Here is a 72,089-nt window from a genome sequence, read left to right as displayed (position 1 = left end):
AAGGTTCTAGAGAAATCAGGCACCCTTATAAATGGGGGTTTAGAAATAGCCTCTTTAAGTTGCTGGAAAGCTAGTGTAGCTTCAGGAGACCAACTAAAAGCATTCTTCTTCAAAAGGCCTGTTAAAGAAGTGCAATAGCCCCATAAATTTTGATAAACTCTATGTAATGCCCTGTTAACCCAAGAAAACCCCTCAAAGATTTCAATTTTTTGGGTGCAAGCCACTCAAGCATAGAGTTGATTTTTGCACTATATATTTTCACATCCTCAGCAGAAATAACATGGCGCAAATAGTGGACTTCATTTACCCTAAAACTGGACTTAGAACATTTGGCAAACAACTGGTCGATTTTCAACACTTCAAGAACTGCCTTAAGATGAATTAAGTGACCTGTCCATAACTTACTATAGACCAAAATGTCGTCGAAAAAGACAAGAACAAACCTCCTCAAAAAGGCTTAAATACATCATTCATTAGCCCTTGAAAAGTGGTTGGGGCGTTGGTCAAATTGAAGGGCATTACTAGAAATTTGTAATGTCCTTCATGTGTACGAAAAACTGTTTTGGCTACATCCACGAGCATTACTCTGATCTGGTGATAATTGCATCATAAATCCAACTTAGAGAACAACACTGCCCCAAATAGCTCATCTAAAAGTTCATCAATCACCGGTATAAGAAATTTATCCTTTACAGTTTGTTGGTTTAAAGCTCTATAGTCCACACATAAACATCAACTCCCATCCACTTTGCAGACTAATAATACGGGTGAGGAGAAAGGGCTTGTACTAGGCCTTATAACCCCTGACTTTAATAAGTTTGAAACCAACTTCTGTATTTCTAATTTTTTATTGTGGGGGCAGCAATAGGGTCGATTAGACACAGGCAGGGCATCATCCTTGAGTACTATTCTATGGTCATGTAGCCTTGGGGGTGGCAGCTCCTTAGGCTCAGCAAATACTGGTGAAAATGCCTGCAATAGCTCCTGCAAGTCCTTTCCCAAGGGCTGTAAAGGTTCCTCAAAAGTTTCATAAACTAATTGAAATGACAACCCTCTTCCCCTAATCACCTCATTCCAAACAGTTTTGGACTCCCATCAAAACACAATGAACTCAGGGGTAATCCTCATAAACAAATTCTTTTATCCAGCCAAGAAAATTTCAAGGACAACTTGGAAAAGTCCCACATAATTGGCCTAGTGTTTTCAGCCATTGTACCCCCATAACACATCACAACCAACAAGGTTCAACAAGAAAAAAGAAGTAGAGAATTTATTACCTTGCATAGCCAGCTCCACCACATTGCATAGGCCAATGCTTTTGATAATTTGCACATTAACCACTTGGACAGAGAGATGTTGACCTTCATCCAGTTGTAGCCAAGCCCTTTTTGCAATGGAAGGGTCTAGGAAGTTATGTGTACTTCCTGAATCGACTAGAACCACTACTGCAATGCCCCTTATCCTTCCCTCCAAACGCATGATATTAGCATTAGGAGTGCTAGCTATAGCATGTATTGAAATTTTAGGTTCCATATCTGAGTTAGGGCCCAATGTCTTCATCCCCTTTTTCCTCCACCTTATCCTTCAACCCTTGGAGTAAGTAAATCTTGGCCTATTTATAGACGTGAGTGGGATTCCACTTCTTGTCACAATGGTAGCAAAGGCCATTCTTACTTTTCTCATCCATTTGAAATGATGAGACCTTTTTAATAGGATTATGAGTCCTCTGTGTTTTAGTAAACTCCCCCTGCTGGCCAAAGCCACTTGTGTTACCCTTAGCTGAAAATGGATGTGTATCACCGAGAGGCTTCCAAGATCTTTTAGAGCTGAGTAAATACTCCTCTTGTATTTTTGCTAAGCCAAAAGCTGAGTTCAAATTAATTGGACTGAGTGTTCAAATTACAGACATTTCTCATCATTCAAACTGCTCAAAAAACAACTCAGTTTGTGGTGTTCCGAGAGTCCTCTTAGTCTATTTGAAAGAGACTCAAACTGAGCCTTGTAATGCGACATTGTTGAGGTTTGTTTGAGGTAGGTCAACGCCTCCATGGGATCATCATACGCTATGGGGCCAAAGCGTATTTGGAGGACACAGGTAAAAGCCTACCAAGTATTAAACAGTTCACTCTCAAGGTTATCTTGATACCAAACTAGGGCTTCACCATGCATGTGATAAGATACCATTAAAAGACGTTATGGTGGTGGTGTTTGGTAGTACTCGAAATACTGGTTTGCCATAAAGATCCTGGAAGCAGGATCTTCACCATTAAACGTTGGAAACTCCATTCTAATACCCTTGTGGACTACTTTTCTTGCATCATAGAGCTCAATTTCTTGGTCATTTTGTAGGTCACGTTGTGGAGGATGGGTCTGGTTAGCCACTAGAGTTCGTATCATGTCTGCCATCTGGTCCAATCTCTCACGGATCTCCTAAATGCTCTTTGTATGGTGGTCCACTTGACGTTGAAGCTAGTCTTGCTGCTGCTTGAAACGAGTGCCTTCAACCATGGTATCAAAAGCTCTGATACCACCTGTTCTGGTGCTCAATATGACGAAGGAGAAATAGAAGATAAGTAAATGTAATTGTAAGAAGTATGTAAGAAATATGATGAAAGGATGATTCTCATAAATTCCTCAAAGGGTCATAGGATTACTTCGAGCGTCCCAACCTCCAGAAATGTAATAAGCCAAATACAAGATATTCCAAAAGATGCCCATTACTCTGACCCCTTACACCCTTATATTACTGACTTGTCAGACTTACATGAAAGAGAAAATAACAAACTAACTAACAATGTTCCCACTACTGGACAAAAGCATTAAAGGCAAGCATAAAAATGTGTGTAATCTAAGGAACTCTCAAAACACAGTGTCTTCATCCCTGGACTCCAAATGCAGCACTTCATTTATTTGTGAAACGGCACTGTACCAACCCAGACCCTAAATGACGCCGCATCACTTCTTCCTTAACCCTACACGAACCCTTCACTTCAAAGGCTCAGTTCAGTTCCTCAATGTTGCGCAGACTTCAGCTCAGCAACATATTCTTCCTGATCTGAGCCCCTGACATCCGCTACATGTAGTAGGTACTGTTCATCCTGTAAAAGTTTTTTTATTATTGATATTTCATTTACTCCCTCAGTTTCTTTTACTTTGATTTTTATCATGTAAGCAAATTCTTTTTATTCTTCATCATTTAAAACACATATTTCATTTTCTTCTAAAAAATATCTTGGAAATATTTTTAAACCAATATTTTTATATTTTTATTTTATTTTTAATTTTTATTTGGCTTATATATTTTTGTTTTTTGCGTATAAGACTGAATTATATTCCATTGTATATAAAAACAAATTGCAAATATAAAAAAAGATATGAATATTGTAAATTTATTGGTAGAAATTAAATATTTAAAAAGAATAAAAAAATATTTAAATGATATAGAGAAAAAATAGATAAGGTGATGGATGACTTATTGTAAAAGTCAGTATGTAAAATAAAAAAAGATTTCATCTTTCCCTCACGGTACCTGTTTACTATCGGTCTCTCGCCAATATTTAGCCTTGGATGGAATTTACCGCCCAATTGGGGCTGCATTCCCAAACAACCCAACTCGCCGATAGCGCCTTGTGGTGCGATAAGGTCAGGGCACAATGGGGCTCTCACCTTCTCTGGTGCCCCTTTCTAAGGGACTTGGGCCCGGTCCGCCGCTGAGGACGCTTCTCCAGACTACAATTTGAATGCCGAGTGGCACCTGACTCTCAAGTTGGGCTCTTCCCGGTTCGTTCACCATTACTAGTGGAATCCTTGTAAGTTTCTTTTCCACCGATTATTGATACGCTTAAATTCTTGGTCATTTTGCCTGACCTAGGGTCGAAATGGTAGAGTCGCAAGAACGACACAATAGGGCCGAGGAGCTCTTTCACAGCGACGAGAAACTCACAACGGGTCACGAGGGTTTCTCAACCACCGATTGTCGAGGCGCTCATTGCCTAGGACTCACTTTTAGGCTAACCGCGAGCAACAGCACATGGGAGGCCAATGTTTGCCCCGTACCCCACACAGCATAAGAAGTGTTGGGGTTGGGGCAACGATACGTGACACCCAAGCAGACGTGCCCTCAGCCAAATGGCTTCGGGCGCAACTTGCATTCAAAGACTTGATGATTCGCAGGATTTTGCAATTCATACAAGTATCGCATTTCACTACGTTCTTCATCGATGTGAGAGTCGAGATATCTGTTGCCGAGAATCGTTATGTATCATGGTAAAGATGTCAACAACAACACGCACACCATTTTTGTGGCACCCATGGTTACTCCTTGTTTAAGTTCCTTGCCGCAAACCGCACCGAGGTTCATTGTTCGATTGGGAAGGGAACGAGAAGATTGACCCACCACACATGAGCAGTGGGCAAATTTCAACGTGCCCTCCCAACCGTTTTCGGGAGGGGGCATTACACCCCCACCCCAGAAGGTTATGACAAGTTCACATGGCGTTCTGCTGGGCAGGCATTGACATTGATCCTTCCGCAAGTTCACCTACAGAAACCTTGTTACGATTTCTCTTTCCTCTAAATGATAAGGTTCAGTGGACTTCTCGAGATGTTTTCGGCAGCGAATCGCCCACATCTCCGAGATCCGAACACCCGACCATTCAAAATGTAGGAGCGACGGGTGATGTGTACAAAGGGGGGGACGTAGTCAACACGAGCTGATGACTCGCGCTTACTAGGGATTTCTCATTGAAGACCAACAATTGCAATGATTTATCCCCATTAGAATGAAATTTCAAAGATTACCCTGGCCTGTCGGCCAAGGCTATGAACTCTTTGAATACATTAGTGTAGCGCGCGTGTGGCCGAGAACATCTAAGGGCATCACAGACCTGTTATTGCCTCAAACTTCCTTGGCCTAAGCGGTCATAGTCCCCTCTAAGAAGCTGGCTTCTGAAGGTCACCTTTGCATAGCTAGTAGCAGGTTGAGGTCATGTTCATTAACAAAATTAACCAGAAAAATCGCTCCACCAACTAAGAACGATCATGCACCCCCACCCAGAGAATCAAGAAAGATTTCTGAGTCTGTCAATCCTTACTATGTCTGGACCTGGTAAGTTTCCTCGTGTTGAGTGAAATTAAGCCGCAGGTTCCATTCCTGGTGGTGCCCTTCCATCAGTTCCTTTAAGTTTCAGCCTTGCAACCATACTCCCCCCGAAACCCAAAGACTTTGATTTCTCATGAGTCATCAGAGCAACAGGCAAAGCTCGCGTTGACCTATCTAATAAATGCATCTCTTCCAAAAGTCGAGGTTTGTTGCATGTATTCGCTCTAGAATTACCATGGTTATCCAAGTAGCAGATACCATCAAACCAACTATAACTGATTTAATGAGCCATTAGCAGTTTCACAGTCTGAATTAGTTCATACTTATACATGCATGGCTTAATCTTTGAGACAAGCATATGACTACTAGCAGGATCAACCAGGTAGCATTCATTCTCGATGTCGGCACCGCACGTAAACCTACCAGTCCAGATGGAGGATAGGATCAAGACGCGGGCACGATAATCGTTCATGTCAAATGAGAACGCTTGGTTTGGGATAAAGAGGCCGAAGACCCCCACACCAACACAATGTTGCTCATCCAAGAGCACGAGAATGCCTGCATGTTCCATGACAACCAACGTAAACTCGAAGGCATGCATGGTAACACGTGGACAACTTCAGAGTCCAACCAGCACCCAAAGATGAGCACCATCAAGGACAAGGGGCAACGAGAGGAACAAATTCCATCCATGTAGGTATGCAACACAGGAACCCTTCAATAGCCCAACATGATATTCACACGAGGAGCAAAAATGGGGAGGAGCATGCCAAACAGATCGATGCACAAGCACAGAGCCTATCAAGACATACAACCTTGTCACCACTCACACGCTGTTACTTATGCCAGACCACAACATCAAACAAATTGAACCACTCCACAACCAAGCACAAGGCTAGCTAGGTGTGTGGAAGCATTGTGTGGTGTCGAGCCTGCCCCGCTAGGAATGGAAAATAAAAGAAGAGAAAATAAAAACAATATAATGTTGAGGTCTCAATCCTGAGGGAGCCAAGCCAAACCAGCAAACATCCCATCGTCGGCGGGAGCATGCATAGGAATCTAGTGCTAAGAAGCACCAAACACCATGCAACAATCACACCTCAAGGATGCCATGCACGAGGATCAACCCCCATGAAGATCAACGCATCAAGAGGGAAACCATATCAAGGTTCAATCCCATGGAAACAAGGCCATCAAGGTCCGGAAGCCACCTCAATGAAGCAAGTGCGTAGCACTGGGTGCCATAACATCATCCGCAGTGCACAGGTACGTCAAAGTGGAAGCAAACAAACACACAGGCCGAGCCACCATGAGGCCAACCAAATGTAAAATGAGAAATGGTGATGTGGGTCAACCCCATGGAAGTAAGACCAACATCATCTGAATACCTGCAAGCGCAACAATGTGCGTAGCACTAGGTGCCATAACACCATCCGCTGTGCACAAGCATGTTGCAAAGATAGCATCCAAAAAAATAGGCCCAACCACCATGTGGTCAACTACAACACCTGAAGGCTAGACAATGTGAGAAAGCCCCTAGCAAGAACGATTGCCCCCATTAACAAGCTCATGCGTTGCACTAGGTGCCTCCAAATCCATCCCTAAAGCATAGGCTTGTTGCTAGAAAGCAAACGAGAATGTCGGAATCACCCCCACGAAAGCGAGCCCAAAAAATAGTTGTCGGGCCATGGTCAGCTAGCAGCGGCCGTTGCCACAACCATTGTCGACGGCAGTCGAGACGATACCCCTTGCCGGTGGCATGGGGGTCGTGGGACACTCCCTTTCCATGGGCTCCATGGGCATGCCCATCTGCAGGGGGTGGCATGGACAACCCTCCTGGCTGCCCATGTTGGGGCCATGCATTCCCCCCCATAAAGAGTATTTAGAGCCAAATCCCATCGACAGGAGGAAATATCAATTTTCCAATGAAACATAAAGGTTTTTTTTATTGAAATACTTTGAATTTGGATGAGATTTTTTGTAGGCATGCTTAGCTGAATCATATCTTGAAGTAGGAGCAAGCCTCACAATTTTTTGACATCGGGATTTTTTTATTCAATTTTTTTGATTTAATAAAACCAAAAAATCAAGAAAATTCAAAAATAGGCCAATAATGGTAGGTAATGCTTGGAACACATCCAAGATGTATTGGAATGAAGTTAGGAAACCAATTTGGGTGGTTTCAATCGTCCAAAAGCACGGGACAAATGTTCGCCCCCATGCATGCATGTCAGGTGGCAACATCGGAGGGCCACGCTGTGAGTGTTACAATGCAACTTTTTGAGGCAACAAGGCAAATTGCATTGGTAGAGTTTGTGTGATGGATGGAGTTCTTCGCCAGACCTTTGTGTGCTTGTCATGGTGGACAAAGTACCACGGGGTTATCGAGGCATGTCAACGGCAATGTTGAGGCATGTCAGCTGGGCTGTCAAGGCATGGGCCGTGGGCACCGATCTAACCTCATTTGCAATCGTGGGCATGCCAACGAGGCATCACCCATCAAGCGTCGTCGCGCATGCACGACAAGGGCAGCATACTAACCTCATTGTGCATTCGTGGGCATGCCAATGGGGACCACCCATCAAGCGTCGCCGCGCATGCACGACAAGGGCACCATACTAACGTCACTGTGCATTCGTAGGCACACAAACGAGGCACCACCCATCAAGCGTAGCTACACATGCATGACTAGGGCACCATACTAACCTCGTCGTGCAAGCACGACAAGGGCACCAAGGAACCCACGACGTGCATCATGCATGCACGAGGCCAAGGCAACCACGACGTGCATGCATGCACGGGGCCAAGGGGGGCACGATCGCATGTACGCCAAGGGAGCACGTCATGCATCTATTTTGGATAAGTCCTTGTTGCTAACCTTGCCTAGGAAATCGTGGAAAGTGATGTAGTTTGAGGGGGAGGGACGAATCGAAGCGACACAAGGCTGAATCTCAGTGGATCGTGGCAGTAAGGCCACTCTGCCACTTAAAATACCCCGTCGCGTATTTAACTCATCTGCAAAGGATTATATCTACCATTCGGTGAGAATTGTACTTCAAAGCGGCCCGCACGGCTCATCTACTGCAAAAGCTTCACCAACAACAGTTTAAACCAATTTTTTCATATTTTGATTTTATTTTAAATTTTTATTTGGCTTATATATTTTTGTTTTATGTGTATAGACTGAATTATTTTCCATTGTATATAAAAAAAAATTGCAAATATAAAAAACTATATGGATATTGTAAATTTATTGGTAGATATGAAATATTTAAAAAGAATAAAAAATTATTTAAATGATATAGAGAAAAAATAGATAAGCTAATGGATGACATATTGTAAAAGTCAGTATGTAAAATAGAAAAAGATTTCATCTTTCCCTCGTAGTACTTGTTTGCTATCGGTCTGTCACCCATATATACCCTTGGATGGAATTTACTGCCCAATTGGGGATGCATTCCCAAACAACCCGACTCGGCGACAGCGCCTCGTGGTGCGACTGGGTCAGGGCACAACGGGGCTCTCACCCTTTCAAGCACCCCCTTCTAAGGGATTTGGGCCCGGTCCGCCGCTTAGGATGCTTCTCCAGATTACAATTTGAATGTCGAGTGGCACTCGATTCTCAAGCTGAGCTCTTCCCAGTTCGCTCACCGTTACTAGGGGAATCCTTGTAAGTTTCTTTTCCTCCGGTTATTGATATGCTTAAATTCAGCAGGTAATCCCACCTGACTTGGGTTCGTGATGGTAGAATTGCAAGAACGACACAATAGGGTAGAGGAGCACCTTCATAGCGACCAGCTACACACAACGGGTTATGAGGGTTTCTCAACCACCGATTGTCGTGGCGCTCATTGCCTAGGACTCATTTTAGGCTAACTGCGAGCAACAACACATAGGAGGCCAATGTCTGCCCCGCACCCCACACAGCATAAGAAGTGTTGGGATTGAGGCAACGATGCGTGACACCCAAGCAAACGTGCCCTTGGCCAAATGGCTTAGGGCACAACTTGCATTTAAAGACTCGATGATTCGCATGATTCTGCAATTCATACCAAGTATCGCATTTCGCTACGTTCTTCATCGATGCGAGAGTCGAGATATCCGTTGCCGAGAGTCGTTACGTATCATGGTAAAGATGTCACCAACAACACGCACACCATTTATGTGGCGCCATGGTTACTCCTTGTTTAAGTTCCTTGGCGCAAACCTCGTCGGGGCTCATTGTTCGATTGGGAAGGGAATGAGAAGGTTGACCCACACACATGAGGAGTAGTGGACAAATTTCAACGTGCCCTGCCAACCATTTTCGAGAGAGGGCATTACACCCCCACCCCAGAAGGTTATTACAAGTTCACATGGCGTTCTGCTAGGCAAGTATCGACAATGATCATTCCGCAAGTTCACCTGCGGAAACCTTGTTACGACTTCTCTTTCCTCTAAATGATAAGGTTCAGTGGACTTCATGCAACATTGCCGGCAGTGAACCACCCACATTGTCTCGATCCGAACAGTTCACCGAACCATTCAATCAGTAGGAGCAACGCGTGGTGTGTACAAAGGGCAATGTAGTCAACGCGAGCTGATGACTTGCGCTTACTAGGAATTCCTTATAGAAGACCAACAATTGCAATGATCTATCCCCATCACGATGAATATTCAAAGATTACCCAGGCCTGTCGGCCAAGGCTATAAACTCGTTGAATACATTAGTGTAGCGCGCGTGTAGCTTAGGACATCTAAGGGCATCACAGACCTGTTATTGACTCAAACTTCCTTGGCCTAAGCTGCCATAGTCCCTCTAAGAAGCTGGTTACCGAAGGTGACCTTCGCACATCTAGTTAGTAGGCTGAGGTCTTATTCAGTAATGGAATTGACCAGACAAATCGCTCCACCAACTAAGAATGACCATGCACCACCATCCATAGAATCAAGAAAGAGCTCTGAGTCTGTTAATCCTTACTATGTCTGGACTTGGTAAGTTTCCCCCTTTTTAGTCAAATTAAGCTGCAGGCTCCACTCCTAGTGGTGCCCTTCCGTCAATTCCTTTAAGTTTCAACCTTCTGACCATACTCCCCTTGAAACCCAAAGACTTTGATTTCTCATAAGGTGCAAGCGGAGTACTTAAAGCAACATCTGCCGATCCCTAGTCGACATCATTTATGGTTAAGACTAGGATGGTATCTGATCGTCTTCAAGCCCCCAACTTTCGTTCTTGATTAATGAAAGCATCCTTGGCAAATGCTTTTACAATTGTTCGTCTTTCATAAGTCCAAGAATTTCATCTCTGACTATGAATACGATTGCCCCTGACTGTTCCTGTTAATCATTACTCCGATCTCGAAGACCAACACAATAGGACCGAAATCCTATGATGTTATCCCATGCTTATGTATACAGAGCGTAGGCTTGCTTTGAGCACTCTAATTTCTTCAAAGTAACAGCACCAGAGGCACGACCCAACCAGTTAAGGCCAGGAGCGCATCGCCCATGGAAGGGATGAGCAGACTGGTGCACGCCAGGGGTGGACATCTCTACCCAACCCAAGATCCAACTACGAGCTTTTTAACTGCAACAACTTAAATATATGCTATTGGAGCTGGAATTACCGCAGCTGTTGGCACCTGACTTGCCCTCTAATGGATCCTCGTTAAGGGATTTAGATTGTACTCATTCCAATTACTAGACTCATAAGAGCCTGGTATTGTTATTTATTGTCACTACCTCCTTGTGTTAGGATTGGGTAATTTGCGCGCTTGTTGCTTCCTTGGATGAGGTTGTCGTTTCGCAGGCTCCCTCTCCGAAATCGAACCCTAATTCTCCGTTACCCGTCACCACCATTGTAATTCCTCTATCCTAAAATCAAAAGTTGATAGGGAAGAAATTTGAATGATCCGTCACCAGCACGATGGTCGTGCGATCCTTCAAGTTATCACGAATCATCAGAGCAACGGGCAAAGCCCGCATAGACCTTTTATCTAATAAATGCATCCCTTCCAAAAGTTGGGGTTTGTTGCACGTATTAGCTCTAGAATTACTACGATTATCCGAGTAGCAGATACCATCAAACAAGCCCGTTCCCTTGGCTGTGGTTTCTCTGGATAATATACAGGGACAGTGGGAATCTCATTGATCCATTCATGCACGTCACTAATTAGATGACGGGGCATTTGGCAACCTTAAGAGAGTCATAGTTACTCCGGCCGTTTACCCGCGCTTAGTTGAATTTCTTCACTTTGACATTCAGACCACTAGGCAGAAATCACATTGCATGAGCGTCCGCATGGACCATCGCAATACTTTGTTTTAATTAAACAGTCAGATTCCCCTTGTCTGTACCAGGTAGATGAACTTATTAACTTTCACCAGTACATCCTCAATGAGTCTTGGGTATTTAATAGATTTGTCCACCAACTGTAGAGAGATGGTGGTTGGCTTTGCTTCTCGAAGACCCAGTTTCCTAAAAACAAAGAGTGGCATTAGATTAATACTTGCCCCTAAGTTGCATAAAGCTTTACCAAAATAGAAGTTTCCTATAGTGCAAGGGATTGTGAAACTCCCTGGATCTTTCAACCTAGGCGGCTGCTTCTTTTGTAAAATTGTACTGCCCTCATCGGTCAGCATTACAGTCTCATATTCCTCCAACTTTTGCTTGTTTGGTAATATATCTTTAAAAAATTTTGCATATTTAGGCATTTGCTCTAAAGTTTCAATAAGAGGAATATTTAGGCAGTTGCTTAAATATACTCAGAAATTTAGAGAACTAATTATCAATCTTATTTTTTCTTAATCTTTGCGGAAAAGAGATTGGTAGATCATAAATTGAAGGAGAATAAGTTTTAGATATAAACTCTCTGGATTTCTTGGGTTTTGGAACCCTTTTATTCTCCTTAGTCTTCTCAGTTTGCTGGTCGGCCTCATCCCGCTCTGCTTCTTTCACCTCGGACTCGGCTTCCTTCATCTCAGACTCCACGTTTTCAGCAGCTTTTGCATCTCACTCGAAACTTACTGTTTGCGGCTGGTCATATGTCTACCCACTTCTCAATGTTATGATTTTGACATGTTCCTTGAATTGGTTACAGTGTTTCTCGGCAAAGTTCCTGTTGTCTTCTCGGTAAGCATGTTTAAAAGCTAACCGATTTGCGCCTCAAGATTGCAAATTGAAGCTGAGTTGTTTTGGATCACCATAATAGTCTTTTGCATGTATTGCATAAACATATCCTCAAGTGTCGGTTTCTTCTCTTGTTGTGCATACTGTTGAGGTGGTCTAGCTAGCCCTTAATTATTGCTCCATGAAAAGTTGGGGTGATTTCTCCATCCGGGATTGAACGTATTTGAATAAGGATTGTTTTGAAGTTGAAAACTGAACACGTAATGGGCTTGTTCATAACTCGGTTGGGCAAAAGGATTCCCCACTTGGCAATCCACACTTGAATGATTTCTTACGCAATGATCACAAACAACATTAGTTTGAATAGCATTAACGCTCATCTTACCTAATTGTTTGGATAGATTTGCCAACTGGGCCGCAATTGCAGACATAGAGACAAGCTAAACGACGTCGGTCACCTTCCTTGGCATTGCTCTCTCTGCGGCCCACTAATAGTTGTTAGATGCTAACTCTTCCATAAGTTCATATGTGGCTTCTTGGGTCTTACTTATTAATACTCTTCCTGCTCCCGCTATAGCTTCATGGGTCCCAAACCATTGTAAAATGTCTATACTTGAAACTAGGCTGGGAGGTCGTGATGCAGACACTTGCGCAATAAGTCCTTGTATCTCTCTCATGCCTCATATAATGATTCACCCTCAAGTTGGGTGAAAGTAGTAATATCATTCCTTAACTTCGCTGTCTTGGCCAAAGGAAAATATTTTGCTAAGAATTTTTGTGCCAACTCCTCCCATGTGGTGATGATGCCAGGCAGCAAAGAGTTCAACCAAGCTTTTATTTTTTCCCTAAGTGAGAAAGGAAAAAGATTTAATCTAATCGCATCATCTTTCACTCCGTTGTGTTTAAAAGTATCACAAATTTCTAGGAAATTTACAATATGGACATTAGGATCCTCTTGTGACAGCCCCACAAACTGGACGATTTGTTGAATCATTTGAATGATGACTGACTTGATCTCGAAGTTATTGGCTTGTACAACTGGCCGCCTTATACTAGATGTCGCCCCAATGACAGAAGGCATAGCATAGTCCCTCAAAGCATAGCATAGCTCACTTCAGATCTCGTCGCCTCTCATCGTTCTGGATCTGTAGTCTCTTCTTTTGTACCAAAATGCTATCCTTTTGCACTAAATCTTCTCATTCCTTCAAATCCAAGAAAATAAAGAAAAATATATAGAAATAAAATAAAATCAATAGAATTAAAAGAAAACTGACACTTTTCATAAATAAAAGAGTAATAAAAATCACAAAAAAATAACACTTATATTACTCAAGATATTTCGAAAGCCACCCAAATTGTTCGAACATCATCGAGATAGTTTGAACGTTATCCAAGATAGTTTGAACGTCAACCTAGATAGTTTGAACGTTACCCAAGATAGTTCGAATGTTACCCCAAAATGTTCGAATGTCATCCTAGAACGTTAAAATGTCACTCCAAATCATTCAAATGTTGCTATGAATTAGTTTTTAAAACCATCCTAAAATACAATTGTAAGGGAATTTTCCCCCCATTCTAGACCCAGCGAGCCTGTGAATGAAAGCTAAGGGAATTAAGACCAAAGGCCCAACCCAAGACGAACATAGTCTTCAACTCGACCCATGGGTAGAGTCCTCTAGACGCAACTTGCAGGAGGGAGTGTGCTGTAGGGGATGAGACTCGTCGATCTGAGGTCCTCTCGAGTAGTGTCCACTTCTAGTTCTCAAGTGCTCGTCCACATAGTTGGCGTAATATTCGGGGAACCCTTGATCCTCTAACAAGAAAGATATCAGAGGATCACCAAAAATACTGTCTGGGAGTAGAAATGTCACGCCCCGAACCCCCGCTTGGGATTGAACAGTGACTGAGACATCGGGACATGTAACACAAGGCTACACACACATCTTACATGACAGATAATACGGTATACACCTAAGTACACTAGCAGTATGCAATAGCGTAGTAGTGAAAAGTTAATAAAAGTCGAATAAATTAACCGACGCGATAAGCAATTGCAAAGCACATCGCACCATACTAATAATATAATCCCAAACATTGTCCAATCGTAAACATGAGCCATAAAGGCGTAATATCCCAAAAGCATAAAGCCTAGTTTAAAATTCCCAAAACACGGGATTTCCTAAAAAACAACAAAAACCCACAAAAGTTTACCATAAGTATTGTTGCCCCTTTTTTTTTCTTTCAAAATACTTGAACTCCCATACTTATCAAAAACATTCGGGCTTCACAAGTTTTTCCAAAGCCTTATCCTTGTCTCGATTGTTACGTACCCATGATCTCCCGATCAATGGCCTTGAGTCGCTCCAGAATGGAGGGCTCGGGCAGATTCACAGCCATCTTAGGCACAATCCTCTCCAGATGAGGAAGTGTCATTCTCTTCCTCTTGGTCATGGTCGTCGTTTACTAAACTTATCACAACTTCTTCCATTCCGGTCAAGGAATGGTAGTAGAAACTACCATAATAAGATTTCAAGAAATCTCAGCAAGTAATCACACAATATACCACCGTTAACACAAACATACAAAAAGTATATCATAATATGCGTGCATGGACATGTACTTGACTTATGCCTTGACCAGAACTTGACTTATACACTTGACCATTTTCAAAAGACTTGTAACAGAGACTTGAGCTTTTTATAAAAATTTCATAACTTTTTCTTATTCACGTGAACTTATTCAGAACCTGTCTTATCAGCATCGAGTGATCCTTATCATATCACGAGATTTTCATCAAGTGATCCTTGTTTTATGAGCTCTTATTCTTGTTCATAGGGTGGACACAACACAACTCCCCTCCTTGCACCGCGTGTTTCTGCTAGTTACCGCACCATCAACGGTCCGTACACTGTGATGAATATGTCATAAACAAATAATCATATTAACTCAACCTTACTTCATTGAATTACATGCCTTATGCACCCACTAGCACTAGGCACTGCCTCACTCTGGTATCCTTTGAAAAGGATCCATTCAAGGCTCGACGAAGGTACTTTGTCGACCCAGGGGTTACCACTCCATTCTTAAGTACTCTAGAGTGGACAAAGCAGTTCCACTAGGACATTCCCCCACCCTAGCACTTAGGGTCGTGATAAAACTTTTTCTTTGAAAACATTTTTCTAAAAACACTTCTTTGAAAACACCTCTTTGAAAACACTTCTTCCCCAAATGCATGTGACATGAAACTTAAAGGTGCTTACTCATACTCGACATATGACATGTGAAATGCCGTGCTTGAAAAAACCAACCATAACATGTTCATTTCATAGCATGATAACATAAACCATACGAGATACCATAACACATACATGGAACCATGAGAACTTGCTTAGGCCGAAACTTATAGGAACAAAAACATGAAGATCCATCTCATAAACATGTTCCAATCCTCAAACATATATCGTAGAAATCAAAACTTAGTAAACTAAGACGTGAAATCATAGATTTTTGGCTAAGTCTAGAACATCCAAAGCATGCTCAAACCGAAACATCATGTTGCATATACCATCAACCTCAATCAAGTGAAAACTGAAACTCATAGACATCTTTCATAGCAATTTCATCACAAATCTGAAACATATAATTTCTTCCTTAGATTTACTCAAGATCATATTAACATCTTCAAACAAAAAACAAAGAGATATCAAACAAAACAATCAAAAACCATGGAAGGATTTACACCTTACAAAATCCACGTAAGGAACACCAGCAAGCTGTAAATCCGAACATACTATATCAGAAAGAGCATCTAAAACCCTACCCCATGTTCTTGGGTGCGTGTGTGGATTTCTAGGGCATCACTTGATCTCAAACCATTCGGCTTCTAGGGTTTTTAGATTAAAACCCCTTCATTTCACTCATAAAATAAAACAAAACCTAAAGCAAGCAAGATACATGTGGTGATCAAAACATGGAGGTTAAGCTCCCCCTTCACTAATCGGCCTCAAGGGTTTTTCCATAAAAACCCCAAGTTATTTCCAAGAAAAAGGAAGCAAGTGTGTGTGTTCTCTCCTTCTCAAAGTCTAATGAGATTTGAATCTCATTTTCAGATTGAGAGAAGACTTGTGTATGTGCAAGAGTTAAGAAAACCGATCCTTACCTTGCTAATCTTTGGTAGTGCCGAAATCCCTTCTCTTGTAAGGATCCTCCTTGTTTGGTTGGAAAGAAAATACAAGAAAATGAGGGAACTTTCAAATGAATAAGGGAGAATTGTGTGGAGAGAATGAGAACTCATGCAAATCCGAAAAATGGCGAGGGAAAAGACCCCTTTGGCGTGAGCCCTTTTATTTTATATGCGACCCCTCACTTCCCTCCATGGTTGCATCCAAAGTCCTTGCATGGATGACAAGTGGCAAGGTTTCTTCTTTCCCTCTTCCCTATAACCGAAATGCCTCTTGGAGTTCCTCACTTGAATTGCATTGGGAAGGGACACTTTGGGGGGTGGCGTGGAGGACTCCTCCTCCTTGGCCAAAATTCCTTCTCTTCCCTTTTATGCCCTTCATTTCCTTAAACAAGTAAATATCTCTTCAAGGGTAGCTTGGTAAAATCGTACATACCTTTTCCTATACCCAACGACTAACTCTTGGCATGGAAGACAAGTGGCATTGGGCGTGTGCCATAGCCCTAGCCATCCTCTCCATTTTCCTTTCCCAAGATGTTGCTCCATCTTCCAAGTACTCCTTGCCTAGGTGACCTTTCATATACCATTGGTCTAAAATGCACTAAGTGGCAAGTGGCAAGTGAATGGAATGCTTAGGAGTGTGCTAGCCGAAACCCTATGGGCAAACTTGTCCTTGATACAAAAGTCTCTTCACAAAATCTTCTAGAAACTTCGTGCATGCTTGACACATGGCAAAAAGTTAGCTAAATTCGAAATCCCATAAGCCTCCGTTCTGTTTCCTATGCAAAACTTCTAGAAAAACTAAAACTCTATTTCACTTCCCTAGACTTCCCTTTCCAAAAAACCTACCTTGGAACTCAAATTTTGCACAAAAATAATGGGCTAGGCATGCAAGCCCATCTTCACGCCTTCCTTCACCTCTCTTTCCCCCTTAACCCACTATCAAGACTAGGTTCAAGGTGTAACACTCTCATGACACATGGCACTAGTAACTTAGAATTGGATCATGGGCCTGAACCATTGGACCTAAGTTACTAAATAGGGCCGAAATTCCAAAATAAACTAGGGCCACTCTCCTATTGGGCTCAAGTTACTACATCAAAGGTTCTAAGACCTTCCAAAGTAACTAAGGCTCCTAAAATGCCATGGCAACCTAGAATGAATTCAAAGGCCCAAGCCTAGACAAAACTTGGGTCATCACATCCTTCCCTCCTTAGAAAAAGATTTCATCCTCGAAATCGGCACCACAACCATTAATCAAAACACTCATAAGAAGAAATAGTGGACTACTACCTCTTCCATAAGCGGCCGTAGACTTCTCAGACGATGTTGAGGATGAAGGCATTTCATTTGTCTCTACAGCCATGGAATCCTGTGAAAAGTAAAATATAACTTCCAAATCGTAATCAAAATACATATTGACTAGCATTTCATTCAACCTATGCTCTATCTCAATCTCTGTGTCCTCGATTGGTTGACTTTCTTCACAAAAACGAATACGATCCACAAACGTATCTGAGGTCTCGAAGGGTACGAACCGACTTGCATGTTCTTCTGCTGTGCGACTCGAATCTGCTTCCGGATCGAAATTATGCAGATTTATTCTCTTTACTTCCTTCAAGCGACTCCACGGCTGTCGTTCCTCATGTGGTAATGCTCGTCGAAAATGAAGCCTTCCTTGACCGTCTGCATCCATCACATGAGTATGATGATGCTCAAACATTTCCATATGTCTTGATTGTTTTGCTAACGCATGTTGTTTTCTTCTAAGGCTCACTCTGATACGACATTCTCTTTATTCTCTCAACTGTGTCATTGAAGAAGTTGACATACATGGGGTTCTTCTAGTTCGTGCCATCCCCTGTTTCAAGGGTTTGGTTGGTATACACACGATTACCACTAACAAACACCGAACAAACAAATTTCCCATAGAACAAAACATTCTCAACATAAATATATATATATATATATATCACACAATCCATGCATACATCGAGAGTTCTAAGAAACAAACAAATGAGGATATTCGCTTCTCATTGTATCCTCCCGTTCCCAAGTTGCTTCTTCAAATTCTGGATTATTCCAAAGCACTTTCACTAGAGGTATCTTCTGATCCCTCAACTCCTGTTCCTTGTGATCCACGATCTACACTGGCTATTCTGTATAAGACAAGTTGGGTTGAAGCTGAATCTCGTTGGGCTCCATAACTATTGGCCATTTTTCTTCAAAACTCTTAATCAAGGTTGGCACGTGAAACACATTATGTACTCCCTGCTATTGGCAGATTCAATCTATAAGCTACTAGACCTACTCTTTCGATTATCTCATAAGGTCCTACGTATCGGGGACTCAACTTTCCTTTTTTGCCGAAAAGTACGACTCCTTTCATGGGCGATACTTTGACGTATACCCAGTCTCTTATTGCAAACTCCGAACTCCTACATCGGTTATCGGCATAGCTCTTCTTTTTGTTCTGGGCTGCTTTCATTCTTTCTTGAATCATGGTTACTTGTCTCTGAACTTCTTGTAAATATTTGAGTCCTAGCATTTTCCTTTCACCCACTTCATTCCAATACAACAGGGATCTGCATTTTCTTCCATACAAAGCCTCGTAGGATGCCATCTGAATGGTAGCCTGAAAACTATTATTGTAGGCGAATTCCACCAAAGGTAGGTGGCTTTCCCAATCACCACTTAGCTCCATGACACATGCTGGCAGCATGTCTTCCAAGGTCTAGATTGTACGTTCCATTTGTCCATCCTTCTAAGGATAATAAGCACTACTAAAATCCGCCTAACATCTTTTGGAAGCTCTGCCAAAATCGTGAAGTAAAATGGGTATCTCGGTCCGATACTATTGTCTTAGGTACTCCGTGCAATCGGACGATTTCCTTAACATAGATTCGACAAAGTTTCTCCATAGAATCTGTGTTAGCTATGGGTAGAAAGTGTGCGCTCTTAGTCAATCGGTCGACTATAACCCATATCGAGTTCTTTCCTAAAGATGTCCTTGGCAAACCGATTACAAAGTTCATAGACACATCATCCCATTTCCATTCTGGGATAGGCAATGACTGTAATTCACCTGCCGGTCTCTGATGTTTAGCTTTTACCATCTAGCAAATTGAGCATTTTGCCACAAACTCAACTACTTCCTTCTTAATTTCATCCCACCAAAACTGACCTTTTAAATCTCGGTACATATTTGCACTACCAGGGTGTGTTATGTAAGGGGTGTAATGAGCCTCCCTTAGTAACTTTTCCTTAAGTTCGACAATGTTAGGAATTACTTTCCTCTCCTTATAAAAGAACATCTCATTCCTCCAATAGAGAAATGTTGCAGCCCTTCTGGTTTCAGAATCTTCTGTCGAAGCTTCTCTACTTTCTCATCTTTGCACTGTCCTTCTAGGATTTCTTCTTCAGTCACAAATATGAACTGCTGCACAACTGTAAAAATGGCATCTCGCGGCGAATCTCCAATCATTAGGTTCCTCAATCTTGCCAAGACCGATGGTAAGTCTGTCTGAGCCTTGCGGCTAAGTGCATTAGCTACAACGTTAGCCTTACCGGGATGATATTTAATCTCACACTGATAATCACTAATGGTCTCCACCCATCTCCATTGCCTCATATTCAAAATTTTCTAACTGAATAGGTACTTTAGACTTTTGTGGTCCGTGTACACTTCGCATTTTTATCCGTACAAATAGTGCCTCCAAATTTTTAGTGCAAAAACTACCGCTGCCAATTCCAAGTCGTGGGTAGGATAATTCTGTTCATGGTCTTTAAGCTGTCACGAAGCATAAGCGATGACTCTTCCTTCTTACATTAGGACACATCCCAGACCCATCTTGGAGGTGTCACTGTAAACTACATAGGGCTTGTGAGGTTCTTGTAATGCCAATACTAGGGCCAAAGTCAACTTCTTTTTCAATTCCTGAAAACTCTTTTCACACTGCTCTATCCATACATATCTAGTATTCTTTCTTGTCAGCGCCGTTAAAGGGCTTGAAAGTCTAGAAAACCCTTCTACAAAGCTTCGGTAGTATCCTGCCAAACTGAGGAAACTACATACTTCATGGCCATTAGTTGGCCTTTGCCATTCCATTACAATATCAATCTTGGCAAGGTCCACTACCACTCCTTTACTAGAAATCATATGTCCCAAAAATTTCACTTCGCAGAGCCAAAACTCACACTTACTAAGTTTGGCATACAACTGATGTTCCTACAATATCTCCAGTACAATCCTCAAATGCTTCTTATGCTCTTCCTCATCATAGGAGTAGATCAATATGTTGCCTAAGAACACCACTACAAAACTGCCTAAGTATTGCCCGAAAATCCGATTCATCAATTCCATAAATGTGGCAGGGCATTCGTCAGCCCAAAAGGCATGACTAGGAACTTGAAGTGTCCATAGCGAGTTCGAAAAGCAGTCTTAGAGACGTCTTGCTCCCTAATTCTGAGTTGGTGATATCCAGATTGTAGATCAATCTTTGAGAAAACCACAACTCCTTGTAATTGATCCAAAAAATCGTCTATCCTTAGCAAGGGATATTTATTCTTGATAGTCATCTTATTCAAATCCCTATAATCAATACACATTCGAAGAGTCCCATCATTCTTCTTAACAAACAAGACCAGTGCTCTCCATGGCGATGAACTATGTCGAATAAGACCCTTCGCTAGAAGCTCTTCAATTTGCACTTTAAGCTCTTTCAATTATGCTCGGGCCATTCAATAGGGTGCCTTATGCACTGGGGCTGTAGCCGGTTCAGGCTCAATTACAAATTCCATCTCTCGATTTGGAGGTAATTTGGGTAGTTCATCGGCAAAAACCTTAGAAAAATCCTCAATCATACGGATTTCTTGGATTTCTTTAGGTCATACCTTTATGTCCCTCGTCATTACTAGATAAACATTGTCCCCGTTCACCAAACTCTTCTTGACTTGTTCAACTGTTACCGTAAACGGATCAAGCCAAACAGTCTCGCCTATGTAACAAATCCTTTTGCGTGCAGGTAGATTAAACACTACCTCCCGCCTTCGACAATCTCTCTGGGCGTAATGCCTAGACAACCAGTCCATTCCTATGATTAGATTGAATTCCATCCTATGAAAGACGATCAAATCTGCAGTCAAGACCAAGTCTGTGATTTCCAATGGGCAATTCTTAACTACACTTGTGCAACCCATCACCTTCCTGTCAGGAATATCTACTAAAACTTTCTGAGACATTGGCTCAGCCTCGAGCTCACATCTTCATACACATCAACTAGAGATAAAAGACCTTGACACTCCAGAATCAAACAAAGCACATACCACGTACTGCTTCAATCTAACTTTACCTAAACAGGTAACTATAATTACTTAAGATTCCCAGACACAACTATCTATGAATTAAGGCAAAGTTGGAAATGTTACCAGTAATCACTCTTGCATTTGCCATCTCATCAACTTCTAGGTCTACCTCTCCTGGCGTAATAGCATAAACCCTAGCTTTTGTTGTAGTCTTGGGTTTAGCATTTGGCGTTGACACTCCTCCAGGTGTAATATGTGGACAATCCCAAATCATAAGGTCGGTTTGACCACATCTGAAACACGCTCCTGAGGCCCTTTGACACTCTCTCCACTATGCACTTTCCCGCATTGGCGACAAGGTAGTGGAGTGATGAGTGCTACCTTCCAAAGTACCACGCCTTTTCCTTTGCTTGGAGTTACCAGGACCTTTCGCTTCCCCGTAATACTTCCTGACGAGTAAGGAAATCCCCTTTTTCTATCTGCTTGAGCCTGTGCGATTAGTCTTCATTGCTCCGCCCCTATTATCAAAGCTGCATTGACCAATTCTTAAAAATTTCCTATCTTTAGGCATGCTACTTGATTTCTAATACAAGGTTGCAAACCGTTCTAGAGCTTCCTTGTTTGCATCTTCTCGGTACTGATCAGATGAGGTGCGAACCTCCCCATTTCCATAAAACGAACAGCATACTGATCAGCCATCATATTCCCTTGGGTCAAACTTGCAAATTCCATAGCTTTTTGCTGCTTAGCCGTCTCAAGAAAGAAACGATTGTCAAACTCTGTCTTGAATCGTTCCCAAGTGTGTGCAATCATATTTCCCAATTCTTGGGCCAAAAGCTGTTGTTTAGTTTGCCACCAAATTCCAACTTCTCCTTGAAGCATATGACCCGCATACTGGACCTTCTGCTCCTCTGAGCATCCGCTAATTTTGAAGGTTCTTTCCAAATCCATAAGCCACTTATTAGCCTTTAAAGGTCCTTCCATTTTGACAAAATTCGGGTATATATACACCATGAACTTCTTATAAGTACATCCTTGTTCTCCTCTAGGCGGTACTTGTCTGGCGTTTTGTCCTTGTTCAATCTTAGTACATACCACCTCAATCATCTGGCGAATGGCTTCAGCTATAGCTTGTCTCCCTTCCATTGGAGGATTCCCATTCTCTTGATCCCCCACTCTCGGAGATGTATTATCACGTTGGTTCCAAACCATGATTCCCTTCTTCCTGAAAATGCACAAAACCAGTGTGGGTCAGTCCTTTCCTTAAGGAGAATAACCTTTCTTCCCTTGAACTCGTGATCTCGTGGACGTAGCTTCTTCTTTCTCTAAATTCAAGCCTAAAGGTATAAGATCCAAGCCTATGACAACATAACTCAAGCCTAGTTAAACATACCATGTATTCCTAGGACAATGTGTGGGTTTACCTAGAGACGTAATTGCTCTGATACCATGCTATGTGGCGCCCCAGCCCCCGCTTGGGATTGGACGGTGACTGAGATGCCAGGACATGTAACACAAGGCTACGCACCCCTCATACATGGCAGATAACATGCTATGAACCTAAGTATACTAGCAGTATGCAATAGCGTAGCAACGGAAAGTTAATAAAAATTCGATAAACTAAGCAACGAGATAAGCAATTGCAAAGCACGTGGCACCATACTAATAATATAACCCCAAACGTTGTCCAATCGTAAACATAAGCCATAAAGGCGTAATATCCGAAAAGCATAAAGCATAGTTTAAAATTCCCAAAATACGGGATTTCCTCAAAAACAACATAAATCCACAAAAGTTGACCAAAAGTATTGTTGCCCTTTTTTTTATTTATTTCAAAATACTTAAACTCCCTTACTTATAAAAAAAGATTCGGGCTTCACACGTTTTTCCAAAGCCTTATCCTTGTCCTAGTTGTTACGCTGCTGGAACTCCGCAATAAATTCAAGTATACTCGTGATCTCCCGATCAATGGCCTCGAGTGGCTCCAGGATGGAGGGCTCGGGCCAATTCATAGCCATCTTAGGCACAATCCTCTCTGGAGGAGGAGGTGTCGTTCTCTTCCTCTTGGTCATGGTCGTCATTTACTAAACCTGTCACAACTTCTATCATTTTGGTTGGGGAATGGTAATGGAAACTACCACAATGAGATTTCAAGAAATCTCAATAAGTAATTACACAACATATCACCATTAACACAAGCATACAAAAGGTATATCGTGATATGCGTGCATGAACATGTACTTGACTTATGTCTTGACCAGAACTTGACTTATGCACTTGACCATTTTCAAAAGACTTGTAATAGAGACTTGAGCTTTTCATAAAAACTTCATAACCTTTTCTTATTCACTTAAACTTATTCAGAACTTGTCTTATCAGAACATATCACAAGACTTGCATCGAGTGATCCTTATCATATCCATAAGATTTTCATCAAGTGATCCTTGTCTTATGAGCTCTTACTCTTGTTCATAGGGTGGACACAACACAGCTCCCCTCCTTGCACTGCGTGTTCCTGCTACTTACTACACCATCAAAGGTCCGTACACCTTGATGAATACGTCATAAATAGAGAATCATATTAACTCGACCTTACTTCGTCGGGTTAAATGCCTTATGCACCCACTAGCGTTAGGCACTTCCTCGCTCTGACATCCTTTGAAAAGAATCCAATCGACGCTCGTCGACGGTACTTTGTCAACCCAAGGGTAACCACTCCATTCTTAAGCACTCCAAAGTGGACAGAGGAGTTTCACTAGGACATTCTCCCGCCCTAGCACTTGGGGTCGTGATAAAACTTTTTCTTTGAAAACATTTTTCTGAAAACACTTCTTTGAAAACACTTATTCCCCAAATGCATGTGACATGAGACTTAAACATGCTTACTCATACACGACATGTGACATGCGAAATGTCATGCATGAAATAACCAAGCATAACATGTTCATTTCATAGCATGATAACATAATCCATATGAGATACCATAACACATACATGGAACCATGAGACCTTGCTTAGGCTGAAACTTATAGGAACAAAAACATGAAGATTCATCTTATAAACATGTACCAATCCTCAAACATATATCATAGAAATCAAAACATAGTAAACTAAGACATGAAATCATAGATTTTTGGTTAAGTCTGAAAGTTCCAAAGCATGCTCTAACCAAAACATCATATTTCATATACCATCAACCTCAATCAAGTGAAAACCGAAACTCATAGACATCTTTCACAGTAATTTCATCACAAATCCGAAACATATAATTCCTTCCTTAGAGTTACACAAGATCGTATTAACATATTCAAACAAACAACCAAGAGATAACAAACAAAACAATCAAAAACCATGGAAGGATTTACACAATCATATACGAATATTAACCAAGAGTAAGTTGAGTGTATACTTAGAAAATCCACGTAAGAATTACCAGCAAGCTATAAATCCGAACATACTATATTCGAAAGAGCATCTAAAACCCAACCATATATTCTTGGGTGCGTGTGTGGGTTTCTAGGGCATCACTTGGTCTCAAATCATTCGGCTTCTAGGGTTTTTAGGTTAAAACCCCTTCATTTCGCTCATAAAACAAAACAAAACCTAAAGTAAGAAAGATACATGTGGTGATCAAAACGTGGAGGTTAAACTCCCTCTTCACTAATCGGCCTCAAGGGTTTTTCCTTAAAAACCTTAAGTTATTTCCAAGAAAAAGGTAGAAAGTGTGTGTGTTCTATCTTTCTCAAAGTCTAATGAGATTTGAATCTCATTTTCGGATTGAGAGAAGACTTGTGTATGTGCAAGACTTAGAGGAAACCGATCATTACCTTGCTAATCTTTGGTAGTGCCGAAATCCCTTCTCTTGCAAGGATCCTCCTTGTTTGGTTGGAAAGAAAGTACAAGAAATGATGGATCTTTCAAATGAACTAGGGAGAATTGTGTGGAGAGAATGAGAACTCACCCAAATCTGAAAAATGGCAAGGGAAAAGCCCCCTTGGCATGAACCCTTCTATTTTATATGAGACCCTTCATTTTCCACCTTAGTTGTATCCAAAGTCCTTACATGGATGACAAGTGGCAAGGTTTCTACTTTCCCTTTTCCCTATAGCCGAAATGCCTCTTAGAGTTCCCCACTTGGATTTCATTGGGAAGGGACACTTTGGGGGGTAGCATGTTGGATGCCTCCTCCTTGGCCGAAATTCCTTCTCTTCCCTTTTATGCCCTTCCTTTCCTTAAACAAGTAAATATCTCTTCAAGGGTAGCTTGGTAAAATCATACATACATTTTCCTATACCCAACAAGTAACTCTTGGCATGGAAGATAAGTGGCATTGGGTGTGTGCCATAGCCCTAGCCATCCTCTCCATTTTCCTTTCCCAAAATGTTGCTCCATCTTCCAAGTACTCCTTCCCTAGGTGACCTTTCATATACCATTGGTCTAAAATGCACTAAGTGACAAGTGGCAAGTGAATGGAATGCTTAGGAGTGTGCTAGCCGAAACCCTATGGGCAAACTTGTCCTTGATACAAAAGTCTCTTCACAAAATCTTCTAAAAACATGGTGCATGCTTGACACATGGCAAAAAGTTAGCTAAATTCGAAATCCCAAAAGCCTCCCTTCAATTTCCTATGCAAAACTTCTAGAAAAACTCTATTTCACTTTCCTAGGCTTCCCTTTCCAAGAAACCTACCTTGGAACTCAAATTCTGGACAAAAATAATGGGCTAGGCATGCAAGCCCATTTTGGTGCCTTCCTTCACCTTTCTTTCCCCCTTAACCCACTATCAAGACTAGGTTCAAGGTGTAACACTCTCATGACACATGGCACTAGTAACTTAGAATTGGATCATGGGCCTAAACCATTGGACCTAAGTTTCTACATAGGGCCGAAATTCCAAAATAAACTAGGGACACTCTCCTCTTGGGCTCAAGTTACTAGATCAAAGGTTCTAAAGCCTTCCAAAGTAACTAAGGCTCCTAAAATACCATGGCAACCTAGAATGAATTCTAAGGGCCAAGCCTAGATAAAACTTGGGTCATCACAAGGAAATAAAAAAACCATGCCGTATTAATGGCACCATTACCCGAGCTGCACACCACATTAATGATGCCATCGTAGAGCCATGCCATATTAAAGGACTCTGACACAAGGATTAGACACGATCTGTCCCCCCAAGCTTATAGTATAAATAGTAGGTCTCATGTACAAAAATATTCTCTTTGATCCCTAAACTCCTTTACTTATTTACAAACTTCCAAGAATACTTACTAACTTTGGCATCAGAGACTCTCCGGCCACGAGACTCTAACAGTGGCACTGTCTGTGGGATCATTATAGATCTTATGTGTCTCTCTCATGCCTGCGACAACCCGTTCTAGAGAACTCAGAAGAGACATGGGAGACACCACAGAAGTGAGATTGAAGAACATGGAGGAATAGGTGACAAAGTTAAGTGATGAGGTGCAAACACTTCGTAAAGAAAATGAGGAACTCAGAAAACCTCGGCAGGAGCGGGACGATGGAGCAGAGTCCAGCGATTGTGAGCATGCGGGGTCCCAGAACATGCAAGCTAGACCAAATAAGGAGGAGGAGCAGAAGAACATTGCAAGGAAGGTGGGTACGTCGTCAATGATGGACCAGTTGCTCACAAGCACTAGTTTACCTTACACGAAGGTGATGATGGCAGTGCTCTTACCCCCAAAGTTCAGGGTTCCAGCTTTGGAAATATATGAAGGAGGGACCCTCTTGAGCACCTGGAAACTTTCAGGCCTCACATGACACTGCATGGCTTCCTAGGCGAAGTAGCGTGCAGAATGCTTCCACTAACCCTGAAAGCGGCACGCGTATGGTTTGGGTCACTAGCACCTGGATCAGTGGACAGTTTTGGCAAGCTAGCTAGACTATTTCTGACTCAGTTCATGTTGAGTTGAAAGAGGCGATGTCCGGCGACGTACCTCCTTGCCATAAAATAAGCAAAGGATGAAAGCCTGAAGTCCTACCTAGCCCAATTCAACAAGGAGCGCTTAACCACCGACGACCAAAACGAGAAGATAACCTTGGCGGCACTTTTAGGAGGAGTTTGGCCACGATCCCAGTTTTATGGCCTAAATCGCAAGGAGGACTCCCGTAACGTTGTGAGAGTTCATGGACTAGGCTGATAACTTCATCGATGCGGAATACACTCTTCGGGCGTTGATGGAGCTTGAAGGAAGGAGTTGGAGCAGGCAAAGAAGAGGTGAAAGGCCCTGGCGAAAGCTAAGCCTCACGAGAAACCAGAGAAGAGCTCCCAAGATAAAAGGTAAAATGAAGTCCCGACAAGGGTACCAGTAACTCGGTTATAAAGGCCCACATTCACCATCCACGAGGCCAACACCTTCACCGCCCGAAGAGAGGATGACCAGGGTATAGCGCCCCGCTACTACACATACCACAGGTCCACCTCGCATAATACCGAGGATTGCTTCTCCCAAGAAGGGAGGAGAGAATATGCGAAATGGGAAAGGCAACACCACCCCCACCCCCCCAGCCTAGAGATTGGATTAGGAAAGAAATGGGAGGTCAAGAGAAAGGAGCAGAGATCGAGGCATCAAGCACAGGAGGGAAGACAGCCCCCGGCAACAACCACTGGCACAAGAACCACAACAAGTTCATCCCCGTTCTCCACCACCGGGGGGGGGGGGGGTCTCCACTCAGAGAAATCCGGACCGTACCAGGAGGATTTACGATTGGGGGTGTTTCCTCCTTGAGCAGAAAAAGCACACGCCAAGCGAGCCCGACACCACAAGGTGTACTCGACTGAGTACCATCCCTCCAAGCATTGAAGGGGTGACCCTACTCCTTCATGGAGGCTGATAAGGAGGGGGTCTTATACCCCTACAACAACGCATTAGTGGTCACTATGCTCTTCGCCAACTTCACCACCCGCAGAATCCTCATTGAGAATGGGAGTTCTGCGGATATCCTATTTTGGGGGGCCTTCACCAGAATGGGAATAGATACTGCAACCGGCCCCCAAGCAATTGAAAGGCTTCTCTAGAAGTATGGTTTTGAGGAAACTAAATACTTCATGGGCATTAGTCGGCCTTTGCCATTCCGTTACAGCATCAATCTTGGCAGAATCCACTGCCACTCCTTTGCTAGAAATCACATGTCCCAAAAATTTCACTTCAAAGAACCAGAACTCACACTTACTAAGTTTGGCCTACAACTTATGTTACTACAATGTTTCCAGTACAATCATCAAATGCTTCTTATGATCTTCCACATCATGAGAGTAAATCAATATGTCGTCTAAGAATACCACTATGAAACTATCTAAATACTGCTGGAGAATCCAATTCATCAATTCCATAAATCTGGCAGGGGCATTCGTCAGCCCAAAAGACATGACTAGAAACTCAAAGTGTCCATAACGAGTTCAAAAAGCAGTCTTAGAGACATCTTGCTCCCTGATTATGAGTTGATGATATCCGGATCATAGATCAATCTTCGAGAAAATGGCAGCTCCTTGCAATTGATCCAACAGATCGACTATCCTTGGCAAGGGATATTTATTCTTGACAGTCACCTTATTCAAATCCCAATAATCGATGCACATTCGAAGAGTCTCATCCTTTTTCTTAACGAACAAGACCGATGCTCCCCATGGCTATGAGCTAGGCCGAATAAAACCCTTTGCTAGGAGCTCTTCAATATGCATTTTAAGCTCTTTTAATTCTGTTGGAGCAATCCGATAGGGTGCCTTATGCACTAGGGCTATGGCTGGTTCAAGCTCAACTACAAATTTCGTCTCTCGATCCGGAGGTAATCCAAGTAGTTCATCAATGAAAACCTTAAGAAAATCCTCAATCGTAGTGATTCCTTTGATTCCTTTAGGTCCTACTGTTACGTCCCTTATCATTACTAGATAGACATTGTCCCTATTTACCAAACTCTTCCTGACTTGTTCGGCTGTTACCTTAAACAGATCAAGCCGAACAGCCTCACCCATATTAAAAATCCTTTCACATGCAGGTAGATTGAACACTACCTCCCGCCTCTGACAATTTATCTGGGCGTAATGCCTAGACAACCAGTCCATTCCTAAGATTGGATCGAATTTCATCATGTGAAAAACAATCAAATCCACTGTCAAGACCAAATCCGCAATTTCCAACGGACAATTCTTAACTATACTTGTACAACCGATTACCTTCCAGTCGGGGATAGCTACTAAAACTTTCCGAGACATTGGCTCAGCCTCGAGCTCACATCGTCGTAGGCATCTATTAGAGATAAAAGACCTAGATGCTCTGGAATCAAAAAAAGCACATACCATGTACTGCTTCAATCTAACTTTACTTAAAGAGGTAACTATAATTACTCAAGATCCCCAGACACAAGCTATCTATGAAGTAAGGCAAAGTTGGAAATGTTACCAATAATCACTCCCACGTCTGCCGTCTCATCAGCTTCTAGATCTACCTCTCCTGGCGTAATAGCATAAACCTTGGCTTTTGTTGCAGTCTTGGGTTTAGCGTTTGGCGTCGACACTCCTCCAAGCGTAATCTGCAGACAATCCCGGATCATATGGCTGATTTGACCACATTTGAAACACGCTCCTAAGGCCCTTCAACATTCTCCATTGTGCCTTTTCCCACATTGGCGACAAGGTGGAGTGATGGGTGCTACCTTCCCAACTACCATGCCCTTTCCTTTGTTTGGGATTACTGAGGCCTTTCGCTTCCCCGTATTACTTCCTGACGGGTAAGGAAATCCCATTTTCCTATCCGTTTGAGCCTGTGCGATTAGTCTTCGTTGCTCTGCCTCCGCTATCAAAGCCACATTGACCAATTCTTGGAAATTTCCTATCTGTAGACATGCTACTTGGTTTCGGATACGAGGTTACAAACTGCCCTAGAATTTCCTTGCTTGCATCTTCTCGATACTAATCGGATGAGGTGCGAACCTTTCCATTTCCATAAAACGAGCAACATACTGATTGACTGTCATATTTCCTTGGGTCAAACTTGCAAATTTCAAAGCTTTTTGCTGCTTAGCCGTCTCTGGAAAGAAACGGTTGTCAAACTCTGTCTTGAATCGTTCCCAAATGAGTGAGGTCAAATTTTCCAATTCTTACGCCAAAAGCTACAGTTTTGTTTGCCACCAAATTCCAGCTTCTCCCTAAAGCACATGACCCGCGTACTGGACCTTCTGCTCCTCAAAACATCCAATAATTTTGTAAGTTCTTTCTCAATCCATAAGCCACTTGTTAGCCTTCGAAGGTCCTTCCGTTCCAATGAAATTCGGGTATCTATACACCATGAACTTCTCGTAAGTACATCCTTGTTCTCCTCTAGGCAGTACTTGTCTGGCGTTCTAACCTTGTTCCATCTGAACACGTACCACTTCAGTCACTGGCGAATAGCTTCAACTATAGCCTATCCCCCTTCCATTGGAGGAATCCCAATCTCTTAATCCCTACCTCTCGGAGATGTATTCTCACGCCAGTTTCGGACCATAATTTCCTTCTTCCTGAAAATGCACAAAACCAGCATGGGTCAGTCCCTTCCCCAAGGAGAATAACCTTCCTTCCCTTGAACTCGCGATCTTACGGGCATAGCTCCATTTTCCTCTGAATTCAAGCCTAAATCTATAAGATCCAAGCCTAAGACTACAGATCTCAAGCCTAGTTAAAGATACCATGCATTCCTAGGACAACGTATGGGTTTACCCAGAAACATAATTGCTCTGATACCATGCTCTGTGGCTCCCCCGGCCCCCGCTTGGGATTGGACGGTGACTGAGACGCCAGGACATATAACACAAGGCTACACACCCCACGTACATGACAGATAATATGTTATGCACCTAAGTACAATAGCAGTATGCAATAGCGTAGCAGCGGAAAAACTAAGCAACGCGATACTCAATTGCAAAACACACGGCACCATAAACTAATATCATAACCCAAAACATTGTCCAAAACATAAACATAAGCCATAAAGGCATAATATCCCAAAAAGCATGAAACATAATTTCAAATTACCAAAACACGGGATCTCCACCAAAGTCAACATAATTCCACAATAGTTAGTCATAATTGTTGTTGCCTTCTTCTTCTTTCTTTTTTTTTTTTTTTCCTTTCTTCACAAAATACTTAAGCTCTCGTACTCTTCAAAAAGATTCGGGCTTCAAAGGCTTTTTCACAGCCTTATCCTTATCTCAGTTGTTACGCCGCTTGAACTCTATGATAAATTCAAGTATACCAGTGATCTCTCGATCAATGGCCTCGAGTCACTCCCAGATGGAGGGCTTGGGCTAATTCATTGCCATCTTAGGCACAATCCTCTCCAGAGAAAGAGAATGGCACCTCTTCCTCTTGGTCATAGTCGCCTTTTGCTAAACCTATCACAACTTCTACTAGTTGGGGAATGGTAGTGGAAACTACCACAATGAGATTTCGAGAAATCTCAACAAGTAATCATACAACATACCACAATTAACACAAGCATACAAAAGGTATATCATGATATGCATGCATGGACATGTACTTGACTTATAGCTTAACCAGAACTTGACTTATGCACTTAACCCTTTTCAAAAGACTTGTAATTAAACTTTTCATGAAAACTTCTAAACTTTTCTTATTCACGTGAACTTATTCAGAACTTACCTTATCAGAACATATCACAAGATTTACATTGAATGATCCTTATCATATCACGAGATTTTTATCAAGTGATCCTTATCTTATGAGCTCTTATCCTTGTTCAGAGGGTGGACACAACACGGCTCCCCTCCTTGCACCGCATGTTTCTGCTAGTTACCACACCATCAATGGTCTGTACATCGTGATGAATACGTCATAAACAGATAATTATATTAACTCTACCTTACTTCGTCGAGATACATGCCTTATGCACCCACTAGCGTTAGGAGCTTCCCTGCTTTCCTTTAAAAAAAATCCATTCGAGGCTCGTGGACTGTTCTTCGTCGACCCAAGGGTTATCACTCCATTCATAAGCACTCTAGAGTTGACAGAGCAGTTCCACTAGAACATTCTCCCGTCCTAGCACTTGGGGTTGTGATAAAACTTATTCTTTGAAAACATTTTCTTTGAAAACAATTTTCTCCAAATGCATGTGACATGAGACTTAAACATGCATACTTATACTTGACATGTGACATACGGAATGTTGTGCATGAAATAACCAAGCATAACATTTTCATTTCATAGCATGATAACCTAAACCATGTGAGATATCATAACACATACCTAAAATCATGAGAACTTGCTTAGGCCGAAACTTATAGGCACAAAAACATGAAGATTCATCTCATAAACTTGTTTCAATCCTCAAGCATATATCATAGAAATCAAAACATAGTAAACTAAGACATGAAATCGTAGATTTTTGGTTAACTCCAAAACTTCCCAAGCGTGTTCAAACCGAAACATCATGTTACATATACCATCAACCTCAATCAAGTGAAAACTAAAACTCATAGACATCTTTCATGGTAATTTCATCACAAATTCGAAACATATAATTCCTTCCTTAGAGTACTCAATATCATATTAACATATTCAAACAAACAACCAAGAGATAACAAACAAAGCAATCAAAAACCATGGAAAGATTTACACAACCATATACGAATATTACCCAAGAGTAAGTTGATGTATACTTACAAAATTCTCGTAAATGAATACTAGAAAGTTATAAATCCGAACATACTATATTAGAAAGAGCATCTAAAACCCTATCGCATGTTCTTGAGTGTATGTGTTTCTAGGGCATCACTTGGTCTTAACCCATTCGGCTTCTAGGGTTAAAACCCCATTCATTTCACTCATAAGGTAAAACAAAACTTAAGGTAGGCAAGAATACACATGATAGTCGAAACATGGAGGATGAACTCCCCCTTCACTATTCGGCCTCAAGGGTTTCTCTTAGAAACCCTAGGTTATTTCCAAGAAAATAGTAAAAAGTGTGTGTTCTATCTTTCTCAAAGTCTAATGAGATTTAAATCTCATTTTTAAATTGAGAAAAGACTTGTGTATGTGCAAGACTTTGGAGAAACCGATCCTTACCTTGCTAATCCTTGGGTAGTGTCGAAATCCTTCTCTTGCAAGGATCCTCCTTTGGTTGAAGAGAAAACACAAGAAAATGAGAGAGCTTTCAAAGGAACATGGGAGAATTGTGTGGAGAGAATGGAAACTCATGCAAAATCCAAAAAATGGCAAGGGAAAAGCCTCCTAGGCATGAACCCTTCTCTTTAAATATGAGACCCTTCACTTCCCTCCTTGTTTGTATCAAAACCCTTGCATGTATGACAAGTGGCAAGGTTTCTTCTTCTCTCTCTCTCTCTAAAACCGAAAAGCCTATTAGACTTCCCAACTTAGATTGCATTGGGAAGGGACATTCTTGGAAGGTGGCGTGTTGGACTTCTCTCCTTGGCCGAAAATCCATTTTTCCCTCTTATGCCCTTCCTTTCCTTAAACAAGTAAATATCTTTTCAAGGGGTAACTTGGTAAAACAATGCATGTCTTTAACTATTCCCAACAAGTAACTCTTGGCATGGAAGACAAGTGGCATTGGGCATGTGCCATAGCCCAAGCCGTCCTTTCCATTTTTCCTTTCCCAAGGTGTTGCTTCATCTTCTCAATATTCATTCCCTAGGTGACCTTTCACATACCATTGGTCCAAAATGCACTAAGTGACAAGTGGCAAGTGAATAGAATGCTTGGGAGTATGCTAGCCGAAACACTAAGGGCAAACTTGTCCTTGATACAAAAGTCTCATCACAAAAATCTTCTAGAAAATTGGTGCATGCTTGACACATGGCAAAAGCTAGCAAAACTCGAAATCCCAAAGGCCTCCCTTCAGTTACCTATGCAAAACTTCTAGAAAAACCCCATATCACTTCCCTAGGCTCCCATTTTCAAGAAACCTATCTTGGAACTTGAATTCTAGACAAAAGAACAATGGGCTAGGCATGTAAGCCCATCTTCCTGCTTTCCTACACCTCTCTTTCCCCCTTAACCCACTTTCAAGACTAGGTTCAAGGTATAACATTCTCAGGACACATAACACTACCAACTTAGAATTGGATCGTGGGCCTAAACCATTGGACCTAATTTTCCCAATAAGGCTGAAATTCTAAAGTAAACTAGGGTCACTCTTTTCTTGGGCTTAAGTTACTTCATCAAAGGTTCTAAGGCCTTCCAAAGTAACTAAGGCTCCTAAAATGCCATGGCAACCTAAAACAAATTCTAAGGGCCAAGTCTAGACAAAACTCGAGCCATTTACCAACAACAACAAATGAACCAAATTCCAAGTGTCATTCCAAGTTGTGCCTGAAGAAAAGATGACAAGATTAGTAAGACAAACAATAGTTACACAATTTCACAAATGCACCTCAAACCTCAATCATCTTCATGTAGCAAACTCACCATACTAGTGTTAATTCTACAAAAACTAAAACAAAATCTCTAAATACATTACTTGAGTCTAACTTATAGCCATCTGGATCATCAATTGTGTTCGGATAATTTTGATTCAGGCATATAGCAGTGGACTTCAACCAATTCTACGCAAACACAAGAGCCTCTGCAGTTCTAGGAGCCAAAACAATTATTAAATGGATCCCTCATGTGCTAAATACTGACTTAGATGCTACGGTGGTGATTGGAATGGCCAAGATATCTCTTGCCATTAGAGCAAGAATATGATATTTGGTGAAGTTGACCCTCGACCAAATTAAAATGTTGAAACTCTCCATAGGAACCTCAACATCCTCCAACAAATACCGTTCTAGCTGTGACTTACAGTCCATCAAGGTTGCTGGATTTCCACTCTTTATAGAAGTTTGGCAAAAAGGCCAAAGGATCAATTGTATAGCTACTCCCATTGATGTACTACCCTCATTACAAGTGTGAGACGTAGTTGACTTAGACCCACTTCCACACCCACCACCAAACATAACATATTGTTCATACAAGAACTCCATATCCCACTTGAGGAGTGTAACAAATTTCTCACACATCTCATCGCCCAATGTTTGGTTGAACCAATTTGCTTGAGTAATCAATTTGTACTATGCGTCAAGAATAGCAACAATAAACAACAACCGGTTTATCTTTTGATGAACACCCCAATATTTATCATACTTTGTTTTCATTTTAAAAAGCCATTGAACTCAAGCGTCGATTACTATTGTCACAAAAACTATTCAAGTTTGCATGAGTATTAATAAGTTCTTGGAAATACAGATTTGATGTGACATATAATGTACCAGAAATATGCAAGGTGACGTTATAAAATACATGAAAAAACACCGTAAAGTTTCTTATGGTCTCCCAATCATCAAACCCAGAATCTCCAAGACCCTTTTTCCCAGACCCATCCTCAAACAAATAAACTCGTGAGTAGGGATCCTCATCAAGCAAAAGTTGGGAAGCTTTTTGATACTTTCTGGCATGTCCAACATAAGATAAGTCCAGTTCCATCTAGTAGGTACGTCAAGAGACAAGAAACTAGAACATGGAACTTTTGACCTATCAACATAAGACTTGAAAGTGGCAAGTCTTTGGAAAAAAGATTTCACATACTTAATCAAATTCCAAACCAATGTGATTGAGTCATCAACATCTTTCAAACATTCACTTAAAACAAGGTTTAAAATGTATGCAGTACACCTCATGTGAATAAACTCATGATCCGCAACACACTCCTCACTTCCCATTTCTGTTTTTCTCAACCAATCAATAGCAGAGTTGTTGGAGATAGCATTGTCTACTGTAATTGTAAAAAAATTATCAATGCCCCAGTCAAGCATATACTACTCCAACTCCCTCCCAATTATTGCTCCTTGTGATCATTAATTCGGGTAAATGAAATGATCCGCTTATAAAACTTTCAACTACTATCAAAAAAGTGAGCCGTGACACACATGTAATTAATATTTTAAATAGAAGTTCAAGTGTCGGTGGTCAAGCACTGTCTTTGTTTGGTTGTCAAAAATATTTTCTTTAGGCTATCATTTTCTTTCAAGAATAGTCTCATACAATTCCTCATTATCGTAAATCACGAAGGAATAGAAAACCTAGGATCAAGGAATTTAGTGTAGTCCCAAAACCTTAGCCCTCAACAACACTAAAGGGTAACTCATCCACTATCATCATCCTAGCAAGGGCAGCCCTATTTTTTTTCTTATTATACTTGGTCATCCCTAAATTCTTATCCCCTTCCCCTCCTTCCACTCTTGCCTCTGAGACCAAGAATTGTTGAGCCTTGTCCAATTTACTTTTACGGTTTTTGGGGCAAAGGTGGATGTGTGCTCCCATGGCCGAAGTGCCTTGCCTTTTGGGATGGCATTTCCATTGCTTTCCACAATGGTTACAAGTAGCAATAGGTTCTTCAAGATCACAATCAGGCACTTTTGTGAAGTGATCTCATACCTCACTCCTATTCTTGGGGTTTCTACTACCTAGTATAGGGAGGAGGGTAGAACGAAAGGTAGTACGAGTGCCTACAAAAGAGACTAAGAGTTCGCTAGACCTTTCGATTATGGGAGCCTCGATAGGCTGTTGTGGTACTCGTCCTTTTGGACAAGATCCGAAGGTGGATGTAGGAGTGCTTGTGCCTTCATAATTTATGATTTAAGAACTAAAACAAAACACACAAAAAAAAAAAAAGACGATTAACACAGCCCTAAAAACACAACACACAAACAAAAACATTGCCTTGCAAAAATTCACACAACACAAAAACACCGCCTTGCAAAACAAATTACACAACCCCACCCCACTCCAGCTCAAAAACAACCCACGCCAGCTCAAATTTACCCCAACGCAACCCCAAAAACAAGTTCACACAACACAAAAATAGCCCCTTGCAAAAAGTTGACAAAACCCCACCCCACTCCAGCTCAAAAGCAGGCCCATGCCAACTCAAATTTACACCAACACAACCCCAAAAACAAGTTCACACTTCACACAACACAAAAACACTCCTTGCATAAAAATTCACACAACCCCACCCCACTCCAACTCCAACTCAAAAACAGCCCCACACCAGCTCCAATTTACACCAACACAGCCCCAAAACATCCCCAAAAACATATTCACGTAATACAAGTTCACACAACACAAAAAAGCCCCTTGCAAAAATTTCACCCAACCCCAACCCACTTCAGCTCAAAAACAACCCCACGCCAACTCAAATTTACACAAAAACAACCACACATAATACAAATTCACACCACAAAAATCACCATTCACAAACAAGTATGTACGTTTGTACACAAAAAAAGCCCCAGATATAAAACAATGATAATACAATAAAACTTACACACTTATGAAAACTTGTTACTGGCTCCACATAAATAGAAATTTACAAAATCGAAAGAGGCCACTCCACATAAATCAGTCATATAACATGTAATAAACCAAAATCAACACCAAATCAACAAGGGGCAGTGTAGGGACTTACTGTGGTGAGTGTGGTGAACCGGTGAACCAAAATCTGGAAATAACGATACAAAACATCAGCAATCAACCATAAATAAGAACCAAAAAATTAAAATAAAATATGCTGGTAACGGAAGAGGCACTTACTGACATCGACGAACAGTGGTTGAGGATGCAACTAAGAGTGGATGACGGGTCTAAGAATGCGTGATTGTAGCAAGGATCAGAAGGGTAGGACGACGAGGGGTAGTCGAGGGATGGCGTATGCACGGCGGGGGAAGAGATCAAGAAGCAATCGACAGCGATAGGCTAGTAGTAACGGGACCTAGGGTTTTCAAACTGAGAATGAGAACTGAAAGAAAGTGAAACTGAGGGAGTGAGGGCGAGGTCGCACGGTGGGAGGGGGTAAGAAACGAATAGATTTAGTCAAAACGGTGTCGTTCTATAAAAATGACGTCGTTTTGCTAGGAGGGAGTAGAATATCCAAAACGGCACCATTTTTGGAGGAAAAACAGTGTTGTTTTGCCTGAATCTTGGGCTGGCTCTCGCATTTTTGGCTAGCCTACTACAGTTTTGGTCCTTTTGAGCTTCTAAACCCAATTTGTTTTCTCTGTTTTGGGTTTTTTCCCTAAACCGTAAATTTAATTTTAATCTTAATCTTTGTTTTAGGCTTTTAACCCTATGTTTTTTTATAATTGTCGATACCTTAGTATGGATTATTATTTTATTAAATCACTAGTGTTCAGTTATATATTATCATATTATAGTTATAACTTTTTATCATACTATAGTGTCTAGTTATATGTTCTCATTCTATTTATGATTTTTATAATTTTTCTCGTCACTCAATTTAACTGTTAGTATTGATTACTAACAATTACTATTTAAATTGACTTGTACTATATTGAAAACTCGTTATTTCTGAGACACGCTCTCGTCTCTCTCTCGAACCCTTCTCTCTCTAAACTCTCGTTACAGATCTGACTCGAGGGGGTGGGTGCTTTGACTCCTTTCCCCCTCCCTCCCTCTCTCTCCCCACCCCCATCCCTTCTGTGTAGTGCTTCGTTTTTGTGTTTGTTGTATTTTTGCAGGCTAAATAAGGGAGAATCGTAGATCTAGAACTTTCGGCGACCATAGACCAGCACGGGCCCCTCCATGGCGTTGCCCAGCAGCCGATCTTGAAGACCACTAAAGGCGGCGCCAAATGGAGCGGCGAGTAGCTCGCACACGCGGCCAAAAGTTATCGGAGACGTTCAGCGAGTAGCTATCGCGTGCCACCGGGAGGCCCTCTGGTCGCCACGAGTGGCGCCACTGGGGTCTGTGAGTCCGAAACCTCCAAGATCGGTCGACGGTTTTCCTCCCAGAGTGGCGCGTGTACTGCACGCGCCACTACAGCCTCTTGGAGCACTGTCCTTTTCCGTTTTCATAATAGTTTTCCCATTGTATTTTATTTCGTGTACTGTCTTTCATTTTTAAAAAAATAAAAATCCAAAAATTTTGTCCCTTCAGACCTTGGTCTGAACAGTGTGTCCCCCCCTCTCCGCTTAGGCGGTGTGGTGTACCCTACTCCGCGTAGTTGGGGTATGGGTTTTGTCACCTGGTTACTGTTACTCTGTCGGGGACAGAGATGTGCACGACGGATCTCTTAGACTTAGGTCTTTAGAGATCTGTCGTCTCGACTAGACCATGTCAGCCACGAAAGTGTGCTAGGAAGCTATTAACGTATGTAACTGACTTGTTTTAAGTCAAATTTGTATGTCCTATTATGAATGAAATGTGATCCTTTATTATAAAAAAAAAATAGAATTTATTATATTAGTGTTATTATACATTGGTATTACATGTACTACAAGTCTATAATGTTATTGTACATTATTATAATTAGCTTGTACTATAGGGTTTAAATACAATTGTTAGTATTTATACTTGTACCATAGAATTGATTATTGACAATTACATATTATTATACTATAATATTACTTGTTATTTATTCATTATACTTGTACTATACTAGTTAGGCCTGCAACCCTAGCCCAAAGTACTGGGTTTGTGCCCGACCCAACCCGACTATACCCATCCAAGGCACCAACCTGACCTGAACCGACCCGTCCAAAATAAAAGCGGGTTGAACCCGTATGACCCGACTAATAGACTTAAATAAAATAAAAAATAAAAAAAAAAAAAGGAAATATTCCCTCTTTTTTCTTCATCGGCAGAGGGATTGAAGGTAGGGTTTGATATTCCAAGGAGAAAGAGCTAAAAAGAGCCCAATTAAATGACAGCCGTTGAAGTTAATAGTGTTTGGCTGGAGGGAAAATGTGGGCTTCGTAGAAACTCTTCAGCACAGTCATCTCTTTCTTACTCCCAAGTTCATCCTCCAAAACCACGAATTTTGATGGCTTGCTTGAACCAAGAACGGCGAAGTGCGTGAGAGTTAAGAGTTGGCAAATCTGAGGTCCCAACTCAAAACCTTAATCCAATCCCAGCTTCGAATCCCCTTTCAAAACCAAACTCTCTCAACCAATCAGAATCTCCTCTTGGCCAAAACCCCCACCGATCTTCTCAAATTCACCGACATGTCCAACCTCTTGCAGTACCATGCTCTGCTCGAGAGAAGCCCAAAAACCTTGGCCACATCCTTGGCCACCAACAAATTGTTGAGCTCGACCTGGGTGAGATTCATTAGGGACTTGAGGGCATCAGAGTAGTTGGAGAAGGTGTAGTTATTGCTGGAGATGCAGACGTATGTACAGTACAGAAATGGCTTTTGGCATTTGAGGGCGGTTGAGGAAACAGATAAAGTCAGACCGTCGGTTTCGACCAATGTTAGGTTGTAATAAACTCAGTATTGGGTTTCATCCAATGAAACCGACTTTAGTCGGGTGGGCCCATATCGAGCCTTTCGAATTGATCAAGGCGAGGCCTTTTTTGCACAGCCCTAATACTTGTGTCTAACTTATTCCTATTATTTCTAACTTAATAATATATTAGACTAAGTGTTATATGTTATTATTTTGTATTATTATACATTAATATTACATTGTAGTAGTACTGTGATGTTCATTGTTTACATATACTAAACCATTATTAGTCAATTTAGTCTATATATATTATAGTACTAGTATATTTTTGAATTTAACTATATAACTTTTAGTTATAGATAAATATATATATTTTTATAACATATGTATAATATCGGAGTCGGAGGCCAAAAGTTGGAGTCGAAGTCAGAGTCGATATGCCGACACCTCCGACTCCTACTCCGACTCTAACTTGGAAGTGAAAAACAAATCCGACTCCAATTTCATTTTGTCAGAGTCAGAGCATATTCAGAATTGAAGTCAGAGTCGAAATTTCAAATTTTTGTTCAACCCTAGTGAAAACGAGACAGGCCAAATGGAGAGACACGTCAACTTCCTCTCAATGATCGAATCCAAATCGAGTTGCAACAATGCTTCATGAGAGCAAGAGAATCAGCAAAAAATGTTTGAGACCGATAGAAGGAGATTTGGAATATGGATGAAAATAGGGGATCAGACAAAAACCGTAGACTCGGTCCACTACTTCGTGCTAGTGCACAATAAAGTGAAACTCACGTGTCAGGCTTGTTTGAGGGTGTAAATGCACTATTAAGTGCATGCTTAGAATTGCAATGGATAATATAACTTGAGACTTGAGACTTATAGTTGTAACTACTATTAAAAAATTATTTATTGTCTGATAACTATACATCTAAAGCACTTTCAAACATGTATCATTTGTTTAGAAACGAATTAAAAGCATTTTTGAGATAAATGAGATAAAAAATCATTTGATTTTTTAAAGATTATAATCATATTCTTGATAGAAACGAAATGTTATAATCAAATAATAACAAAAACAATCTATTAAGATTTTCAGTAATAAATTGAAAAAAAATATCTTCAACAATGCACAAGTGAAAAAGAATTTCTTCATGCATTTCCAAGTATAATACCAAAGGTTATTGTGATAATTATTTGAAAGTTGTAATATGTATTTTCCCTCATTGACGATTTCCTTTAAGTTGTAACTACGTTCTACATTATTGAGAAAATTGCATTTAAAAAAAATATAAAAATGATACTTCTTAAAAAAGTATTTTAATATGCAAACCGAATTTTATCATTAATGAACTTATAAAGTTGTTTAAGCATTTTTTTAAGACTCCTAACGCAATCTCAAACAGACCCTAACACCTCATCAGTCATTCGTGGTGTCGGTCCACAGAATTCCAACCACCACAAACTATGGTAGCTGCCACCTCGAGTAAATTAGGATTAGGGATTTTAAGGTTCAGGCTTTAGATACTCTGCCCTCCTACCAAAAAACAGAATAAATTTAAAAATGAAAACATGGGTGATCTCAAATGGTTTCCAATTCCAAACTGAAGTAAATTATGAAATTAATTAAGTTTCGGTTTTCTACATCAAATATATCTCTAGTATTCCCAAAATGAACCTTTTCTAGATAGTTGAGATTCCTCCAAAAGAAATTTTGAAGTCACCCTAAAGGTCACAAGAATCTCCCCTTCTCAAAATAATCCCACTCGACGAAATGAGTCTACCTGATGATCCAACCATTTTAGAGTAATCATTGAAAGTCGTCATCAGATTGCATATGGAGTGGACTTGATGGTGAATCATTTACTTCTTTTGGTATTTCTGCTCCTAATGATGATTCCCCAACATCTACTTCCCTATGCTTTCTGCTTCTTTTGAGCTTGCTTTTGTTGAGAGTCTGCACACAATCAACTACACCTGTGATTTCTGAATTCTCTATGTTAGCTTTTTCAGCACTCGCAGACAAAAGGTCACCACCATCCTCGTTGCCATCAGTTTCTTCACTTGACTCAATACAGTTCCCATTCTCCTCTTCAGTCTTAGATTTCAGCGACTCAATCACATCCATCAACTCTCTATTTACCTGCCACAATCAATTCCACAAATTACCCTAAACCATCTCCATTGGTTATAAAGAATGGTCCGTCCATACATGAAAAATGGGGGCAACCAGTAAACCCCATTTGTTGCTACGAAAACAAGAAACTGACGGCCATGCATTTACCAACCAAGATTCATTCCCAACTGTCAGGGTTACTGGTTTTTGTCTCTCTTCTCCCATTTTCTCAGAAATCGAATGCAAAATAAAGCACAAGTTCAGTTCACATAAATCAAGAGAAAAAATTATGCATGGCATGGCATACCTGAGGATTTTGGAGAAAATCAGAGATGTCCATTGGGCAAGATGGGCAATTCATGACATTTTTCTGGGATCGAAGCATCCTTCCACCTCTGCTTCTCTCCCTCACAAAAGTTTTTCCAGCAAATGCATCCTCCAAACACAACTTGCAAAAATTATGAGCACATGGTGTTGTTATTGGCAGAGTCATCACCTGCCGACAGATGAGGCAACTGAACTCTGCATATGCAAACATACATGAGCGAACATAAAATGTACAATTAAATATCATTAACACATGATTTACCATGCAAACCAAGTACTAAACAAACCCACTAAATCTGTTGATTGTTTTACTATTAAAAAAAATTAAAAAAAGACCCTCCAAGTGCCAATGAATCATTAGCTAATGGAACTTCTCTTCCTAGATTTGACATACCCTATCAAAATACCAGATATAGCCTAGTTGAGGGTCAAAACAAAAGAGCTAATGACAGATGACTCAATAATGGAGAGAGAACAGACCTTTCAGGAGCTTCTCCCTTACACTCATATTCTGAGCTCGCCTCATTGCTTTCCTTGACCTCTTTATGTCTTCGGACTTCCCAGTAGCTACCCGTTTCCTGCTAGGTGGTGGAGGTTTTTTCCATTTCCAGCAACATTCTTCCTCCTTTGAGCAAAACAGATAATTCATAATTCAACACACCATAGGAAAATGCTAGTGCTTAGAAGCTTACTACCAGTGTTGGTGAAAGCATCAGGCCCACTTAAGCACAGACATTGTCTAGAGCCTAGGCTAGCAAAAGCACACACCTAATTGAAGTAAAGGGCACATTTTTATAAAACAATTTATAATAACAGAAAGTCCATAAAATAAAATAAAAAAGGTTTAGGAAGCAGGATGATAATATATTTAATTTTTTTACAGTTAGGACACGGTTAAATCATTAACTCAATTTATTATTAGACTATTATGCAACATCACAATTAAGTAGTAAACAAGTTACATAAAATTTAAACATAGCATTTTATATATTTCTCTTGTGCTTTACTAAATTTACTAAATAGCCATGATGAAATTAAAGTACATGGTTGAATCAAAATCTACCAAAAAAGCCACCACAAAAAAATAAAAAAGGAGCACATTCAAGAATTGTAGGTATTGACTTCAAAGCTAATACAAGCAATCCATCTAGAAAGCCAACTTTACTATTATATCAGGTTCAAAGCCTATACATCACATGGGATGTAAATGATATTAAGCATTAACTAAATCTTGAATATTTTTGTTTTTGGGTCTTGACTTGATTGTTTATATTTTTTGGATAAAAATATTATCAAAGCTCACTTCTTCTTCTTCTTCTTCTTCTTCCTTTTTTTTTTTTTTTTTTTTTTTTTTTTTTTTTGCATTTTGAGCTCAAGCAAAAAGAATCAAAAAACTGCCTTTTTTTAAATGCACGTCGCATTTGGTAAGCAAATCACTTCAACATCATTGCATTGCACTTAAGCATGCTTTTACCAACACTGCTTGTGGCTAATTCTAGAATTTTTTATTGAACTTCATTTCTTGAATAACATCAAACATCACCCTAAACTCATGTTAACTTTGGTTCATTACTCATATCAACTATGGATTGAGAAAACAACCTCCCTGAAATAGAAGAAACCAAAATATAATAATCTTAAGTTCAGGGATAGAATTGAGACCACTCACATCAAAGTCCCATAATGGGCAATCCTTCCTTTCCATTATTTCTGTTGCCTTCTTCAGCTCAGAAATAACAGGTAAAGGTCTAGGTCGATCCCCATGCTCATCACTGCAGTTGAATTAGGAAGCTTTAGCAGAGTACAAGAGAATTAAGCCAGTTAATAACTGACCAAACACAAACCTTGTCCATGGGGCAGGTTCATTGTCACATCTAACGAACAGATACCTGCAGACCTTAAAACCCTATGTCATGGAAACAAATCAGATCTGTTCAGGCAAAGTAAAACAGATGAAATATAATTGCTTGCAAAAAAGAAAAAAAAAAAAAAAAAAAAAAAAAAAAAAAAGGTAAAACAGATGAGCAATGCAAACATGCAGAATAGCACATATTACCTGAATACCCACTTTGCGCCAACATTTTTCAATTCTATAGACACCATCATACCTTACCCCTTTTTCCGGGGCATATGAAGAGCGCTTTTCTTTGTGGGACCTGCTCATCAAAATATGGAAAAAAACAAATAAAAACACTAACCATTGCTAGTTTCCTTTTTTAATCCCTATGTATACAATAATAAGTTTTGAATGGTTTACTGCCCAACTATAAATTTTACCAGCAATAAAGTAGGGTTTCCTTTTACTAACCACTTTTCCTTTAGTATAATCAAAAACTTTTCTTCCTCTAACAAGCATGTTGTTAGATTGTAAACTATTAGCTGGCTCTTTCAATATCTGGAATAAGAATAAAAATTTGTTCCTAACTTCCCAGGCAAAGTGAAATGGCAACTGACACAAAGTCTCAAATAGACAACCTTAAATCACACCTTTGGATAATACTTTTCAACTGTGGGAGCAATGGGTCTGAAAAAGAATTTCAATACCACTTCTAGCCATTCGAAAAATGATTTTACCAAAGTAAATTTGTAAATGCAGTAGGGAAATTTTAAACTGTGATAGTCAATAACGACAAACTTATAATATGAAACAATGCATTGAAATGACCTTAAAGCGAGAGAAAAGATTCATTAAATATTTAATATTACCTGACAACTCGAACAGGATACCCTTTTAAGCAACTAACTTGAAGCGCCTGGTTCATTTTCTCGAACTTCTGATCAAAAGACTGATCTTTGTTTGTCCGTTTGTTCCCACTAAGATCCCTGCCTCCACTGCCATTCATGCAAAAGCATCAAACATAATAGAAGCTTCATATGTGAGGAGACCTTTGGTAGAATATAAGTTTATCACATTTATTGAAAACATGTTTGATAAGAGGAAGGCAAAAATAGACATTAATAAGTTGAAGATTAGGACAAATAAAGCAAAACAAAAACTTTCAAACAAAAGAAATTGTTTAATCCTAATATTATCCACAAAATTGATCCTTATGTACACAGACATACTCAAAACAGGAACTCTCCAATGCATGGCAGAACATGGCCACAATGGGGATTTCATAGTATCCAGAAGTCCTCATAGTAGCTGATCTTATAGATGGCAATAAATCACAAATAGCAGCCACAATCAGCTGTAATATGTTCATTGTTTAAGCTTTTAGAGAAAATTAATACATGAAGAATAAAATAACAGACCCAGTGTTCACTGATGAGCCACAAACTAGAACCATTTGAAAGAGCACATTCTGAAAACAAACCTTCCAGTGTAGAGGAACCACTCTCCATGGTCTTCATCGTCTTGGTAGCCCCCTGAAAGAGCCACTGACTGTGCACCATAGTTGGATTGCCCAGCAATGCCAGCTACATGTGGAAAATGAGCACCCCATTGCCGGCACTCCAATCTGTCTTCCCAGCACTCTCCAACAAGCACACCCTGATTCCTTTCTGGGTCATTTTCAGCTGGGATAGGACCAAAATGGTCAGGGGAAATAGTGACAAATATCTTCCCACTTGCAGCATTGGCCTTCCCACTCTTTTGAGCCCTCTCAGTAGTATAAGCCTTGTCAGGCCTATTCCGGTTGTGTACAAAATGATATACCTTTGAAGGCCCTCCAGAACCAATTGATTTGGAAACCTTTGCCATGCGAATAGCTACCACAAGGGTAGAATTGATACGGGGTTGACTCGCCATTTTGGAAGGAATGGAGCACCGGCACTTTGCACAAGTACGCTTCCCTTGCCCAACCCACTTCTGGAAGCATTTAAGGCAGAAATTGTGTCCACATGGTGTCTGGCAAAAGCAAAAAAACAAGAACCTAATTAACAACCAAATATCACAAGCAAAATCTTAGTAGCATACAAAGAAGACAATGAAGGCAGGCATAATGGTGAAAATTCCATGTCAAAGAAACAATAATGAACACCTAAACCTCAATTACTTCAAATACCGAATTCGCACAATCTGAGAAAGTCAATGGATACAGTAATTCTATTAAGTCAGATGTTGACACCTAAATGACCAATAGAACCTATAAAACCGTAGCTGACAAGGACAAGCACTGAAGAATGAAAACATCTGTAAGAAAAAGAAATCATAAAGAACTAAGCAAGTACATAAATAATGTCATGCCAGATCCCTACGGATTTAATTTAGCATTTTTTTAATTAGGCTTGATTTTTCTTAAAACGTTGACCAATATCTTTTTAATACCAATTGGTTGTGTTTGAAATGTTGGTAAACGCCAATAGGTAGAATATTAATTGTTGTTTTACCATGTTTTAAATGCTGAAATGTATTAAAGTACCAATTAGTGTAGAATTAAGTTCTGACTTATGTCATTCATGGTCTCAAATCTGCTATAGTAGGTAAGTATTCATAAACTGGCCAAATTAGGACCATATTTAGACCTGTAAGAGCAGAAGAATCTATCTGGAAGGCTAGGAAGCTGTGGGTCAAACTTTATGGATTAAAAAAGATTTCCCTAGACAGAAATTGAAGGAAAATAATTCCCAACAGCTCACATTGTCCTGAGTTTTCATTAAGAAAATCTGGGAAACACAATAGAGTCACCGTCTAAAGCATGCTGTAGCCATAGATTAGTAGCTTCTATTTTCAAAATCCTAATATACAATCTTTCTATGCCCTCGCTGGCATAATTTTTTGCATCCTCTCTCAAGCCTCAAAGAAGTCCAAGAAGTTGCACTCAAGGGCTCATTTGGATACTTAGAATATCTCATAATTCTGTAAATAGTAGTGAAATGATTTGATTTAAGATATTTTATTGGATTTTGGGGGAGAGAGAGAGAGAGAGAGAGAGAGAGAGAATTGAATAAAAATATTATAAAGTTAAAAAATTATTTGAAAATTATTTTTGTTTTAAAATTTGAAAATGTTGTACTTTTTTTGTGTTTTGTTTGGTTGTTTGGAAAAGTTGTAATGATTAGGTAATTATTAGATGAAAGAGTTGAAGATTTGAAATTGAAAAGTGTTTTGTGTTTTGAGTAATATTTAGGAAGAAAATTATGAGAAGTTTTGAAAATATCTAAGAATGTTTGAGTGTCCAAACGAGGCCTTAGCGTAGTCTCTAAGTTAAATGCAAGAATATTAAGGCTAGAAAAAAGGCAAGAAGCCAAAACACTGTCTAGAAACTCTAGTGGACAGATTGTTGACACTTAACTCCTTCATAGTTCATGATTGGTTGCATAGGAATTGTACAGATTTACCAAGCTGGGAATTCGTCCACTAAGAGTTGAGTGTCAACAATAGTTCCTGGCCTGATATGTTGGCCACCTCACTTTTCCCTCTATTGAGGATGAAAACATGCTGGTTGTGTGTCAAAGTTTCTCATTTCTCAGCATCATTGCTGCCGACTTCGAAAAAAAATCAAAAATTAAAATTAAAACAGCCATACGGATAATTAACCCATGCACAGTTTTCTTATTTAAATGTTAGCCGTGTGAAATAAAGTAAAGGAGAAAGAAGGGTGCAAGAGAGGACAAGATGAGGATGGGAAGGGGAGAGAGAGGAGGAAGTAAGAGGACAAAATTAAGAGTAGAATTGTTCTTTTAAGAGCAAGCCAAAGCGACACAAGGCTCCTCCCAAAACTTCTTTCTTTGTGTGGATAGCGTCATTAGGCAAGATCCTTACTACAGATAATCTGAGAAAGAGAAAGATAATCGTTGCAGACTGGTGCTGTATGTGTAAAGGAGGGGGTGAGTCAGTGAATCATCTACTCTTGCATTGTGAGATAGCCAGGACTCTCTGAAATGAGGTGCAAAAGGATGGATTTAGCATGGGTTATGCCGGAATCCGTGGTGGATATATTGGCATGTTGGACCTCTATCTGAGGTGTGCATCAGATCAAAGTGATTTGGAAGATGATTCCTATTTGTATTATGTGGTGCTTGTGGCAGGAGTAAAATGAAAGGACGTTTGAAGAAAAGGAGAGATCAATGGCGAAGCTAAAAATTTTCTTTTTTAGGACTCTATGTACTTGGACCATTGCTGTGGACTTTAATGGCATGGATTTTCATGATTTCTTAGTTGCTAATGTGTCCTCATAGATAGTGCATACTACTTTATAACTGGCAGTTGTTGCTCATTCTTGTTAATAATACTTATTTTACTTATCAAAAAAAAAAAAAAAGAGCAAGCTAGAGAGTAGGTAGATATGATCATGGCTTTTTTAAACATAATTGACATGTATTTATTTTATGAAATTGTGTTTAATTATTGTGGTAACATTTTTTTATGACGGGGGAACCACCCCACAACAGAGCCCTTAGGGATCACCCATGGAACCTAAACCCTCAGGAAGACTAGTACAACAACCTACCACCATGGCCTCCTATTTCAATCACATTTTGATCCCAAGGGGACTCGAACCTATGACATGGGACTCATGCACATAAGTTCGCTCTTACTACTTGGGGTACCCACGGGTGAATTATTGTGGTAACATAAAACTTATTCTTTTATGAAACGGCATCATTGATTTCATAATGTGATGTATTTATTGGGAGTATTATGCTAAATGATGGATGAAAGAAATGAAAGGAAAAGAAAAATAAAGGAAACAGAAAAGAAAAGAAAAGAAAGAAAATTAAATGACCATGTGCATGAATGAGCGTACATAAATGCTTTTCTTGGCCTTTTGACTGTCGAGGGGTAAAGGAACAAAAGGATGAGGGGTGGATGACAATGCCAAGTATAGCTCTCTCAGGTGCACCTGAATTTATCAAGTTGTCCATCTACTTTGAATGGATTCTACCCATTGCCACAGGCACAAAATTGTGATCTTTAAGATCATCAAGCCTTACACACAAGGCCTAATTTTATGTTGGCCACCAAAAGATTAACAAAAACACATCTTAAATGGGTGGATGTTATTACAGTTCATGCATGTCCTTTTAAAAGTGATAGATCAATTTAAAATTGTGGTAACAATGTGATTTATCAACTTACTGAGTCTCTGAGTCAGTTTATATTTATAATTTAACCGTCCCATGTATTGAAGAGACGGAAGACGTGCCAGCAAACGAGACTAATAAATGGAGACCATAACTTAGCTATAAGAGTCATTAACGTTTAGTGTTTTATTTCCGTTAGTTCATTTTGATAATAAGGAACCTTATTAACAAAGAACTATCTCCTCCATTGAGCGTTCCCTATCTTTAAAATTGATTATGATAATTTCATTACTTCCATATGCACCTCTTGTCATATAAACACCACACTTTTAACATTAGTCTCATGAGTTGATGCAGTATAGAAAAAAAAAATCCTCATTTATTTTCATCTTTTAATTTTCCTTTTTAATTTTCTATTTGAGTTATTTTGTGTTTGTTTTTTGTGAAGGGAGACTTTATAATTACATTAAAAAAATTGCATCGGAGAGATATTGCAAATATTGAAATATAACAGATTGTAAATTTATTAGTAGGTAGAAGAGATATAGAGAGAGAGAGAGAGAGAGAACAAATCATGGTAAATTAAGAGAGTTATTATATGATATAGATATAGAGAGAGGGAACAAATCATGGTAAATTAAAAGAGTTATTATATTGTCAAATTGATGTTTAAAGCACATCATCCACATCATTTAAATGGTAAGATTTGATTTGTAAAATTTAAATTTAAAATTTATCTTTCAAATCAAATTATGTATGTAAACAGTGTAGGTATAGAGGTCTTATAATAGCATTACTTATTGAAAAACCATTGAATAAAATTTAAAAAAATGAATCTTGGTAAGCTATTTTAGATTAAAAAAAATTACACCGGTCATATGGTAACAAATAATGTACAACTATACATATGGTAATTGACATAAGCCGTGAAGGAATGGAAAACCCGATAACTGATACCAGGAGGAGAAGACAAAGAAAATATCACTGAGAGCCTCGAAAGACCAAAAGGATTTAAAGAACACCAACCCAATACGAAGGACCTGTTTGGTTAAGAGTTCTTTCAAAAAAATTTCAACTTCAATTCAAACATCTTTTATCTTAAAAAATTATATTCTACTTCAACGTTTTAACATTTCATCCAATCATTAATCCAGATTTCAGATACTAAAAAACCGAATACCAGGACCCCAAATAATAGGATATATAAAACAGTTATTCAAAAAAAAAAAGAAGAGGATATCCAAAACAGAGAACACTGTGCAGAGAATTTCCAAAATGGCTCATAGTTTTATCTCGGAATCAATAAAGTATGAATAAATAAAAGAAAAATCAGCAAAGGTGATATGTAAGTGCACTAAGACCACAAACGCCAATAAAAAAATTAAAAATAACATTTTTTTTTAACAAAGCTAAAGGAAATGAAAAGAACCAAGGAACCGTACCGTAACAGGCCTCTCCGGTAACTGCATACAGAAGGAGCAGTTAAGGCTCCCATCCAAAAGATCCAACACATCGTTACTCTCACCTCCTCGTCCAACATTCATTTCCTCCTCCTTTCCTCTCTTCCTCTTATGGTTCTTCTCATCGCCATCGAGACAAGCATTTCCCCTCATCATCAACTCCTGACGCATCTTCGCCTTCTGACGCTCCGTGAGGGACGCATCAGCCTCAATCTCACGGATCTTAGCGATAAGGTCGTCGGAGGCGCCGCCGGAAGCAGTAGCAGGCGGGAGGTCAAGGGAGAGAGAGGTACAGTCGGGGCATTCCCATTGGAGAGCGGAGGCGATAGTCTCGGGACGGGAGGAGAGGCAGTTGAGGTGCCAGGGTGTGGAACAGGTTTTGCAGGAGAGGTTGTCTTCGTCGGAGGGCTTGACCTTGCAGAGCATGCAAATACCGTCACCGTCGCAGGGCAGTTGGCGAACTTGCGCCATGGGAGGGAGTGATGAGTGAGAAGTCATGAGGCGAGAGGCGAGAGGCGAGAGGCGAGACGGAGACGTTTGAAATGCAGGTCAGCTCTGGGTGAAATAGATCTTTTTCAACTCAAAATAAAAGAGACGGCGGGTTTTTGAAAACAACTAAAGTGGGAGAGATGGTGATTTGAATTTCGGATGTTATCATAAGCGGTCGTGTATACCTGTTCTTCTTACGTGTCCGCTTATCATTGCTATACTAGACGACAGCTCACCTAGGAATGAATTCGTTTTCTCACCTTTCGTTGGTTCTGCCAAACAATTAATGCAATCCACTTTTTTGGACCCTGCCCCTTTACCCTTCCTTCCATTGCGTTTTTATTTATTGAAATAATGAAGAAGCATCTAACCTTCTTTTCTTTTTTTTTCTTTTCTTTTCTTCCACCGCGTTCTCGTGTATATATTACAGTGCTAGTATTGGATTTATTATTTTTATTTTTTAAATTTGATAAAAAAATATATATATTTTTTATAAATTCAAAACTTCTCTATTCATAATCTCACATTAAATTAACTATTGAATTTATCAAAATAATAATATAATATTATTTTGTTGATAATAATATTTTTAATTTATTTTTTTTATATTTTACAATTATACTAACTATATGTTAATTAATAATTTAATTTGATACTTAAATTATTATTTCTCAACCTAAATATATTGTGGCTCAAAATTGAAAAATAATAATTTAAGTAAATAAAATAATGGTTATAGAGTGTGAATAGTGAGTCTTCAAATTTGAAGATGAAAGAAAATGTACTGTAACTAAAAGCTTGACATTTGAGCATATGGTGAATCCAATGCTAGGATTTTAAAGCTAAAATTATCAAATTTTAAAGATTGAACTCATTTGATAAGTCCAATACTAATGCTCTTAAGCAAAGACTATAACGTTATAAATAAGCGATGAGAAATTTAAATAAGCACTTCATTATTGTTAACGAAACACAAATAAAAAAAAATTATACAAGTTTTAAATAGACAAATTTTATATAAATCTTTGTAAAAAAATAGATCACACTTAAAAAAATTAAAAAAAAATTATTCTTTATTAATAGGATTCACTTTTTTATAAAAGACTTATATAAAACTTATATCCGGTATCTGCTATTTTTTGCATTTTAACTTGTTATTTGTGGTCCTGTGGATTACAATGTAAGGCCCAAACTGTTCTCACTGTTTTGAGTCGATAGATTAATAATTTAATTATTCGGAATAGGTTGGATGCTGCAAACAACCCGAATAGCCAGTGGCCAAGAATGTTCATGAGAGACTGTTTTGGATCCCACGCCCCACACCATTGGGCCTTTTGAAACTAGGTGCGTCGAAAGAATCAGAAATTCTATTCATAGTCCGGTTTACATTTCACACTCCACACGAAAGTCCACCTGGTAAACCGGTTCGTCTTCCTCCTGTCCAATTCCAAATTCGTCTGGTTCTCCCCCGAAAACATTTCCCTCTCTCACAAATCAACTCCACCTCTCGCCATCTCTCGCCTCTCCCTCCCTGAATCACTCCCCCTCTCGCCTCACCCGCGCCATCTCTCGTGTAACACCCCGTATTTTAGTGTATTTTCACTGAAGGATTATTTTAATAATTCAAAAATTTATTCTCTTGTTTTAAAATTATTGGATATTTTAAATAGTTTATTTTATGATCTTTAAATTGTGGAAATTAAATTTGATATGTTTTCTTAATATTATTTATTGTCATGCATTAAATTGTTCTTCTTTTTAAATTAATTGATTGTTGGATTTAATTATTTTATTTTCATTGTATCATTACGTTTAAATTATTTTATTTAACTTACTGTTTTGTAATCATTTTCGTTGGATCATTTTTGTGACCCAAGAGGTGAGGATTGGACCTCATTTCTTTTCCCCACTTTTCTTTTTCTCTCTTTTTCTTTCCTTTTTCTTTTCTTTTCCGCTGCGTTCCCTTTCCCCCCGCGCGACTCCCTTCTCTCCCTCTCTCTCCCCATGCGTTTTCGTCCCTCTCCCAGCCCACCGCCGTCCCGCCGCCGTGGCCCTCACCGCCCAGCCCATTCGCTCCCCCACCGGCCGGCGACCACCTCTCTCCAGTCTTAGCTCCTATCGCGCCGTCGTTAGCCTCCACGAACCGTCCAAAGCCGCAGCCTTCTCTTCGTTCGCGCGCCGCCGTCGCGCCACCTTCGGCCACCATTTATTTACCACTTCATCATCGACCTCCTAGCAACCCAATGCACCTATCATTGGCTCCGATCTACCACCGGTGAAGCTCATCTATCTCCATCTCCGTTTCAGACTTTTTGGCCTTAAAACCACCATTTGCGCGCGCCACCCACGGCCAACCACCACCACCATTGGCTTCACCGACCTCTCTAAACCCTACCCTATCAATTTCGGGTCTTGGATTGTCTCCGTTGAAAAGTGAGTTTTTGAGACCCACGGCCACAATGTATTTTACATTGTTTCGTTGCTGAGCCACCACTTTTTGCACCACCGTGATCCTTCAGAAATCATATTATAGCGTTGTAAGTATTTTTCTAAAGAACTTTCGTGATTTAAATATATTTTTGCACTAATTCATATTATTGTGAACTGGTTGGAAATGCTGGACTGAGTCCGAGGAGTTCGGGGGTTGGATGGATTGTGGACGGAGTTGTGTGTTTGATTGGTATTGTGAAATATTGGTTGTTGGTATGGTGTTGTTTATCTCGGTGGAGCTCCTCTGGTCACTCGGGAGAGGAATATACTGAGTGATGTCCCCTGGGTTGTCGCTGGGCGACAACGGGATTTGACGAGATGGTCTCGTGTCAACTCCGTGGCCCCTCTGCTGGCGGGGGCTAAAGGATGCTTGGCCACGTACGCTCTGGGCGAGGAACTGGGCATCGCTCGTTGCGTAGTGGGTGCTTGGTCACGAAAGCGTTGGGCGCGGAACTGAGCATTGCTACGAAGTCAGGACGTGCGGATGATCCCTAGGGGAGATCATGGTGCATTGGTTAATGGAATAATGGGTTATTTACTGGGAATATAGCGTGTGTTGATTAAAAGGTTTTTATGTGATTCATTTTCTGGAAAAATGAGGTTTTATTGATTTGGGTCATTTTCTGGAAAAATGACGGAGTATTATTTTTGGGCCAAAATGGGATTTTGGCGTGTGTTGAAAATATCTATTTTCGAGGAAAATAGTATTTTTGGATCTAATGCATATTTCATCATATGCATGCATGTTGGTCGCATTAATGTATTTTTATCTCGTGGTTGTTTGGGTTATACTTACCTGCGGTACCGTTCTATGGTAACGCAGATTTTGATGCAGAGGAGGATGAGGGTGAGCTTGAGGAGTCGGCTCCGCCTGAGGAGTGATTGGGATCACTCGTATTCTGGTTTGAGACTTGTATATATTTCTATTTTGGATGATTGTATAACTTTTTAAAGATGATTTGTTTTGAATATTTGTATTAAAATTCTGGTACTTAGTAGACTTATGTATATTATCCGCTGCGTTGTTTATTGTATACTGTTGCATATGCACATACTTAACACTATCGTTGGGATGTGTGACCGTGTTGTCACCATCCCGGCATCTCGATTCTCGTGTCTCCTTACATGGGGTCGGGGGCGCCACATCTCGCCTCCCCCTCCTTGAATCAACTCCCTCCCCGACACTCCCTCTCTTGCCTCTCCCTCCCCTCGCTCGCGACTCTCGCCTCTCCCTCCCTGACACTCCCTCTCTCGCCTCTCCCTCCCTGAATCAACTTCTTCCTCTCTCAAGACCTTGACCACCACTACCACGAAGGCAACTCGATTGAGCTCGACTCCCAAAGCCGCGACAACGGGCTGCACTGATCTGGAAGAAAAATCACTTCTCTTGACCTCGAGAGAGGCTTCTTGCCGATTTTCTGGGTAATTTTTTCAAATTCCGTGTAATATTTTGAGTGATTGTATCTCTGTCTCTTTGTTATGGTGATTGTAATCTGGGCTAGAAAATATGTGGGGATATGGATTGATAATGCCACTTTGAGAAATGAATAGCAACTGTTTGTAAAAAAGACTCAAAGAAAATATTCTACCCCAATACTCACGGTGCCCCTCAGTTTTGGTACCCTTGATATATCTTATGTAGAAGGTATTTTTGCCAATGTTGTTTGCCTAATGAATTTTGCATGTGGTCTACTTTCTAGAGCTACATCCGTGTGTATGGACTACTTTCTACTATGAATGAACTCATCTGCGTTTGGTGTTTTACTGACCTAAACTTTTGATTTTCCTTCACTTGTTTTACTCCTTTTACTTTCTTACGTTAGGTGTTGGGTGTGTGTTTTTACTTCAAGTTAAGTTATTTGAAACAAGAGAAGGGAGATGGGGAGGTAGTTGTCTACCTGGGTTGGCTGTCAACTGTATGATAGATTTCTGTGCTTGATTGGCATGACTTAAAATGTACCTGCAGGGGAGAAGCAGATGGAGCAGGATCTTGATACGGGGGATGTGTTCCCATCATTAATTTCGTTCTGGATTCCAATAGCTTGAGGAAAGGCCCTAATATGATTTACTGTGCCATTTGTTCCTTTCAGCCAATGGAAATTTATGTCGACGACGAGGCAAAGTTAACCTTTCTCTGACCTATTAGAATTTAAATGGCAGCACTACATCAAATTGAGCGAGTCGGAAAAAAACCGCAAGTTGAATGACCTCCTTGATGCGTTGGACTTTAATCAAGTTGTTATCTTTGTCAAAAGTGTTAACAGAGCAACTGAGCTTAACAAGCTACTTAAGGAGTGTGATTTCCCCTCTATATGCATCCATTCTGGCATGTCCCCAAGAGGAAAGTTGTTATCTTCCAACTTTAATTTGTCATTGGTTTTTTTTATCAGTTTGATTGTTTATTGTTATCTGTTGTACTCTGTATATATGCCCATATTTTATACAACTTATTCTATTATTTTCTGACTTGTATATTTTACTTATAAAAAAATTATGAGTTGTATATTTGAATTTGGTGTTCTGTGTATATGAAGGGATATCATCCTGGCAAAACTATAGATGCAGTGTATATGTTGTATGCTTGTGTCTTGATATTGCATTATATCTCTATTTGGGGAGGAGTTGACTTCTATCATTATATGTTTTTAAAATCCAGCTTTCTTGATTCAGTAATACAAACCACATTCAATTGTATATACATGATTTATAATACTAAGTTTTGTGTTGCATGGTTTATATGTTTTCTCAAGAAAGGTAGGTGGTCATAGTTATTTTACTTGATTTAGTTTTTGTGCTTGAAATTGTAATCTTGGGTTATTGTGTAGTTCCATATGCTATTCGTTCTGTTTGTCTAACATTGTTTTGGTTGGAAAATTTGTGAATCATTCAAGAGTTCAGCTGGATTGATTTTTTTTTTCAGTCTGTTCCAAATACTGCTACCCAATGATGAATAGTTGTACAACACCCGCTTTTATTAAAATGTGGGACACTGAAATTATTGTGAATAGTATGCCATTTGCTGGTTGAAACGCTACAAGAATTTTAAGGAGGGGTAGTCGAGGATTCTTGTGGCCACAAACTTGGTTGGTAGGGGGATTGATATTGAACGTGTTAACATTGTCATTAATTATGACATGCCAGATTCTGCAGGCAGAGTTGGTCTTCATCCTTTGGTTAGAGTTGGTCTAAATGTGGGCAGAGAATGAGATACCTGCATTTATAATTTTCAGTTGTAGAGTCAATTGGGGTACTCTATTAATAGGGCTTGGATGAACTCATCTGGGGTACTCTATTAATTGGTTCAAATCTGGGTTCACCAGATTAAACATTTTGTGGGATTTCTAGGATTCTTTTGTTGGATTTGTGCTTGTAGTGAAATTATAATCAGCACTCCTTCCACATTTCATAGTAGTTTCCATTAATATGTGCTAGAGGTAAAGCTATCTTATAAGGTTGAATGCAAGAATATCTATCCAACTCGTCAGTGAAATATGAGATTTCCCTTTTCTTTATTCTTCTCTTAACTATGTATATATATGACTTTGTATCCTATAAAATTTGAAATCTGCAACTATCAATCTTTCTAGTTATACTTAAACTACGTGGTAAATAGACTTCGCATTCTTGAATTCCCATCTGGTTACCAATGACAATATTTATTTATTTTCCAGCAAATGACAAGTTCAAGTACTAATATCGGTTCAAGTACATGGACTTCAAGAGGGAAAGACAAAGCAAGTTTGGACAACCAATTTGCTACGTTGGAGTTAGCTCAACGAATAAATGAGAGGTTATTTCATGAACATGTAATGATTGAAGAAGCCAAATATAAAGTAATGGAGAATAAGTATAAGGGAACCTTAAAAGCGTCGTTGACGTCGTGATTGTTGTTTATTGCGATTTTTGCTATAATTTTCCTGTATTTATTGAAACATTTCTGTATGTCGAGCAGTGCTTCGACTCATGTAAACTGTTTCAGTTTTGGACAATTGATTGTAATGAACATGTGATGTAATTAGTAGTGTTTAGTAAATTTAATGAACATGTGATGTAATGAGTTGGCTTTTGTCAATGTTTTAGAATGTTATGGACAAGAGTATACATGCAGCAACCTGTACATTCAGCAACTGTTTTTTGTTATTTTTTAAACAAAATAATTAATGAAATGTAGCAAAACAAAGCAAAACTCAACCTTAAAAGCGTTGTTCCCATTTATAATAATGAAATGCAGCAAAACAAAACAAAACTCACATACAATCAATCTGGTGCATTTATAATAAATGAAATGCATCAAAACAAAGCATAACTCAACATAGTGCAGCAAAACTCAATGCTAGCACAACCTCCAATAATCCCAAAAACATTCCACCAACAATTGTCACATACAACCACAACCTCGAAATAAATGTGTACAAAATACTTCAAGATTTCTATGATTTATATAATAATGATTTTTATACAAGTACTGCATTCGACTATCTGTACATTCTTTACAACCACAACTACCAACAAAAAGGCTCCAGATTTTCACAAAATACTTCAAATAACCCATCAAAAATATAATAATGATTTTCATACATGTTGAACACCCACAAATCTATACATTCTTTACAACCACAACCTCCAATAGAAAACCTCCAAATTTTCTCAAAATACTTCAAAAAACCCATAAACAATGCTTCACAAATTCTCATCATTGCCCGATGGTGTTTGTTGTTTGATAGTACTATATTGGGTTCCAATAACAACATCTTCAACGTTAGTACCAACTTGGGGGGTCGAGACCTCAGCAACTCCAACTTGTTCATCATCAAATATTTTCCTGCAAGTCTAATTTCTAAAATACCAGAAAATACACATCTATTAGAAAGGAAATACACACCTATCCAACATATATACAATTAATAAAAAAAAAAAAAACCGAGTACATGTTTCTTCTTTCTCTTGGTTGCGGCTTTCTCCACAGGTGGAACCTTTCTCTTCGTTGGGGGTCTCCCTTTCCCTCGAACAACGTTAGGGCTTAATATTTTCTTATCCTTATCCACGACGTCATCTCTCTCATTGACCTTGGTTGAACCGGACTCAAATGGTAATCCTTTAAAATTATGTTCAAACTCATCCAAAATTCACATGAATGCATTGACATGGTCATCACTTGGGGATACACACGTCGCTAATTTGAGACATCTTTTAACCATAAGTTCATACCTTCGTGAGTCCGCATTATCCCGCAAGTCATCATAGCTACTTGCGATAAGTGTGTATCTCCTCTTTAAGTCTTCCTCCACCTATCCAAGACGTACATCTCTGGCAACACGTGAATCTTCTTCATTTAACAAACTTTAAAAACATGCCTACAAATAATGCCCCTCATCTCAAATAGTGCACACGTGCATTTGATATCACATTCCTCCTTGTTATAGTAAACTACGCACTGGACGGTTTTGACATGGTCATCCGTGGAAATTTCATCCAATACATCGAAGGTGGAAATACAACCCTGTGTAGTGCCAAGTATGCAATTACAACAAATCATCCCCCACACCTCCTTTTGGACTTCTTTAAACTTGGCATTTGTATACACTGCTTGAAATTGCTTCTCAACGGAATGGAGATACACATGGGATGGTTTGGTTGTACGAATTGAAATCACCTATCATCTCCACTTCCACCTTCTTCCTCAGAGTATTATCAAATTGATTGACAAATTCCTTCAACGTTGTACCAGAATGCACATATCCGTCGAAAAAAGCATTCATGCTTTGAGACCGTTGTGTAGTACTCATACCAGCCCAAAATACACCCTTCAAGTAAGTTGGTACCCAATATGATTTCTCGGTATACAACCCTTGCAGCCACGCATTATCACCAAGGTCAAATTTCTGAATTAGTTCCCCCCACTTGGTATCAAACTCTACACAGGTATGCGAATCATATACGACACTCTGAATGGCAGTCTTCAATCCTGCATTGAATTGGGAGTGGGATCCCAATTTCTCGAGAAGTTTCCGCATGATATGCCATATACAATATCTATGGCGAGTTTCAGGGAATACCATCGCAATGGCACTCTTCATTACACGATCTTGGTCTATTATAATTACTTTTGGAGCCTGACCATTCATGCAGTTCAACCATGCTTGGAACAACCACACAAAAGTACTTGTATCCTTGTTTGAAATCAAGCCAGCCTCTAATAGTATGGATTGCCCATGATGGTTCACCCCAACAAAGGGAGCAAAAGGCATACCGTACCTATTTGTTAGGTACGTCGTATCAAATGTGATCACATCTCCGAAATATTCGTACGCGGCTCGACTATGTGCGTCAGCCCAGAACACATTTCTGACTCGCAACTCTTCATCCACATCCATCACAGAAATAAATCCATCATTCATCTTCCTCATCCTCTTAAAGTAATCACTAAGTGCTTCACCACCTCCTTTACCCAGTCTCAACTGTCTGGCTTTATCAATAAAATTTCAACAATCTTTTTCTTGAAATTCAAGATTCTCGAACCCCCTGCATCAACAACTAGTGCTCCAAAATTTTTATTCATTCGAATACTTGCTCTGTCATTCAAATCGAGCATTCTTTGACTGTATTCATCTAAATACTTGTGACTTCTAAAAAATCTAGACTTCTGTGGGCTGACAGTATTATGATTGTGAGTATTCTCAGCAGTGGTCAAAATCCATACACCATTTTTGTCCAAGTGAGCGTTTAATTTTGCCTTACAGTCCGTTTTAATTGTTGGTCGCGGCTTCGAGATATTACAGTGACTCGGATGGTACTTGCCGCCACGTGCACATCCAATTGTTACATACTTCGGTTTCCCAGATGCATCTCTCTTCGTCCTTTGTGTGATAACACCAAAACCTTGTTATTTGGCATATCGCTTATAATATGCAAGAAGCTCTTTATCAGTGGCGAACTACATACCAGGCTTTGGCTCCTCAACTCGTTCATCATCATCCGATATTTCATTAGTTCCTTCAGCCTCTGCCTCTTTATTTATGTCCGACGAAGTTTCTAAAAATGAAAATGTATGTTTTGTATTAAAATTTATATTATAACATTGGATGTTTACTAATTGAGTTAAAAGTCTAATACCGTTAGTCAGGTGACAACTCTGATCAATCGTGTGTGATGTACCTCTAAATTTTTTTTCAGTTTCAGCACCCAATGGCAATGGCACAATTGATGATTCACTTGGTAGTTGGGGAGTCTTTTCAGATCTTCTTGACTCTTCCGGATTACTCGACAGAGGCTGTAATGAGGCACGATGTTCAAATAAATTCAATGCATAATAAGAAAAAAAAACTAAAAAGGTTTAAAAGGAATATACATGGTAGGTATGTTGAACTTGTGTGGACTTATCTGGATTATTCGACGGAGGGTAGGGCATCGTTGGTGCAAAAGGTGGCATCGACGGTAGCTGTAGTTAGGCACGGTGTTAGAACATCCCAAATGCATATAAGGAAAAAAAAAACTAAAAAAGTTTAAAAAGAATCTACCTGGCTACCCCAAGCACATATATATGGATTTGGATATGCATTTTGAGGCATGATAAATGGTGGGTAGTACGGGTTTCCTGGACCATAATATCCCTATAATACACAAATAAAAAATAGATTTGACTAAATGACAATATTAGACACAACAACATTTCCCAATAACCATTATATTTCATACCTGAGTCGTTGAAATCGATGTAGATGACGTAGGTGGTGTTTCATCTTATTCTTTGTCCATCCCGCTATTTCAACTGAAGATACGGATATTAAATTGTTACCCAACTAAAAAAAAATACAAAGAACATGGTTACCCAACTCAAACTAATATTCTACATACGGCTCTAATCATTTAATTTTGGATTTGAATCCAAAACAAACAAAAAATAGTTCCCACTTTTATACAATGCATCAAAAAAATAGTTCCCACCCTTATACAACGCATCAAAAAAAATTACCTTGCACTAACACCCCAAGTCCCAAGTTTCCAAACAAACTGGAAAATGAAACATATCAAATATATAGACAAAAGAGTAAAAAAATTAATGTAAGGAACTTGCGATAGCCAATTCCAATGCTTACATTTTACATGATGATTATATAGCCAAGTCACAGTTCATAAATTCAATAGGAAGTAGACAAAAAATAAAAGCAAAGAAAAATCCAAACTTTATCTACTGTGATTTTCGGTACTTTTAAGAAAAATCCAAACCATAATCCAAACTTTCCATGTTGAACTGAAATAACCACCTGAGCAAACAAAAACCATACCGTCATTATAGCCTCATTTAAATATTTTTCAAGAAAGAAGAAACTTTAACAATAAAACCCTAGAAAATAATTAGTTGCTAATTGAAAAATTAACTACAATGTTCTCAGCTTCTTCAAGTCCAAATAAAGTTAAGAAAGGCTTTGCAAGATTCACATAAAAAATCATAACCTGAGCAAAGAAAATCACCGAAAACTTTATCTACTTCATCTGAAAAACTTATCTTAAAAGGCAAAGAAAAACACCTGAGCAAAGCGTATAAACCTGTGAACTTGCTAAATATTTTGCCTCTCAAAGATTATAAAACAGAGAAAAAAAAAAATCTTCAGGAGAAGATTTACTAGCAAACAGTGGTGGGTCGGTTGTGGCTTCGGTGGTCCTAGACGGTGTTGGACGTGAAGAGGCCGGAGGAAAAATGTGATGGCAGACGTGAAGAGGAAGAACGTGATGGCAGAGGAAGAATGCGGGGGAGGAAGAAAGCGCGCACGAGGGGGGGGGGGTTGTGGGGGTGGGGAGGAAGAACGTGAGGGGAGGGGGGATTCAAAATGTTTTCCCCTATCTAAATGCACGTTTAGATAGAATTAAAAAAAAAAAAAAGGCCACATCAGAATTTGTGTGCCGTATGTGAGGGAATGGGCAGATGTATAGACTTTCTCGAAGGCGATATGTGAATAATGAATTGAAATAAGATGAATTAAGATGAAAATTAAAACTTAAATAAAATATTGTTAAAATATTATTTATTAATATTATTATTTTTTTGAGATTTAAAAAAGCTAAATTGTTTATTATATTTTATATAGAAATTTAGAAAAATTATAGTGATGAGATGAGATGAAATAAAATACTTTTACTATCTAAATGGAACTAATTGTTTGGTTGCGCTTCTCCAAGCTTCTGAAGGATCAATGACTGATGAATCTAAATGAGCAGCACATTTAGAGACTTCAACACCGAAAGATAGTAGATCAAGTCATTTCCCAGCTTTGGAGGAAAAATCATAAAAGCACTAGGTTTCATTTGGATACAATAAGTGTTTCATCTCATCTTATTATATCTCATTTCATCTCATTATTATAATTTTTTTAAATTCTCACACAAAATATAATAAACAATTCAACTTTTTTAAATTTCAAAATAATAATATTAAAAAATAATATTCTAATAATATTTTATTCAACATTTATCTCAATTCATTTCATTTCAACTCACTATTCAAATGGCAACTAAAAAATAAAAAGGCTGGCAGCACTATGGACAAGGGAGAGTGGGGCGGGAAGGGCAGAAGTAGGAGGAGCCAAAGCACTTCCTTCCCTCTGCCTGATGGTTGGTGGTATTGTATGGGAGTTCAATTCTGCTACAGGTACCCGCCGTTGGGTACCTATTGCGGAATCGGCTGCAGCCTTTATATTATTAAAAAAAAAGGGTACAATTCTGTGTCACTAACTCTGTGTCACTCTCTTCCACTCTAAGGTCGTAGGCAAAATACATAGAAATAAGAAAAACCCTCCACCATGGCTGAGGCTAAAAAGTACATCCTCATCGCAGCCGGGAGCTTGATCTCAGACTTCAAGATCCTCTTCCCCATCCTCAAAACTAGAAGAACCATTGTTTTAGTATATGGGTTCGTGTTTGCTTTTGTTGCTTTCACTGTTTTTTTAGCCTTCAATCCCTCGTCCAACTCTGCCTCTCCTTGGTTCATCAACATTTTTAGTGGTAGTAGTACGGGTTTAGCAAGTGACTCTTACATATCTCAATTCTCTTCTATTTTCTCAAACTTCTTCCCCGACAATTCATCCGCACAACAAAAAGTTGATAACTTTTCTTCTCCTCCACAACTCATAACTCATCTATGATATTTTGCATCTCAGAACTTGTCTTTATCATCTTCATTCATTGGCCAAATGCTTAGATAGCTCATGCATTTTAGCTCGGTTGTTGCAATAAAAGATATTCTCATCGAAAGATTTTAGGTAACATACCAAAAGAAGAAATTCTATTTTTCTTTTTATTCTCTTCCACTTTCTCGGCAACTAAATAGGACATCAAAACCAAAACTATCACAACTAGAGCCTCAAGATTAAAAGACTAACTATAACTCAATGAATTAATTTTCTTACAGAAAGAAAAAAAAAATCTTCATACAGATTAAGGGCTTCTAAAATTCATCAAATCCAAAAAAAACCATATGCAGATGCCAGCTACACATACAGATCGAATAACCAAAACTGCAATATATATCTTAGATAACAGATCGAATAAGCACAAACATATTTTACCAAAAAAATCTAGGAAAGACATGGTTGTCACATAATTTTGAGATTCAGATAAAAAAATAGTCCAATAAAGAACAAAAGCAGGAGAGAGAGAGAGAGAGAGAGAGAGAGAGAGAGAGAGTTGTTGATCTGTGAAAAGTGAAATTCGAAGAGAGATTTATTTTGCGAAGGATTTAGTATTTCCCAGGATGGTCTCGCCATGGTGAAGCTCTTCGTGGGCGGGAAGCAGAGAGGTCGTCTGCTTGTGACGAAGGGGAGTGTTTGCACGAAGGGGAGGATGAGATTTCACAAGTTGAAACGGGAAGTGTTCGCACGAAGGGGAGGCTTGGATTTCACAAGTTGAAACGCAGTGTTTCTTCTGGCATCCACATGGAGGCCTGTGTATGCGAGGGGTACTCCTACTGTGTGCAAATAGTTTTTTTCTTGTAATAATGCCGAAAGCATCATGAGTGTAATACTTGAAGAACATTCCTGACGAGCATGTATTAACTAGTAAAAAAATTAAAATACATAGATAGTCACAACATTAAAATTATGATTACCATATTAACAATGTTCGATGTTTTAACAATAGGACAAAGGAATTAACTACTAATATGGGTGATAATAGCGGCTCATTCCCTCCCATGAGTGACAAAAAGTCCGCCAAACTCCCATCAATATTACTTATTGCATTCACATTATTACTTCATTTTTATCAAGTAAAACACTCGTGATGTTATCGGTATTCTACCTTTTTACTCCTAGTACGATGAGTGCTGCTACTGTGCTGTTTAGGTTTGACCATTGGCCATGCTCCTTAGTGTAAATTATATTTTGTTTTCTTTCAATATTTTTTAAATATTTTATACATTTAAAAAATATCAATAATTGTCATTTTTTTAATTATTAAGAAAAAATTAAAAAATAAAATAAAATAATTGAAAAGTCAAATTGAGAAGACAAACTCATGCAACATAGTATCATATTCCTATTAAGATATCAGAAAAAAATGTGCATTTTATACCATTTTAATTATTAAGTCGAGATATTACATCTTATAATTATTAAAAACTTTATATTAATAGATACACTCCAATTAAAATATATCTTATTTATTTAGGGGTTGTTTGGAAAACTAAACTCATCACATCTTATAATTTCTCATAATTTCTTTCCTAAACATCACTCAATACAAATAGTTTTTAACTTCAAAATTTTAACTTTTTTATGTAATTATTATATAATCATTATAATTTTTTCAAACTTCTAAACAAACACAACAACTAGTACAACTTTTTTAAATTTTAAAAAAAATTATATTAAAAAATTATATTTTAATAATATTTTAATTTTATAATATCTATATTTAATTTTTTCTGTCTACTTTCCCAAAACACAATAAAGCATCTTACTACAAATTATTGTATTACTATTCACAAACCATTCTATTATTATTTATAAAATCTTTATCTCATTCCAGTCTCAAAGCATCCCATTGTAATTTCTTTAAAAAGTCAACTTAAACATCGGGCTCTATTTACTCAAAAATATCGTTTTAACCTTTATTCTCAAGTAAATGTCACAAGTTTTTATTTCTCATCTCTTCTTCATAGAGTTTTCCTTAAAATCGGATGCGGTGGTCTTGGTTGTTTCACACCCACATAGGTATAGGTCACATTGGCACTCCTTATTTTTTAAAGATAGACCTTGCCGCATGGGATTGTAGACCAACTTCAGCCATCTTCTTCTCCATCTTATTTCTCTCGAACTTGTCTCCGCAGTCCTTTACCCTATATCGTCTTCATTTTGCCATAACCACCCAAGACCGATAAGCTCTCCTTGATCTATTTCTCTTGCTCTCTCTCTCTCACTCATATTTTGGTCTTCTAAGATGTTCTTTTCAGTCTCGTCTATCTCTCTATTGCCGGTTAGATTTTCTTTTTGGTGGAAAAATGCCAGGTTGGTTTTAAGATGTCCCACCATCCCGTAGCATTCAATCAAAGGTTTTTTTTTTCATCTTTTTTTCTTTTTTTTTTTTTGACCTTAAAACCTAGATCTCTCTGGATAAACGCAAACGGTTGGCCTTTGAAATGGATCAATTTTGGATCTTTTAAAGAAGATGTTTCAGTGACATCTAAAGGCAGATAGATTCAACTATAGATGCACCTTCTTTCTTATTATTCTAAAAAGAACCTCCTTTGTATTGGAGCTACAATCGTCGTTATGAATTTTTGTGAAGGAAAAATCTTGAGCAGTCTGATTTGGGACAATTAAGGTGGAATACATGTGGAGGGAAACAAGAACAAAGTGCAGCAGTCACTAAATTCAAGGAACGCTGCGATGGAGTAGGTGGTCGGCGACGCCAACAAACACTGGTTGACGTGCTCGGTGTGGAGGGAGTTATGTTTAAAGATTTGAGCACAAATTTCGTGTGGCAAAGCTTATTTAGAAACCAATGTGAGGTTCACATTCAGGACTCGCATTGGGTGGTGTAAAGTCCTACTTTACACCAAATCTTGTTAGAAGGGGCTTTCTCTCTCTCATAATCCAAATACATCATGGGGGATCTGCTACATCATTACGCTTTATTACAAAGATGGATGATAGTTTTACATCATTTCATCCAAAGACCTCTTCATCTTGCGCCCATTTTGCTATTGCATGTTCAAGCCCATTTGCTTCTCTCTGACTCCAACCTACTTGCCAATCTCTATTCCCCTATAGTACCTGTTGACAACGTGTTTCGCACACTGGTCATTGGGCTCAATCACCTATGACCTAAGAAATATGAGGACTCGGGGTTGATGAAATACCTCTGATGCCTAAATTAGTTTTCTGCTCTTTGTAGAGAATTTCAGTACGTGAGAGAATGTAAGAAAACAATTCTAACCTGGTGCTTGACTTTTATACCCATTGCCGAGGTGGTCCTCCATATCCCATGTTAGAGGTGCCTGTCTCTCGTAAGCGACACCATGTTGTCGCCTTTAATGTGGCGTGGCTTCTCCGGTTTGTGTCCTTGCAGCAAGTGGGTGAGTGGGCCACCTTCTATGCATTATGTTAGGGATAGAGGACCCTGTCGTGCAAGTCCGTAAGTACGGTGTGGCTCTGCCACTAAGTGCGTGTGCAGGGTAGTGTCAGAAAAGTCGGCGTCCCATCCTTTCACATCGATTACTTCACGCCCAAGCTTTGGGCCTTAGTCTTCTTTGCCCAGCTTGTGGGCTAACTATGCTTCGATCACTAGGCCTCCCGATACAAGTTTAACCCAGTCCAGTAGGGCGTATAAACATCCCTTCCAATTACCTCGCAAATTCCTGTTACATTTATGCGGTGGAAATTTTCCTTCTCCTTTCTCTCTCTCTCTCTCTCTCTCTCTCTCTCTTAAAGACCCATAATGTTTCATTCTTTAGTAACACACGATGGGTGGGTTGCCCGTTGTGCGCGCTTGTCCGCTTTCCCACGTCGTGTAGCAAAAATTGCAGGATCTGCTCCTTGTCGTTTCACTTCTAGCAACCCGTGTTACTCTCTGGTTTGGGGTAGCCCAGTCGACACAAGTGCCTATTTAAACACACTCCCCATATACTTTCACCTTCCTTTCTTTACATTTTCCCCGTTCTTCGTTACAATCTCCAGACCCTCTTGCGTTTTAGCTTCCCTGCTTCCTTCCCCCTTTAACCATCTCTGACCTTCATTGTTTCCCTGTAATGGCGCCCAAGAACACCTCTCATTTTGTGTCTCGGGGCTCATGTTTGTCCCGTCCATAAGGACCTTCCAAGGTTCCCAGGGTCTGGGTCCTCCTAAGATTCGTGGTGACTCTCAATTCTTTGAGGGGTACCATTGGGCCTTTATTATTTCCTCCACCGACCTAAGGTCATTGAAGTCTTCTTTTCGGGTGCCTGACTCCACAGATTTAGAGATTCCTCCAGCTCGCCAAGGGGCAGTCGATTCGAAGGGCTTTGCCGAGAAGGTGGCATTGTGTCCTTCGATGTTCTCCAACATATTGTGGCTTCCTTTTTGCCACCTTGTCTGAGAAGTTTTGGACTACCTCCGACTGGCCCCATCGCAGCTTCACCCTCACACATGGAGGATTTTGATGTTCTATTGCATCGTTTGGTGAATTGTCTTGGGGACCACGGGAGATGATTACTTGGACCTTACCGCCATGGAGTTTCTCTTTATGCAAGGGGTGCGGAGACTTGACGAAAACCTGTGTAGCTTCCGTTCCTGACCAGGATATAGGGTTGCCCACCTAGAAACTCACTTCTCTCTTGTGAAGGATTGGTTCAAACAGTTCTTCTTCATGTCAGGTCAAGGTTGGGAGTTTCTTGCAAGAGAGGATGCCCGCCTCGAGTTTCCCGTCAGTGCCGTTTAAGGTGTCATGCCGAACGACAAGAAAATTTGCATGACATTAACTGGGCAGGAGCAAGCTAGGTTGGTAGCAATTTATGCTTGGGTGGAGACATACGAGGAGGAAGTCCATACCGATACCTTGCTAACTAGAACTAACGTTGATCAATTCCTGGTGTCCCTAAATCGATCTTGCTTCCATTGTTGACGCATCCCTCGAGGAGGGGGGTGGGTGGTCAGCTACTTCTTGGGATTGAAAAAAGGCATTCAGTCCTCTCTTAGAAGCAAAAGGGAAGATCAGGGGCCTACCTTGGGTCGTGCGGGCAGATCCCGACTTCCCACTTCATCGCAACCAATGTTCCCTTCTTCTACCCTGCCTGGCAACGTTAGGCCGACGAAGATCCTTAGCCGAAGGGAGGAGCTCAAGATGGCCTTCCTTGATCCTGCTCCAAGGGAATCTCACATCGCTATCATGCTGCACTGTAGATGGCTCTCTCCCCGAACGTCGATGCTAATGTGCATGTTGTAGATTTCGATATAGTAGCTGATGTTAAGGTGTTGTCGACTCTGGGAAATGGCAAGGACATACATTCCCATTCCATAGGGTCGTGAGGACTGGTTCAGGATTTGATAGAGCTCGAGTCGAGGCCATCAGTCGGGAAGCCGACAAACTCAAGGATTTCTTTTCCTCAGTAAGGAATTTTCATCATTATTTGATATAGTCTTCCATATTCCCTTTCCTCAACTTGTGTTTCACTTTGTCTAACTTTGTTTGGCTTGCTAGGGAGTAAATTAGTTAGCCACCCTAATTGTGGACAAGAGGGGAGAGCTAGAAGATGAGGTTTGGGCACTACAATCTCTTTCCATCTTCACTTGCATGGAGGTTTGCAAGGTGAACTGGAAGCGGAAGGAAGTTGAGGAGACTTTCGTCCAACTATACTCCAGCTGAAAACGGAAGAAGAAGAAGATTGACAGGCTTTGCTAGGAGAAGGCTTCCTCCAAGACGATTTAGCTAAATCTCAGGAAGAGGCCGGCCAGCGCCTCCTCGAGATCAAGCTTCTGGGGGAGGAGTAGGATACCTTGGGTGATCTGTGGGACCATTAAAAGGAGGAGTTGGAGTGGCTTAGGAAATCGTGTCACAATCTCGAGGGTGAGAAGGATAGGCTGGTCAAGCAGCAAAACTTGGATGCAAGGTCAAACAACTAGCTGCAGAAGACCTACTTGGACCTCACCAAGTCTTGGAAGCACAAGTTGACCCTCCTAGATTCTTGGGTCAAGCAAGTCAAGACCTTGGAGTTTGAATTGGCTTCGGCCAGGGGTGAGTTGTAGTCGAGAGATCTACAGGTGGAAGCTTTGGAGTCTGGGTTAGCTACCTATTAAGAAGAGATTGTCTCTCGGGACTTGGAGGTCGAAGCCTTACGGTCTAAGTTAGCCGACTCTCAAGGGGAAGTCACCCATCTTTCTATGTAGATGTTGACGATGAAGAGCTTCCATAGCCGGGCTTGGGGTTGCGACTGCAAAGAGGACCTGAACAGGGTGAGGGACGACTTGCTAGAGAAATGCTAGACCGACCTGAGGACTCTCAACCTGATGTCTCTCTAGCTGGACCATCAAGCGCTAAAATTCGCCAACTCCCTGGGGAAGGACCAGATGCCCAACGCTTTCTCAGAAACAACTCTGGGCTCTTGAATGTATATTTTTGTTTTATTTTTGTAAATGAAGATTTTTTTTTTTTTTTTAATGTATAAAGGTGTTCTTACTTGATTAATTTGTTTCTTCTCTTCCCATTGTTTTCCTCCTTTTGTTTTTATGTGCGAAAAGGTTAAGCAGTCAAATGATTGTCACCGCCTGTTGGGTCACGACCAGTCCAGTGACTCGACTTTTATGGGATATCTTGTGAGACCAAACACATAATACAAGAAAAAAGATAATTTTATTCATGATCTTTCAATATTTGTCAATACATTTTTCGAGTACATTTAAGCAAAGTATTTTTGCAAGTGCTCTGCGTTCCAAGTGTGCGTTACCTCATTTCCCCAGGCGTCTCTAAGTCGATAAGAGCCTGGCCTATTGTTGGTAGTGACGATTAATGGTTCTCTCATCGTGGCCCCAGCTTTCCCTCCCTCTTGCTTGATCGATCCTGTTTGTCTCAACACCAGATTGCCCACTTTGAAGGACCTTAGTCAGACTCTCCTGTTGAAGTAGTGCTCGATCTTTCTTTTGTTAATCTTCATCCTAACCTCAGCTTCTTGTCTCTTTTCTTCCAGTAGGTCTAGTTGTTCTTCCAGTTTTTCATCGTTAAAGCTTTGGTTGAAATGTTGGACCCTGTAGGTTGGCATCTCTAGTTCCACAAGCACCACTGCTTTGCTCCCATAGGTGAGGGTGAAAGCGGTTTCATTTGTTG

At 39.9% G+C, this 72,089-nt stretch overlaps 3 protein-coding genes, 1 long non-coding RNA gene and 3 other non-coding genes across 7 annotated transcripts; 1 reads left to right on the top strand and 6 right to left on the bottom strand.

Moving 5' to 3' along the window:
* Nucleotides 1–4,098: 4,098 nt before the first annotated feature.
* Nucleotides 4,099–4,253, bottom strand: LOC121237990. The gene has a single exon (XR_005935037.1). It is a non-coding gene; the product is annotated as a 5.8S ribosomal RNA (ribosomal RNA).
* A 4,808-nt stretch (nucleotides 4,254–9,061) lies between these two features.
* Nucleotides 9,062–9,217, bottom strand: LOC121237975. Its single transcript, XR_005935023.1, has one exon. It is a non-coding gene; the product is annotated as a 5.8S ribosomal RNA (ribosomal RNA).
* Nucleotides 9,218–12,838: 3,621 nt separating this feature from the next.
* LOC121237985 lies at nucleotides 12,839–12,945 on the top strand. The gene has a single exon (XR_005935032.1). It is a non-coding gene; the product is annotated as a small nucleolar RNA R71 (small nucleolar RNA).
* Nucleotides 12,946–29,340: 16,395 nt separating this feature from the next.
* Nucleotides 29,341–29,922, bottom strand: LOC121237683. Its single transcript, XM_041134527.1, has one exon. It carries the CDS (start codon nucleotides 29,920–29,922, stop codon nucleotides 29,341–29,343), a length of 582 nt encoding a protein of 193 aa, XP_040990461.1.
* A 12,617-nt stretch (nucleotides 29,923–42,539) lies between these two features.
* On the bottom strand, nucleotides 42,540–52,430 carry LOC121237796 (E3 ubiquitin-protein ligase ORTHRUS 2). Its single transcript, XM_041134674.1, has 9 exons — nucleotides 51,804–52,430; nucleotides 46,710–47,242; nucleotides 46,099–46,224; nucleotides 45,449–45,548; nucleotides 45,237–45,298; nucleotides 45,062–45,164; nucleotides 43,873–44,017; nucleotides 43,373–43,587; nucleotides 42,540–43,092 (listed from the first exon to the last, which is right to left on the bottom strand). The coding sequence occupies exons 1-9, from the start codon at nucleotides 52,317–52,319 to the stop codon at nucleotides 42,760–42,762; spliced, it is 2,133 nt and encodes a 710-aa protein (XP_040990608.1). The 5' UTR covers nucleotides 52,320–52,430; the 3' UTR covers nucleotides 42,540–42,759.
* Nucleotides 52,431–59,217: 6,787 nt separating this feature from the next.
* On the bottom strand, nucleotides 59,218–59,851 carry LOC121237729. The gene is made up of 2 exons (XR_005934961.1): nucleotides 59,729–59,851; nucleotides 59,218–59,630 (listed from the first exon to the last, which is right to left on the bottom strand). It is a non-coding gene; the product is annotated as an uncharacterized LOC121237729 (long non-coding RNA).
* Nucleotides 59,852–60,400: 549 nt separating this feature from the next.
* LOC121237682 (protein FAR-RED IMPAIRED RESPONSE 1-like) lies at nucleotides 60,401–69,085 on the bottom strand. Its single transcript, XM_041134525.1, has 5 exons — nucleotides 68,942–69,085; nucleotides 62,318–62,410; nucleotides 61,956–62,070; nucleotides 61,743–61,832; nucleotides 60,401–61,266 (listed from the first exon to the last, which is right to left on the bottom strand). Exons 1-5 carry the CDS (start codon nucleotides 69,083–69,085, stop codon nucleotides 60,401–60,403), a joined length of 1,308 nt encoding a protein of 435 aa, XP_040990459.1.
* Nucleotides 69,086–72,089: the final 3,004 nt, after the last annotated feature.

Source organism: Juglans microcarpa x Juglans regia, chromosome 6S, assembly GCF_004785595.1.
Source record: "Juglans microcarpa x Juglans regia isolate MS1-56 chromosome 6S, Jm3101_v1.0, whole genome shotgun sequence".
In the NCBI taxonomy this organism is placed as follows: domain Eukaryota; kingdom Viridiplantae; phylum Streptophyta; class Magnoliopsida; order Fagales; family Juglandaceae; genus Juglans; species Juglans microcarpa x Juglans regia.
The sequence above is the reverse complement of the archived record's forward strand: the minus strand, read 5'-3'. Positions and strand labels throughout refer to the sequence as shown.

Coding starts and splice junctions, on each gene's coding strand:
- LOC121237683 (XM_041134527.1), bottom strand. CDS start 29,922: ATGTCTCGGAAAGTTTTAGTAGCTATCCCCGACTGGAAGGTAATCGGT.
- LOC121237796 (XM_041134674.1), bottom strand. CDS start 52,319: ATGACTTCTCACTCATCACTCCCTCCCATGGCGCAAGTTCGCCAACTG. Junction 47,243..51,803: donor TACCGGAGAGGCCTGTTACG/GTACGGTTCCTT, acceptor TGCTTTTGCCAG/ACACCATGTGGACACAATTT. Junction 43,093..43,372: donor ATTTTCTCCAAAATCCTCAG/GTATGCCATGCC, acceptor TGATTGTGGCAG/GTAAATAGAGAGTTGATGGA.
- LOC121237682 (XM_041134525.1), bottom strand. CDS start 69,085: ATGAGCCCCGAGACACAAAATGAGAGGTGTTCTTGGGCGCCATTACAG. Junction 62,411..68,941: donor TAACGAAGAACGGGGAAAAT/GTAAAGAAAGGA, acceptor TGTGTATTATAG/GGATATTATGGTCCAGGAAA. Junction 61,267..61,742: donor AGTTGAGGAGCCAAAGCCTG/GTATGTAGTTCG, acceptor TTATTGATAAAG/CCAGACAGTTGAGACTGGGT.